Source organism: Dromiciops gliroides, chromosome 5, assembly GCF_019393635.1.
Source record: "Dromiciops gliroides isolate mDroGli1 chromosome 5, mDroGli1.pri, whole genome shotgun sequence".
Classification (NCBI taxonomy): domain Eukaryota; kingdom Metazoa; phylum Chordata; class Mammalia; order Microbiotheria; family Microbiotheriidae; genus Dromiciops; species Dromiciops gliroides.
In genome coordinates, this window is record NC_057865.1 from 219,425,790 (window position 1) to 219,497,334 (window position 71,545).

General features: G+C 43.0%; 3 protein-coding genes across 3 annotated transcripts in view; all 3 read right to left on the minus strand.

The window, feature by feature from the left end:
* Positions 1-3,065: 3,065 nt before the first annotated feature.
* LOC122728305 (keratin, type II cuticular Hb5) lies at positions 3,066-14,116 on the minus strand. Its single transcript, XM_043966765.1, has 9 exons — positions 13,697-14,116; positions 11,997-12,205; positions 10,561-10,621; positions 10,346-10,441; positions 9,399-9,563; positions 6,786-6,911; positions 5,476-5,696; positions 4,994-5,025; positions 3,066-4,162 (listed from the first exon to the last, which is right to left on the minus strand). Exons 1-9 carry the CDS (start codon positions 14,114-14,116, stop codon positions 3,969-3,971), a joined length of 1,524 nt encoding a protein of 507 aa, XP_043822700.1. The 3' UTR covers positions 3,066-3,968.
* Positions 14,117-39,130: 25,014 nt separating this feature from the next.
* KRT84 (keratin 84) lies at positions 39,131-50,478 on the minus strand. Its single transcript, XM_043966689.1, has 9 exons — positions 49,879-50,478; positions 47,204-47,412; positions 45,834-45,894; positions 45,017-45,112; positions 44,094-44,258; positions 42,261-42,386; positions 41,201-41,421; positions 40,510-40,541; positions 39,131-39,507 (listed from the first exon to the last, which is right to left on the minus strand). Exons 1-9 carry the CDS (start codon positions 50,476-50,478, stop codon positions 39,131-39,133), a joined length of 1,887 nt encoding a protein of 628 aa, XP_043822624.1.
* A 16,577-nt stretch (positions 50,479-67,055) lies between these two features.
* The window catches only part of KRT82 (keratin 82), a 12,739-nt gene continuing 8,249 nt past the window's right edge, over positions 67,056-71,545 (minus strand). The window contains exons 5-9 of the mRNA XM_043966781.1: positions 71,421-71,545; positions 69,735-69,860; positions 68,411-68,631; positions 68,045-68,076; positions 67,056-67,381 (exon numbers count right to left, since the gene is read on the minus strand). The exon at positions 71,421-71,545 is cut by the window's right edge and continues 40 nt beyond it. Of these exons, the coding sequence (XP_043822716.1) occupies positions 67,134-67,381; positions 68,045-68,076; positions 68,411-68,631; positions 69,735-69,860; positions 71,421-71,545 (752 nt within the window). The 3' untranslated portion in view covers positions 67,056-67,133. The remainder of the gene's footprint in view (positions 67,382-68,044; positions 68,077-68,410; positions 68,632-69,734; positions 69,861-71,420) is intronic.

Here is a 71,545-nt window from a genome sequence, read left to right on the forward strand (position 1 = left end):
CAGTCATCTGAAATTCACAGCTAGGACCAGGATCTAAACCTTTCTCATTTTTAATCCATTAATTTCTTTCTCCACTTTGTGACACTGGAATTCCCTCTGGGAACAATTCTACAAGGTCATGAGAAAATGGGATCTTGAAATTACAGATTTTCTGGGGTTGAAAGTTGACTGTATTGTCACTGAAGCTTATTAGATTTTTGAAGCTTTTAAGACCAGAAAAGATAGGGAGGAGGAGGAAACCTGGTATGAATTGAGAATTCACAAAATCACAGGATCATATATTTCCTTTTGTGTGTGTGTGTGGGGGGGGGAGACAATGAGGGTTAAGTGACTCGCCCAGGGTCACACAGTAAGTGTCAAATAGAATTATAGATTTTGAACAGCAATAGATCTTAGAGTTCGGCTAGTTTAACAATCTCCTTTTATAGAAAAGGAAACAGGCCCAGAGAGATTCAGTGATCTTCCTAGGGTAACATAGCTAACCAGGATCAGAGACAGGATTTGAACTCAGGCTATCCCAACTCCAATCTCAGCACATAGACCTTTACATCATGCAAACATACCAGAATCTTTGAGCTGAATCTTTAGCAATCACTTAATTCGATAACCTCATTTTAAAGATAAGGAAACCAAGTCCCAGAGAAGAGAGATGATTTTTCTATCATCACAGAACTTGTGAGGGGCTCACTCAGTCCAACATTCCATCCCATCTTTTAAAAAATGGGGTTCGGGGCGGCTAGGTGGTACAGTGGATAGAGCACCGGCCCTGGAGTCAGGAGTACCTGAGTTCAAATCTGGCCTCAGACATTCAACACTTACTAGTTATATGACCCTGGGCAAGTCACTTAACCCCAATTGCCTCACTAAAAAAAATGGGGTTCAAGAAGACAGAAAGATAATTATTTGGTGTCAGGCTTCAAATCATCTCAGGCAAGGCAACAACCTGAGTGGCTGCCAAACCCTTGGAACTAAGGTTCAGGCTCTTTTTGCCTTCTCTCTTCCAGGTAAAGGGACTTGAATGGTACCTGTGGGCCAATCAACAAGAATTTGTTAAGTACTTTACTATGTGCTGGTTGCTTTGAAGAGTGCTGGTCTCACACACACACACACACACACTCGCACAATTCATCCCTGTCCCCAAGGCACTTGCATTCTATTAGAGGAGACACATATGTGTGTGATTATAAACAAAATACCAAGTCCATAGAGGGTAATCTCAGAGGGGAAGCTTCTGAGTGGACCTAGAAAGATGCCTTGCAGAAACTGATGCTTGAGCTGAGTCTTGAAGGAAGCCAGGAAGAGACAGTAGCAGGAAGAGGAAACTAGAGGGAGAAAATTGCCTGGCCAATATTGATATCATTAAGGAATGGAACAGCCGTGGTGAGAAACTGGAGAGCACAGCACATCTCTTACATGTCTACCCACCTTCATTTGATTTCATCCAATTAGACATTCTTTGGGTTCAATAATAATAAAACTAACCTGGGGCAGCTAGGTGGTGCAGTGGATAGAGCACCGGCCCTGGAGTCAGGAGTACCTGAGTTCAAATCCAGCCTCAGACACTTAACACTTACTAGCTGTGTGACTCTGGGCAAGTCACTTAACCCCAATTGCCTCACTAAAAAAACAAAAACAAACCCCCCAAACAAAAAAAAAACTAACCTATTCTATGCCACTTTACAAATATTATCTCATTTGATCCTCACAACAAGCCTGGAGGTAGGTACTATTATTATCCTCCATTTTCAGATGAGGAAACTGAGGCAGAGGAACTGACTTTCCCAGGGTCACACAGCTAGCAGGTATCTGAGGCCAGATTTGAATTCAGGTTGTCCTGACTCCAGGAGCTGATGCTCTATCCACTGTGCCATCTAACTAAACCACCTACATCCATGTTCTGGGTACTGTGGAGAGATGCAGATTGCCCTTCCATTTGGATGGAGAAGACTGACATCCAATCTAGACTCAGAGGGAGATGGAAAGATAAGGATAGGACTCAGGGCACCTGGACAGATACCTGTGCTGAAGGAGGTGATGGAGAGCAGAACTGAAGTACTCTCATCAAGGAAATGGGGATGTGAAGTTGGGTTGAGAAGCAGACATATGGGACAGGTCTCAGCACAAGGACAGGGAAGGGGTTTTAGCAGGAAGACTGGCCAGTGTAGAGTCTCAGAGACAGGACTGCTAGTTTTGTGTGGATGGAGTAGTTTCCAGGATCTGGGAATTTGGGCTGATAAGAAGGATTAAATGGTGGAGGTAGGGGGAGAACCATATTTGGCCATAGAATCCATCTTTGGGGAGGCCAATTAACTTCAGCAGGGAAGTTTGACTGACATCAGAAGCCAAAGAGAGGTGGTTTGCCCAGGCAGTCCTTGTGGCATACTAATGCTTACTGCTTTGTGGTGGATGGATGGCAGGGGGAAGAGACTTGGGATAAGGAAAGTGGTGGTGAGGCTCTTGTTCTTCTCCAGCAGTGAGTTGATAAAGGTCTAGACTAGGAAGTGAGGATTAAAGAGATAGACAGAAAAGAGTAACGTGAAGAGACTAACATTGCAAAGAAAGGATGTGTAGAATTTGGTGAGAATTGAACAATAGCAAGATGGAGGCACAAAGGTGGGTTTTTATTGACATCCTGGAGGTAGGAAAATGGTGAGCTCAGCCTTGGCATGTTTCTTGTCTTTTTGGGGGGTGGCGGGGGGAGACTAGGTTTCCCAATCTTGTCCAGGCTAGAAGTGCAATAGTCAGTCATGGGCTTGATCAGCAGGCTGATTAGCACAGAAGGTTTAACCTGTACTGTGTTTCCCACTTGGGTTGGTTTGCCCTTCCTTGGGCAACCTGATGGTCCTATCTCCTAGTGGTCTCACCATATTCTTGCTAGATTTAGTGTAGACATCCAGGCAGTTTTAGCCTTCCTGTGTCTCAGAACCCCAAAACTAGAGCAACCCAGCAGCCTTTGCCTCCCCAGCAGAAGGGACTGCAGGCATGTACCATCGCATCAGGCTCAGTCTTGACATGTTAACGTCCCCCAAGACTCCCATCCCATTTGTTCAAACACACACCTCTGAAACGTTGCAACAGTTTATTGAAATACAGAATGAGACAACCAGAAGGCAAGGCACCCACAGACATTTACAACAAAGAGGGATATACAAGAAGTGGCCTGACCTTCTTCTCCACCCTTTTTCATTCCATTAGTAAAACACCTTTTGTACACAATGGGAGGAGACCTGAATCAATCACTATTTCCATCCAGTTTTCTTTGAAATGTATAAAGGTGCAAGATATATGTGAAACCCTCTTACCAAGGGAGTACAGGTAGAAGGAATTCTATGCTGTAACCAGCTTCTCAACTGCAAAACCACATCAAGAGGTTAGCCAGAACAGGTTAACCCAGAAGAAGGAAGACAATCATAGACAAAACCACACAAAAACAGTCAATTGCTTCCTGAAAGAGACAACCCTGGACAATTAACTCCCTAGTTTCCTGGCAGGGAGAGGAGAAGTATTGGGATTGTGTTTCTATTTCCATTGGCTCTCTAGTCTAAGGAAGTCATGTTCTGAGCCTCACATAACCTCTATGCAGACGCATGGGTAAATTTCCCAGGTTGCACTGTCACTATGGTATAATTGGTAGTTTCCTAGAGGGTGATTGGAGAAGTGAGATGAGTAATACAAAGATGATAATACTATGATGTGTGGGATTTAACTGGAGAGTTAAGGGAGTTAGAAATGAATCCTTAAATGGAAGTCAAATGGAGGGCTGGAAATTAGCTCCCTAAAATGGGAGCCAGGTGGTAGCCTGGAAAGGGAGATTTCATGGCGTGTAATTTGAAGGAGAGAGGAGAAGGGTTAGTATTCAGGAATGCAGCCTCAAGGAAGCAACAACACAGACATTCCATTCATCTTCAGTTCTGCGGCAGGAAGTTGGGAGGGTGGGAATGTGCTTTTTTGCATGAGATCCCAGCTCTCTATGCAAAGCGGACAGACCGGCTGCTCCCACAGCTGAAACCCAAGGATCGGGGCTGGCAGGGGGCACAGGAATCAGGTGCTATCACTGTGTAGCTACCCCCAGAGGCAGAAGGACCTGAGGCAATCTGGAGTCCTGGGGTGGTGCTGCAGGTGAGACCCCCACAGGTCACTCCACCCCGGGAACTGCTGACACCTGTGGGATGAGAGACAGAGGTGTGAAGGGACTGAACTAACTGATCTTACATAGTTCCCCTGTTACCATTCCCCACTCTCTCCAGCCTTCAGAGCATGTCACTGGATCAGCCAGCACCAAGCAGATGTCCAGTATGTGTAGCTCATGGAATTTAAGAGCTAGATGGGACCTTGGAAATTATCTTGTACAACTGCCTTATTTAAAGATGGGAAAACCAAGACTCAGAGAAATACAGTGACTTCCCCAATATCACAAAGCTAGTTAACTACAAAGATTTTAGAATTTAGTACTTCTAACTCAGGGATCCAGTGCCCTAAAATTGCTTTTATTCTCAATATCAGCACTGATTGATCTTAGGAAAGGAGTGGGTGGAAGAAGTTCAGTTAGGATGAGGGGACAGGCTAGAAGTGGTAATTGTCTTCCTCTGTTCTCATCCTTTGTATTGCTGCCACCACCAGAAAGATATTTGCTGTAGTTTTTGTTCCTACAGTCTACCCTCTCCTCTGGGATTTCCCAAGAACCCCTCTGGACATATGGTTGGAGACCCAATGAATTATGTAGATTATGGACCCTTATTTTTAAATTCGAACCACCAGTTTGACCCAACAAGTCATGTCATCGGGGCAGCTTAGGTGGCGCAGTGGATAAAGCACTGGCCCTGGATTCAGGAGTACCTGAGTTCAAATCTGGCCTCAGAACTTGACACTTACTAGCTGTGTGTAAGCAAGTCACTTAACCCCCATTGCCCCACAAAAACAAACCAAAAACCAACCAACCAAACAAACAAAAAACAAGTCATGTCATCAGAGGTTTTGGGTGAAGGATACTTACAGACATTCACAGAACCCACACCTTCACACAACCTATGGGGAAAGGAAAAGGGAGAGAGGTTAGTCCTACACGTTTCAAGTCATCTTTGAGGTGAGAGAACTATGTTCATGATGTCATTGTAGGGCATTCACAGGGAACGCCTGAACCCTTTGGTGAAGGGTTGTCTTTCTTGAACTTCCCAAACATAAAATCTCTATAGGATATTGAAGTTTTACCTTCCATTTAACCAAAATTTCTCTTGTAGTTGGACCTATTGCACTTAGAATTAGCAGAAATGTCTGCTTGTTATAGACTCTATGACCCCCTAAGCCACCTGATCTGCCCCCATATTCCCACAATGGCTCTTGGTAGGCCATGCCAAAATTTCACATGAACAAGTTCATCTCTAACATTGAGCTTTTTTGCTGCCGCAATGGTCAGAGATATAGTTGCATGGGATTTTCATTCCTTCTACATTCCTTTCTGTCTCTGGCTGGTCTCACCTGTGCTCCTCGCCCTCCAACAGCCTCTTGTAGGTGGCAATCTCAATGTCCAGCCCCAACTTGGAGTTCATGACTTCCTGGTACTCCTTCAGCAGACACGCCATGTCCTGTTTGGCCTTCTGTAGGGCACCCTCCAGCTCAGCCAACTTGCACTTGGCATCATTGAGGGCAGCCTCACCCTGCTGTTCAGCCTCTGCCACTGCAGCCTCCAGTTTACAGCGCTGTGGAGTGGCATGTACAGAGGGAGGAAGGAATGAGAAAACACCTTTTGGTTATACCAAATAATAGGGAAAGAAAAGATGGTGGAGAGGTTCTAGAAGGAGAAGGATATGGGTTGTGATCACTAGCTAGGAAGGGACTGGGGGAAATGGGGAAGATAGGTAGGAAGAAAGTAGTTCTTGGTTCCTTGATTTTTGTCTTATAGCTTATGCCTTCATCTATTTCCTCTCCCCCACTGGGGTCTCTGTCAGAGCTACCCTGTGGCAATGAGAGATCATAGGATTTAGAGATACAAGTTGCCAGGTGGCACCATGGATAGAGGGTTGAGTCTGGAGTCAAGAAGACTTGAGTTCAAATCTGGTCTCACATACCTGTGTGACCCTGGGCAAGTCACTAAGTCTGTCTGCCTCGGTTTCTGCAACTATAAAGTGGGAATGACAATAGCATCTACCTCACAGGGTTGTTGTGAGAATCAAATGAGATACTAGTTGCAAAGTTCTTAGCACAGAGTCTGGCACATGGTGGTCATTTTCTAAATAGTTGTCTCTTTCCTTCCTAAAAAACCTTTAGAGGTGATCTAGTCCAGTACCTTCAAGATGAGGAAAGCAGGCCTCAGAGAGGTTAAGTGTCTAAGGTCATACAGCTCATTGACTGCATATTATAGATCAATAGGGTCATATTCCACAATCCCTCTTGGTAGTTCATGTCACAATTTCACATTAGAAAAGTGCTTCATGATTAATTGTAATCTCTCCTTCTAGAATGATTAGAGGTAGTTCCCTGGAATTTTCACATGGGGGTCCCCAACTTCTCCATCCCCCAAAACTGAGTGTGTTCTCCTGACTTCAGGGTCAGTGGGAGCCAATGGTAACACTATCATTTGTATCCCGTCTCCCATAATGTGTGACACTGTAAAGTTTCTTACAAACCCTCTGGGTTTCCCCACTTGGAAAATGATCCCTGGGGCAATTCATCCCCAGCTTCCCACATAGATACACTGAAGTCCATATTTGTCATTGGCTTTGGAAGGGCAATATGGAGAAGGGTTGTAGGGGCATTTACACAAGTACTTTCCCCTTCATCACTCGTACCTGACACTTGGCATTCTCAATCTCGGCTGTTAGCCTCTGAATGATGCGGTTCAGCTCATTCATCTCCTCCTTGGTCCTTCGAAGGCTCTCCCCATGGCGGATCACTGTGGCCTTCATCTCCTCACACTGCAGGGGCATAACAGATGGAGGTGATTAAAAAAAGCCAGTCCCCGCTGTCAGGGATAGGGACACTTTTAGTTCTCCTGCTCAGAGCTGTAAATGAATCTTATCACTTCCAGTCATATTCTTCCTTCTGGGTTTCAAGACCTTTCTACCCTCTGTCACCATGTGATCTTACCTCCTCCTCTTCATCACTTCCACCTCTTACCCAATCAGCAAACCTAATTCTTATCTTCCCCAGTCCTGTGTCCCCTGATTCAATTTCTCACACTTCTGAACCTTTACTGAAGTTATTCCCACCCCCAGACATCCTCCACACTTTTCTTCTCTAAACCCTTCCATTTAATTTCTTCCTTCCAAATTCTCCTCCTCCAGTAAGACTCCCCCAATGAGTGCACCCATCATACTTCTACCCCCTCAGTTACACTCTGCTCAACCATGGAACCAGACAGAACTGGAACCTCTAAGCCAAGGCTTAGAGGAGGTAAGGCTAAGAGGAACTAACCAATCTGACCTAAGTCAAACAGGTAGTAAAGTGTCAGGTCTGGGTTCAGAAACCAGGTGTTCTGGCTCCGAATTTGACTCTCACTGTAGATATGCAGTCATCTGTCTGGCTACTCCTAAGTCTGCCATTTTTTCTCTGAATCTGAATCTCTATCATGGAGCTCTATACTCCGCATCTCAGATATCCATCCTATCTCTTCCATTAGACTGATAACTCTTCTGCTGTAGGGCATATCCCAGTAGAAAGCCATTTCCTCGAGAACAGGGACAGTTTTTAATTTTATCTTTAAATTCTCAGCACCTTGCACACAGTAGTTGCTTAATAAATGCTTGTTGGATTCGACAGGGTTGTCTCTTCCTTCTGGCTTTTCCCAAGCATATAGCATTTTTTTTAGCATATAGCATTATTTTTTGGGGGGTTGGAAGGGTGCCAACGAGGCAGAGAGTGCCAATGCATTCAAGGAGTCTGAATTAAGATTAAGAACTGAATTAGCTGGGGATGTAAGTAGAAGGTGAATGGCTGTTTGGAAATACATGGATTTTCATGAGTATTTAGAAACAGAGAATCATGAAATGTTAGAGCTGGAAGGAACTTTAGAGGTCATTTAGTCCAATGTTCTTTTGTTTTTTAGTCCAATGTTCTTATTTATAGGTGAGAAGATCTTCACCATGATGGATTGCATTTGTGGCCTTCTCTTCATTAAAAACTATGGGATAGGGGCAGCTAGGTGGCGCAGTGGATAGAGCACCGGCCCTGGAGTCAGGAGGACCTGAGTTCAAATTCGGCCTCAGACACTTAACACTTACTAACTGTGTGACCCTAGGCAAGTCACTTAACCCCAATTGCCTTACCAAAATAAATAAATACATGAATGGATAAATAAAAAATAAAAAACTATGGGATAATAGATAAGACTGAGGCTCTGAGAAGTGAGTTGGCTGAGTTACCAGAGGCTTTCACCACTGTTAAGATGGGAAAACTGAGACTAGAAAAAAAACATTCATTTTCTGGGAAAAGGGGCTAGAAAAAAAAATCCTCTTATTTACTAGGCTGGAATTAAACATGGGTTTTCCTAATGGGTTTTCCTTGCTTTGTACTTGCTGAAAGGGAATTTTATGACACTCATTCCTTGGCTTATGTTGATTCATTTGAATACCATTTTGTAAGTCAAAGAAGGCCTGGCCCAGAGCTGGGAACCTATCATTTTATGAGGAGGCCTATAGATCTGTCTCTGAGATGACTGTGGTTCTGCAATTTACTCCTTTGCTTCTTTCACTCCTGATTTAGTTCCCTCCACCCCTGTGGCTGGAATTGGACTGCAAAGGACTCTGAGAATCTTTGTCCTGTGTGAAGAGCTCCTCCCGGGCCCTGGAGTTTGGCTGTCTTAGGCAAAAGCACAAGGCTGTGGCTATACTGATCCCACATTATAGAGCATGTGGGTGTATGTGTGTGTGTGTGTGTGTGAGACACATGATACTGGCATGAGAAAGGTAGATATGGAGTGGGACAAGAAGGTCAGAAAGCTAAGGACTGTATAGGAATAGAAGAAGGAGAAAAAAAATGAGAGAATAAAGAAAGCTATAGAGACATAGGTATAGCTTCCTTCTTGGGACAGCAGGCTTGGGGAGATGGGGGAAAGAGGAGAGACTATTCTCCCTTTGAAACATGACCTGAAAGAAAGCTCCTTTACATACAAGCTCGGGGTGGTGTGGTGGAAAGATAATTGGATTTGGCATCAGGGAATCTGTGTGTTCAAATCCCAGCTCCTACACTTATTAGCTGTGACACTATGGGCAAGTTACAACAGCTCTTGGGAACTCTTGTTTCTTCATCTGTGAAATGGGTATAAGAGTCCATACAAGGCCTACCTCACAAGGTTGTTGTGAAAAAGGATTCTTTAGTCCTTATAGTACTGTAGAAAAGTGAGCTATTACACCCCCATTCCTCCATTGACCCAGGTGTCAGAACATTTGAAGCTACTAACATACCTTTGTGCGATACCAGGATTCGGCCTCGGCCCGGCTGCGGCTAGCAATGTCATCATACTGAGCTTTGATTTCAGCCACTATGCAGTCCATGTTCAGGTCACGGCTATTGTCCATCTTGACAATGACTGAAGTGTCTGAGATTTGTGATTGGAGGACCCGGATCTCCTGTGGGGGCCAACATCTAACACATTCAGGCCAGTCCCTTCCACCTCCAGAGGAGAGAGGAGAGCCCTCCCCAGGGGCCAGGCATGGACTCAAGCCACAGATGTTCCACACACACATTTATATATACATGTACATGCAAACAGGAAAACACATGTGTACAGAGATGTGTTTATTTCAGCCAAGCACATTTTCTCTCTCTGTCTCTGTCTCTATCTCTGTCTCTGTCACTGTCTCTGTCTCTATCTCTATCTGTATCTATCTCTCTTTCTCTCTGTCAGTCTGTCTGTTGTCTCTCTCTCTCTCTCACACACACACATGAACAGAGAATATATACACATGCACACAAACTCTCACACAAGTAGATGCATATACACACATATCACAAATGTAGACACACGTACATACAGACATAGACACTCCATGTACATTCTTGTCCAGTTGAAATTCTGTGTTTATGCTAACGATAGAAGGCTGCTTCCAAAGCCAGGAAGATCTGGATGCAAGTCCTGACTGATACATACTACCCCGAGGCCCTGTGCCAGCCACCCACCGGTAGAGGTCAGGTCCTCCCTCGGGAATTCCTGACCCCAGTTGAAAGCACTGGTCCACTAGGCTCACCTCCATATGCACAGACAAACTTGGCAATGTCCAGAAGGATTGATTCACAGGCACGTGTCCATAGTGGCTCACACCCTCACACATGCTCACAGGCCCATCTACCTTCTCACAGCTGACTCGTCGCCCCAGGGCTGGCTGCCCGGCTCCCTCCCCATCCCCCTCACCTCCTCATACAGGGCTTTCAAAAAGTTGATCTCCTCTGTCAGGGCCTCTGCGTTGGCCTCCAGGTCAGATTTCCGCAAGTAGGCGCCGTCCACATCCTGAACATGCGGAGGAAAGAGAGAATGGAAGCCTGTCATGGCAGGCCTCCCATGGGAGCCCCCTCGGGCTCCTGTGCCTGAAGGACAGGTGTATTTGCCACTCCTCTTGGCCCACTCACCTTCTTCAGCACCACAAATTCATTTTCAGCTGTGGCCCGGAGGGCTACCTCCTCTTCATACCTGGGCATGGGGAGAAAGGAGGTCAGAAGCTGAGCCTCATGACCCGGGCCAACAATCAACATAAAGCTCCTTCATACATTAACTACCCGGATCTATTAATGTCATGTCCCACATCTGCTCAGTGCATTATTCACGGGCCAATGAATAGAAGCAGCTTGGAATGATTGTGCTTCCTGACTGAAAGCCAGGGAGACCTGAGTTCAAATCCCACCTTGGATACTTACTAACTGTGATCCTGTGCAGGGCCCCAGACAATTCTCTAGAATTCTGAATTTATTTCTTGTTTCAGATACTTACTAGTTGTGTGACCCAGGGCAAGTACCTTAATTGCCGTCTGCCTCAATTTCCTCAACTGTGAAATGAAGATAATAATACCATCTACCTTTCATGGTTGTTGTAAGGATTGAATGAGATAATATTTGTAAAGCACTTAGCACAGTGTTTGGTACATAGTAGGTGCCTAATAAACGCTTATTCCCTTCCCTTCCTTTCCTCTCAGTTGAACAGTTGCTGATCTGCATTGGTAGAGAGATATGGAAAGCCAGTGTGGTGTAATCAGTAGGACACTGGACTTAAGAGTAAGGAAGACACTTCCTAGTTGTATAAGTCACTTACACAGTCAGTGTTAGTCACTTACACTTACTAACTGTAAGTAAGAAGTTAAATGATTAGCTGGGTGAGTCACTTAATCTCTTAAAGTCTCGGTTTCCTTGTCTATAAAATGAAGGGGTTGGACTCCATGTTCTCTAAGATCCCTTCCAGCTCTGAATCTATAATTCTATGATCTACTTCAGGCTGGATTCTCTGCTAACCCCAAGGTTCCCATTTTTCTGGAAGTACAAACCCAATTTTGGGAGTCTCCTTGTGGTGGAAAGTTCACACTTCTCCCAAAGAAGAAATGTCAGCCATGGCACTTTAGAACCATATAGAAATAGGTTTTGTATTAGCCAGTGCTTGGGTCAAACCGTACCACAGGGAATCCCCTCTATATATAGGAGAATCAGGTGATCTTTTTCATAAAATTGACTTGGGGAGGTCATTCATTATCTATTGGGCTCAGCAGGCCTTTAGGAAATTAGACAGGTCTATGATCTCCTGTTACATTTCTGACCTTATCTCTGTTAAAATTATTTCCATACTACATTACTGTTTTGTTAGTTCAAGTCATGAAACAAACTATATACCCATGTTTTCTCATGCAATCGAGGGAATATTGTGGCCCAAGGTCCTCCTGGGTCCAGATCACTCACATCATGAGCCTCCCTGCCTTCACCTGGTCCCTTGCTGACCTCTTTAAGTCAATTTGTTAAAAAATGCCAAGCTTCAGTGTCACCTCCCATGAGGACCTCTCAGCTCCCTCTCCCCCAGTACTCACTTCTTCTTGTAGCCCTCCAGCACCTCCTGCATGTGATTGAGCTCAGAGGACAGACGCCCACTGTCGGCCTCCACGCACTCCAGCTCCCGCTTCAGGGTCTCGATGTAGCCATTGAACAGGGGCTCCATGTTGCTCTGGCAGCATCTCTGGTTCTGATAGAAGTTCCATTTGGTCTCCAGCAGCTTATTCTGCTGCTCCAGGAACCGGACCTGCAGCACCAAGGAGAGAGAGAGAGAGAGAGAGAGAGAGAGAGAGAGAGAGAGAGAGATACCATGGGAGAACCTGTCCGGCCACTGCCCAAAGGACTGTGCATGCTAGCAGGCCACGCTCATCCCTAGGAGGCTATCGATGCCATAGGGTAAAGCTGTTCACTAACTGTCCTCTTGGGGAAAAACTGAATAAAAGAGCAGTTTTCACCCCGGGTCTCTCAGTGTGGGCTTTGCCCTTCTCAGGGAAGACCCTGCCTGTTTGCCTGAAACATTAGAGCCAACTTAAGAATACACACATGACGGGACAGCTAGGTGGCACAGTGGCTAGAGCACCTGCCCTGGAGTCAGGAGGACCTGAGTTCCAATCCGGCCTCAGACACTTGACACTTACTAGCTGTGTGACCCTGGGCAAGTCACTTAACCCCAATTGCCTCACCAAAAAAAAAAAAAATACATGAGAAGACTGGTCTGATCCCATCTCTTGCCTCTAAGCATTATGAGTGAGCATCATTGCACATGGTAGATATCTGCTGAATGTGCCATGGGAACATCAGTATTAGTGAGGGTCAATACTACAGAAGGGACACCCGGATTGCCACTAGAAGAAGGGCAGGAACTTATTTTGCTCTCCCAGCCTCCCTTCTTCCACTGGCCACTGAGCAACTAGCAAAATATGACTGCTTCTTCCGTGGTTTTCCATCCTTCCAATCAAATGTAGAAAGGCATTCTCCAAAAAGCAGGAAGAATATCAGCTTGAGAGACAGACTGGATATATCACTGGCAAGTTGGAGGATGGTGGAAGAGGAAGCTCACATGTCTGACCTTTGGTGCAAAGAATATTTCTACCTCTGGCAACTGTATTTAGAATCAAAGGGCCCAGGTCTGAATCTTTGCTCTTCAGATTACTATCTCTGTTATCTTGCACTATTTCTTGGTTCTCTCAGTATCTGTTTCCTTATTTATAAAATGATGGGGCTGGACTAGCTGACTTCTACTATACCTTCTAGTTCCAAACATATGATTAGCTATTAAGTCATTTCCCACCCCACCCACCCAGACCCTCAGTTTCCTTCTCTTTAGAATAGAGATAGTAATATTTATTCTTCCTTTCTCATTGGGCTGTTGTGAATAAGATAAAGCACAAGATCATATTTTGAAAATTATAAAAGCTATTATGCCAATTTGAGGTATTATTGTTTTTTTTTCTGCTTTCTGGGCATGTCCCATTCTCCCCCTCCGACTGGGAGCTCCCAGAGACCTTCTCTCCCTCCCTCTATATTCTTGCCCAGTGCTTAGCTCTGCATGAAAGATGGGAGGCAACATGGGGCAGTGGATGAACACCCCATCCCAGAACGGGGAGGTGAATTGGAGCCAGAGCACTGGGTTCCAACTCTAGCTCTCCAATTCCTCTGTCTGAGGCCCCTTCTATCTCTCTTAAATCTATGATCCTGGGGTCCAGTGATTCAGAAGAGGCTGGGAGGTGACACTGACCTTGTCAATGAAGGCGGCGAACTTGCTGTTGAGACACTTGATCTGCTCCTTCTCCTCATGCTTCACACACTGGGCATTGGGGTCGATCTCCAAGTTGAGGGGGGTCAGGAGGCTCTCGTTGACAGATACAGTGGTGATGCAGGGGGGGCTGGGTCCACACACTCCCCCAGAGCGGTAGCCAAAGCTCCGGCTGCAGCCTATGGACCGGTAGCCTCCCACGGAGATTCGGGGGCCACAGGACCCCACATTACATAGGCTGCGGCTGCCAAAGCCAGTAATGCCCCTGTAGCAGGACACCCCACGGTATGGGGCGGCACTGATGCAGCAGCGGTTGCCTGTCTTGGGGGCCACAGCTGAGCAGGAGCTGAAGTTCCTTGTGATACCACATCCTGAACTGATACGATAGGAACGGCAAGACATGTTGCTGGTGGTGTCTGAGTGGTGGAGTTAAGGAGAATAAATGGGTACCAGCAGCAAGAGAGTGGGGCTCAGATTCCTTCTATTCTCTCTGATCCAACTGGGTCCTTTTATTAGTGGGCAGAGGTGGGGTTGGCTGCATAAAAGGAGTGAAAAGGCATTTTATCTTGTTTATTAGCTTGGGGAGTTTGCCAGCAACTCCCCAAGGACTCATCTTAATGGTGAGCTCAGAGGCGACTCTGGGGCGATGTATGAGTATTGAAGATGTTATTAGGAACACTGTGCGTTTGCATTTTTCATCTTCAAAGCTCGTTTACATACATTAAGTAATTAATTTTCACACAGTCTTTCTGTGAGGTATCCCCAACCCACACCCAGAGACTGAACTGAACTCCTAAAGAGACTAGGAACAGGGGGATCAGAAGATGAGGTGTGGGGGACATGGAAGATGTGGGGTGCCTTAAGGTTTCTAGCAGTTGGACTTCTAGGGCTGACCTGAAAACCATTCCATCTATCTCCGTCTCCATTCAGGATTCACCAGCCTTCTATCAATTCTACCTCATCCTTGAATTAAACACAGCTCCGTTGGCATAAAACCCGGAGGGTATCAGACCAAGGTGCTTGGAAGAGTGACCATGAGAGGTCATTTTGGTTATCCCCCTGCCTCCCACAATGGCTATAGAGCTCAAAGAAGACAAAGTAGATAATCTATTTGCTCTCACTAGACTCCAGTCCAGAAGGTCTGGTTCTAGCTTCTCTTCCCTCGCCCAGTGAAATCCCAAACTGCCTTCACTAGATTATCTGTGGTCACAGGAATGAGAACCATCGGATAATTAAAAAAATTGTTTCTATGGCTTCTCCCACAGACCGTTTCCTTGGACTGTTCAAAAGACTTGGCTGCCCTTAACAAGGACACTTGGGATCTGGGAAATGGTTGAAATGAGAAACTAGAACTAGAGTCTAGAAAAACCACAAGTTGGAAAACCAGCTCCTGGACACCGAAGAGTTGATTGTGCTCTGCTAGGACATGCTCTGGGCATCTTTCTCTGGTTACTCACAAGAAACAGGCCTTATAATTCTCTCCTCTCCCAAAAATTGCCAGATAGATGGATGATCCATTTCCCTCTCCATCCCAGGAACTGCTCATTCATTCAAGAAAAGTTAGGGACAGGAAGATCGAGAGGATTCATTATTACTGTTCTCCAACCCCAGGGATTCTAGATTTCTTGCTCCAGGAGGCTCTGAAAGCTCCTGACGCTGCCCCTTACCTCCTCATGTGTCCTTGGGCCACTTGTTAGCATAATTATTGTTATTGCCCTAATGTTTACTAAGCAGCGGCTTCTTACGGAGGATTCCACAGAACTAAGATGATACAGTCTCTTCCTCCCAAGTAATGGGATACATGGTGGAAACCCTAGAAACTTTAAGAAAAGAATAATAGTTAAACTTCCTTCATGGTCTTTTTTTGATTAATCATTTATATTCACCTTTCCTTCATACCCTCAATAAGATGTCTTGAGCTCTGTTTATCTGTCCTCAGGTGTTCTCTGTCTTGCTGTGTCTCTGTCTATCTTTCTCTGTCTCTGTCTCCTTCTGTCTCTCTGTGTGTGTGTCTATCCTTCTCTGTCTGTCTGTCTTAATTGAGTAAATTTAGTATTTGGTGGAGAGAGGGATGGGCCCTGGCTACTTGTGGCTGGGCAGTGATTCAGGAGGTAACCAGTGGGAAAAGAGGAAGGCTTCATCAGATAATCCATAAACCTACCCCCCCACCGCCCTTTAGAAGAATTAAAAGGCATGGGACTGCCTCCTTCTGACTGTCCATTCCTTTCTTCATGTTGTCTTCAACTAACATACATCTTTTTCCTCTTCAAGGTCACCCTTGGTGTTCATTATTTGTTGTGTGTCTTTGGGCAAGTGACTTCACCTGTCTGAGTTCCTGCATCTTTAAAATGGGGATAATAATAGAATCATAGGATGGAACTAAGAGGGACCTTAGGGATCATTTCATCCAGGGTTCTTATTCTGATGTCCATGGACCTCCAAGGAGTCTAGTGGATAGATTTTAAAGGGTTCATGAACAAGGATGGGAAAAAAATATGTCTTTATTTCAATACAATTGGTTTCCTTCCAATTTTATTTCACAGATTTCTTTTTCTGAGAAGAACCCATTCTTTTGAAAAGGTATAATTCAATATAATGGATTTCCTTTCTAATACCATTTTATTTTATGTATTTAAAACCATTCTTCTGAGAAAGGTTCACCAAAATGCCAAGGGGGCATAACTCAAATAAGGTTAAGAACTCTCCACCCTCATAGACAAGAAAGGAAACTGGGGCTAAGGACACATAGTAAGGACATCATGACCTAACATGACAAAGTAAATGGTAGAGACAAGAGAGAGAGCTTTACATCTGGAAGAGACTATAGAGATGATCAAGGCTGAGGTCCCAATGAGGCAAACACCTTGGCCAAAGTCACACAAGTAATGGGAGAGCTGTGATTAGAGGCCAGCCTTTGTGACTCTTAGAACAGTGCACTTTCCACATCATCTTCCCTTCTTGCCGGACCAGATAGACACCAGGATGTGCTGTAAACTGTTGGAATGGGGTACTCTCTGGGCTGAGGGTCATTTATCATAAGGACCAAGTGTATTATGTAAAGTGTTTTAAAAATCTTATATAAATGTCAACTCTACTCGGATGCCAGTGTGACAAGGAGTACACACTGTGATCTTTACTGCGGTCTCCACTCATCCTTCATCATTATTATCATTAACAGGCACTCATTAAGCTCATTAAGTCCAGGGTGGGCCAAAAGTCACAATGTTTTGATAACTTTCTCAAAATTATTTTTTATTTTTTGCCATTTAAGAGATTTGATTTTTCCACACATAATGTAAATTCATTTCCTTTATATGCTGTCTATGATGTTATGGTATTATAAACTTAAAAAAATAAAGGAGTTATTAAATATTAAAACCTCCTTCATGATTTTTGGCCTACCCTGTATTTGCTACACACTGTTGTGGCACTGTGCTGGGGACATAAAGAAAAGAAAAAAGTAGTCCTTTCCCTCAAGGAGTTTACAATCAAATGGAGGGTGTAACAAGAAAACAACTATGTATGTACACTCAAGATGTATAAATGTAAGGTAATCTCAGAGGGAAGTGGGGAGGGACAGGGAAGAAAAGACAGGGAAAGGATTCTTGTAGAAAGTAGGATCTGAACTGTCTTGAAGGAAGTCAGGTAAATCAGGAGATAGAAGTGATGAGAGGCAGTGTTCTAGACTTGGGGACACAGCCAGGGAAAAGGCAAGGAAGATCATGTTTCTCCATGATTTCTTCATGTTTCTCCATGGCCTTGTGTCCGTGTTTTGGTACTCAGGACAAACTACTGACTGACTGCTGTGGGATAAGAAGCAAGAGACAACATTGGGGGCGTGGGATTTAAGGCACCTTTGAAGTCAGAAAGTAAGGAGTGGCCCCAGATGGGGAGAAAAGAGGGGGGTGGGAATGTTGGAGGCACCGAAGGTTTCACTCATGCTGCCCATGTTCATAAAAACCACACCCTCCTCTTACGACTCTCCTCCCCACCTTCTTTGACTTTTGTTGGAACTTTTAGAAGCTCAAATCTATCCCTGCCTCTCCTTGGGGGTTAGTGGGGTATAAGAGTAGGATGCTGTTGGGGGAGACCAGTCCAGGAGAACTCCAAGATGGTGACTTCTGCCCTGCCCGTTGGGATTGCCCTGCCTGCGGGCCAAGCCCAGTGTGCTGGGGGGTTGATGGGAGTGTGCTTGAGAAGCCAGGACAGGAAGCAGGAAAAGGTCCCTACCCTGGAGAGTTCTTACAGTGATGAAGGAGCTAAGGCCCTGGACCCAGAGGGGCAACAGGATATCTTGTAAATGGGAATGGAATGCCTTCTGTGTTGGAGGGCAGAGGGAACAAGTAGGGAGGAAGGGGTGATTTTTAATCAGGGAAAGCTTCCCATATGAGAGGCCTAGAAGGAGGAGAGAGACTGGGCTGTTCAGGGACAGAATCTGGTCCCTGAGCCAAGAGTATGCTGGTAAACATTTAACAACCAGTTTTCTGGGGGAAAAATACTCTTGACACACTTAAATTTAATCTGCATCATCAACATTTTCTCCATCAATTTCTTAAATCTAGACAGTCAACAAAACAATAAATCAAACCCTGATTGGTAGTGTTTTTTGATTTCTAGGGTGCAAATAATGTTCATACTGGGCAGCACCCCAAAGCTATTTTGAGCTGGTTCTAGGACACCCCTTCCCTCAACCCTCCTGAACAAGAGAAAAATCCCTGGGTTGCATAAACAGCTGAACTCAGTTGCTCTGGTAGTGAAGTTAGAGTCACATAGATTCATTCAGGCTCACGGGAGGCTCTGCGTTTCAAACACCTCATGGTTGAAGAAGGCAAACCTTCCTGCTCTTCAGCAAAGGGTCTTTGCTTTCAGCCGAAAGAACACTAAACAGCTATGTAATCTTGGCGGGTCACTTCTTCTCTGGGGCTTAGTTTTACTATCTGCACATTGGGTGGTATTAAGTTAGGTCTCTTCTTTTTTTCCCCCAGGATCATTAATTTAATTAAAAAAATTTTTTTCAATATTAATAGTATTTTATTTTTTCCAGTTACATGTAAAGATAGTTTTCAACATTCATTTTTTATAAGTTCCAAATTTTTCTCCCTCCTTTCCTTCCCTCCCCTCTCCCCAAGCAATCTGACATAGGTTATATATGTACAGTCACATTAAACATATTTCCTCATTAGTTGTGTTGTAAATGAAGAATCAGAACAAAAGGTGAAAACCTCAAGGAAAAAAAAATAAAAATAGCATGGTTCAATCTGCATTCAGATTCCACAGTTCTTTTTTCTAGATGTGGAGAGCATTTTTCCATCATGAGTCCTTTGGAATTGTCTTGGATCATTGCACTGCTGAGAAGAGCCAAGTCTATCACAGTTGATCATCACATAATGTTTCTGCTACTGTGTACAATGATCTCCTGGTTCTGCTCACTTCACTCAGCATCAGTCCTCTTAAGTCTTTCCAGGATTTTCTGAAATCTGCCTGTTCATCATTTCTTATAGCACAATAGTATCCCATTACATTCATATACCACAACTTGTTCAGCCATTCCCCAATTGATGGGCATCCCCTAGATTTCCATTTCTTTGCCAGAGTTAGGTCTCTTCTGATGATGGTGCTGTTTTCCACCTCCCAAATGGAACACAAGGTGACCTGAAGTTTCCTGGGCTTCAGTCTTCACACCTTGTCCCCTTCCCCAACTCCCACCATATACCTTTTTGGCCCCTCCTCCCCTTAAACTTTCTTCCAGGCTATCCACCGTGCCTGGAATACCCTTTCCTAGTGACTGTCTCTCTCCCATCATTCAAAAGAGGCTCCTTCTTCCAGGAAGACTTCCTGGGCTCATTAGATGAGCCATCACAATTTATCTTTCAACCTGCCCCTCTGTCAACAAGTAACTTTAAAGACTCCCCTCTTGCTCTTTCCGGCCCTCCAAACCTCTCTCTAATTGTTTCCTCCTACACTGAAGCCTTCTCCTTCTTCTCTTAAGGTAATTTGTCCCACATCCTCTGTGGGATTGTCCCCTCCTGCCCTCAAGCATTCTCCCAGGCACACCCCATACCTGGAATGTTCTTTCCAAGGGAGCCCATGGGGCCATCTTCCTTCAGTCACTTAAAAGGGATTGGAAGTGCCACTCTTGGTAGGGTTGGCCATGGGGGTGGTCAAGGTAGAGAGCAGTCTAGAGCATAGCCTATGTGAAGGTACACAAAAAGATTGTTTTAAATATTTCTTTATATAGATGCATATATTTAAATTTTTCAAATTGTGTTTCTAAAAAACAAAATTGAACATCGACATAACCCAATAAACTTGCATGATAATCATTTATACTTAAATTTATTGATTCATTTCAATACATAAAGTATCATAAACAGCTGTTCTAAGTCTCTTTCATGATTCTTTGTCCAATCATTCTTAAATTCTATTTATGAAAGCCAACATTTTTGATGTCAGAAAAATCCTCTTTTCCATAGCTCAAAGGGATTTGTCTTATGGCAAATCAAGTCCCATGTTTTACTTATACCACATGCATGCATATACACAAACACAAGGACACAGAAATACATGTGCATACAGACATGTATGTAACACGTGCACACATACACACTGAAAGCACATGTTCATGCATGCATGCACATATACGTATGCACACATATAGGTATGGTTTTATAAATATATATGTACACACACATACACACATATATAAATTGGAGAGTAACACACAGAGAACCCAATTTTTAGATGCTTTTCACACATACCTATGACACTCATTTGATATGGTTGCTGCAACATCCCTCAAACATTTATTATGCACCTACTGTGTGTATATACTGAAGGCAAAAGTCTAGCGATAGAATCATGATGCTTAGAGCCTTAAGGCAACTTAGGTTCACCTATTGCAGCCTCTTCATTTTGTACATGAGGAAATTGAGGTTAAACAGCTGTCCAGTTCCCTACTCCCACCCTGGCCAACTTCTCTCTGTGTCACTATTCAAGTTTTCTTCCCAGAAGACATTTCATATTGCCCTCTACTTTTTTATTCATTTGGATTTGCTTTATTGTGTCTTCGTTTCTCATAAAGTCACTAGCTTCCATTTGTTCATTCCTAATTCTTAGGCAATTATTTTCATCAGAGAGCTTTTGTACCTCCTTTTCCATTTGGTCAATTTGACTTTTCAAGGTGTTGACTTTTTTCTCATGTCTTTCCATTCTCTTTCCATTTTTTCTTCTACCTCTCTAACTTTATCTTCAAAGTCCTTTTTGAGAGCCTCTATGGCCTGAGACCAATTCATATTTTTCTTGGAAGCTTTAGATATAGGAGCCCTGATGTTGACATCTTCCTCTGAAGGTGCACCTCGATCTTCCTTGTTACCGAAGAAACTTTCTATGGTTCTCACCTTTCTCTGCCTGCTCATCTTACCTTTCTTTTACTTGACTTTTAGCTCCTTAAAGTGGGGCACTGTTTCCAGGCTGCGGTATCCCAAGCTTCAGAAGTCCCAGGTGGTATGATTTAAGGAGAATCAGGTTCTTCACTCACCTGTTCCCTGGTCCCTAGATGCCCCCAGACCAACTTGCTAATCCACCAGCTTTGTGTTTTGTGGTTGTTAGCTCCAAAGAGTCTATGCCCCTTCCCCAACTGGGCCACTGCTACTCAAGCCTACCTCCTGGTTCTCAGCAGGGGTGAAAAACCCAAGTTCTGCCAGAACCAGCATAGACCCTTGTAGTCTCCCCCTGCTAAGGGCTCATCCCTCTCACCAGACTGTGAGCTTAGTTCCAGATGACACTGGCACTTCAGCTGATTCAGAGGCTCTGGGGGTCTCCTTCTCTGGTGAGGCCTTCCTGGGACTGGATCTGTGTCAGGGTGACTGTGGGGTTGGGCCCTACTCCTGTCTTAGCACAGCAGCTCCCTCCTTCTGACCTTCCAAGACATTCTTGGTTAGAAGATGATTTTAGCACATTCTTTTGTGGGTTTTGCTGCCCTAGCATTGTCCCATGGCATTATTTGGATGTTTTTTGGAGTGATTGTGTCATGAGTTCAAGAGCTCACTGCCTATGCAAGTTTTTTTGTGTTGGTTTTTTGTTTTTAACAAACATTTATTTTATTTTTCCAGTTACATGTAAGGGTAGTTTTCAACATTCATTTTCATAAGATTTAGAGTTCCAAAATTTTCTCCCTCCTTCCCTTTCTTCAACCAATCTGATATAAGTTGTAAACATAACATGTACACAATACATGTACAATCCACAAGTGCTCTTTTTATCAGTTCTTTCTATGGGGGTGGATAATATGCTTCATCATTAGAACCTTGGGATTGTCTTGGATCATTGTATTGCTGAGAGTAAAGTCATTCACAATTGCTCATCCAACAATATTGCTGTCACTATGCACAATGTCCTCTCAGTTCTCCTTACTTCACTATACATCAGTTCATATGAGTCTTTCTAGGCTTTTCTGATATCATCCTGCTTGTCATTCCCTATAGAACAATACCATTCCACTACAATCATATACCACAGCTTCTTCAGCCATGTTTCTGTCACGTGGGATTTCACCCTATACTACCTCTGCCCTTCCCCTTCCCCCAGTGCATTCCTCTCACCCCTCAATTTAACACTAAAGATGTCATCATGGGGCAGCTAGGTGACACAGTGGACAAAGCATCCACCCTGGATCCAGGGGGATCCCAGCCAAAACCTGGCCTCAGACACAAGATGGTGACCCACTGCATGACCCCAGGTATGTCCTCCAACTCCAACTTCAATGAAAAAGAGGACTTTCAGGTATTTGTAATGAAAAGACCTGAACTGAACGGCAAATTCGACTTTCAAATACAAGACCCTAGAGAACCATAAAAAAATGGAGTTGGGGCACTATGCAAGTTTTAAGACTCCCTTTTAACCCACTACACAAAATGTTCTTCTGGGATCCCCCAAATGACTATCCCCACTACCGTCCTCTCCATCTCCTCCTCTTCTCCTCCATCTCCTCCCACCTTTGATCTTTCTTCTAAGCTCTGCTAAAGTCTTAGGACACTCTTCTTCACGATCTCGCTCACCAAATTGCTCCTTGTTATTTTTCATGCTGAGTTTTGAATTCCTCTTTCCCCCAGGAAGTCTGCCAAGACAGATCAGAGGAAAACTGATGGATTCTCTAATCCAGTTTTATGCTTAGAGCTCTCTGGCTGACACTTCTCTCTCTCCTCCATTCCAATCCCCTCATTTTTTCAATTCAACAAACATTTTAAAAGTGCCTACTGTGTGTAGGAACTGTACTATGCGTGTGTGGGTGGATACACATTTTATAAAAGACAAAGTCCTTATATTCACAAAACACATAGCTTTATGTATCAACTTTACTCTGTTTATATTGTACCATTGTCTCAAGGTGGTCTTAGATGGGAAGCCCCCAGAAGGGGCTCTGCACACTCTAATTCAAGAGCTCAAATTTATTAAATCCAAGAAACGCCCACTAACTAGAAGGTATGTAGCATGGAGGGAGGGGCTTCTAAGTAAGATCAATATGTAGCTGGATATCAAAACAAAAGATAGGATTGAAGTAAGACAACTCTTGTCCCCCACGACTTCAATTTAGTAAAAGCATGAGACATAGCCAGAAAAACTGTAATATAAGTTAAAGCACAATCAGATATCTGTCCAGGAGAGTTCAGAATGGTCTCAGAGACTCAAGGAGGGAAGACTCACTTTTACCTTGGGGGTTGTAGTGGGCTTCTTGAAGGAGGTAACACCCTGACATAAGCCTTGAAGGAAGGAAAAGATGTCAACAGACTGATGGAGATGGGAGAAGTTTGTTCCAGGCAAGGGGGAAGGCACATAAAAATGACTGGTGAGGATAGCTGGAAACTGGGAGGTTCAATTTCACTGGAGCAGACAATAGATATAGGGAGAAAAGGGAGAGAAGCTGAAAGGGCAGGTTTGGGTCTGATTAGACTAGGGAGCCACTAGGTGGCCCATAGTGAATAAAGTGCCACATCTAGAGTCAGGAAGAGTCATCTTCCTGAGTTCAAAGCCAGCGTCAGATACTTCCTCGCTGTGTGACCCAGGTCAAGTCACTTCACCCTGTTTGCCTCAGTTTCTTCTTCTGTAAAATAAGCTGGAGAAGGAATGGCAAACCACTTCAGTATCTTTGCCAAGTAAACCCCAAATGGGGTCACAAGGAGTCATATGGAACTGAACACCAAGTCTGACTATAGCAGGTCTTGACTGGTAGGCTGAGGAATTTGTCTCTTATGCAGTAGGAGCTATTAAAGATGTTTGAGGAGCGGGATGAAGTGTTCACCCAATCCAGCTAATGCCAGAGAGGCAGCTGGGAAGGGTTGGAAAGAGACTCAGAGAGTTGGAGGACCTCTGGGCCCCTCTTTTTAGAATCATCCAGACAGTGACCAGAGGAGAACAATCTGGAATCACAGAAAGTCGCCGATCTGTGACATGTGAAGATGTGTAGAAAGGACTAGAGGAGCCTTATACGGTAGAGGGAGGCATGGTGAGCATCTTCATTTTTTTTTTTTAATTTAAGTGGGGCAATTGGGGTTAAGTGACTTGCCCAGGGTCACACAGCTAGTAAGAGTTAAGTGTCTGAGGCCGGATTTGAACTCAGGTCCTCCTGACTTCAGGGCTGGTGCTCTATCCACTGTGCCATCTAGCTGCCCCCATCTTCATATTTGAAAGCTGTCATGTGGAAGATAAATTATGTTTGTTCTGTCTGGCCCCGGATGACAAAACTAGATACAACCAAGGGTCGTTACAAAGGTGGTTTTGTCACCAGGAAACACTTCCTTACAATTTGAGGTACTTGGAAGTGTAAGAAGCCACCTCAGGAGGTTATTGGGCCAGGAAGGATGGTGAGCTTTGGGGTGTGTAGGAGAGGGCATTCTTTTTCAAGCTAGATGTGACCTCTCTGACCTTGGCGGAGCCACTTCACCATCACTGGGCCTCAGTTTTCTCATCTGTAAAACAAAGGGAGTGGGATTAGATGAATGTATTTCCTTCTGGTTGAAACTCCTGTGATGATCCAGAATCTCAATTAGGGTTTTTTCCATTTGTGACTCATTGGTGGGTCCAGGCCCATCTCATCCACTTGGGGTAGGGAATGCCTTGTTATTCAGAGCTTAATAGGCTTCTTACAGGGCCCTGCACTGAATCATTATGCTATTATGGGATAGCAGTGATGGTGAGAGGCTGAATCGATCAACCGTTCACCCTGCCTCGGTGACTCCTCAGACTGGACTCTCAACGCCAAGCGGATGAATGTGCTCCTTCCCTCCTGCTCTCTCGCTTCCTTGTCCTGGGTCATTCCCTCACTTCCTTGGTCCAGGCCTCCCCCTCTGTGGAGAGGCAACTTCTAGATCTGGAGGAAAGAACCATCGACGCTGGGAGTTGGGGGAGGCAGGTCAGGAAACCTGCTCATTCACTTACCACCTGGGTGACCTTAAGTAGATCACTTCCCCTCTGTGGGTCCCAGTTTCTTATTTGTGAGATGAAGGCATTGCACTCCATGGTCCTTGTAAGCTCTAAGCCTTATGGTCTCCCTCTAAACCTTGTTTTACCCGCACCTCTTCCAGAAAACCTCCCATACTCACCCCCTCCCCCAGCTTTGCTTTCTCTATTTTCCTCTTGCCAAAAAAGCTGTGCCTTATGGCTTCATTCTCCCCTTTCCCTAATCTGTATTCTTTCTCCATAATATCATAGGCTCTAGAGCTGGGAAGGATCTAAGAGATTCAACTCTCTCGTTTTATAGATATGGAAACTGAGTCTACAAGGGGGGAGTGACTGCTCACCTTCACACAGCTAGTAATTAGCAAAGCTATGAACCCCCTAACTCTAAGCCCAGGACTCTCTCCCCTACACTAAGTTGTTTTCCTTCTTTCTTTCTTTCTTTCTTTCTTTCTTTCTTTCTTTCTTTCTTTCTTTCTTTCTTTCCTTCCTTCCTTCCTTTCTCTCTCTCTCTCCCTCTCTCTCCCTCACTCCCTCCCTCCCCCCCCTCTCTCTTCCTTCCTGGTAGCTACCTTGAGCTGTGCTTTCACACTCTTGCTCCTGATCAAGGAAGGATCAGGAAGGGGTTACTGAGACACTGAAGGAAATAGGAGTGTCAGAGAGCTTAAAAATCCAGACCTATCCCTTCAGACCTCACCCTCTCAACTTCTCCTCAGCATCCAGGGTCATGGCTAGGATTTTTCTCAGAGGCCTGTTAACTTTGTGAGAAAAACTGTCTACTCCCTGAGGTCAAGGATTGCTTCTTATTCAGTTTCGTGTTACCCTTAGTTCTTAGCACCTTGTGACCATAAAGTGGCCAGAAGTGGGATGGGGAAGGCTCTGGACTGAACCTGCCTGGAACTGCTGGAGTCGGATGTGGGGAGGTGCTGAACTCTCTGTTGTTTCAGCATCCAGATTCAGGATCTCTCAGGTCCCTCTGGGCTCTAATTTGTCTAATTTTCATTGTCCTGCCCTCCATCCTGCTTCTTTAGTAGGTGCCATGAAAGCTGTGACCAGCAGAGGGCAGCAAAGCCTTGTGATTATAGGTCCCAGGAAACCTGTACCTGACCGATTCTGCCTACAGAGAGCTGGGTTTAGACTCAGGAATGTAGATTTAAAACTAAAGAAAAGGAAACCCAAGCCCTGCACAGCACTACAGAATGTGGGGCCCGGAAGAGGCTCTAGGTATAATGTAATTCAACCCTTTCATTTTACAGATGAGGAAATCGAAGCCCAGAGAAATGAAACAAACTACCTCAATAATGTATTTTGCGTAGTTGCTTAATTAACGTTTGTTGAAGTGAATTCCAATTCCAAGGCTAGTCTATGGGCCTCTGGGCTCTGACTCCCTCAAGAACTTGTATGTAGGGTGGTGACATAGGAAAGGGAAGGGTAGTTGGGTTGGGAGAGGTATAAAGGGTACGTGATACACTTTTGGGATTTAGGGGCTACTGATCGCAGCTCTTCCTCAGAGTTTGGTCCAAGGGATTTTGCCTCTAGCCCCAGGTCTTTTAACATTGCATTTGTGGCATTAACAAGGTTCGAGAGACATATTTTCTGGGTAATTTAATCATTTTATTAATCATGCCATCATTTTCAATATAAAAGATGATCATTTGGCTGTCTCTCTTAGACCATAGACCCCTCAGGGCGATGGGCTCACAGTTTATATGCCCTTAGAAGAGCAGATGTTCAATCGACTCTGACTGGTTAATAATTAATGAGAAAATGAATCTTACAATAAGAGGGTAGGCTTTATTATAATGAGGGTCTTAGGGTACAGTGACTTCGGTTGCTCACATTTTGGTCAAAGAGACTTAGCAATTTCCTGACAAAAGGGAGAATCTATGCTTCCCCAGACTTGTCTGAACAAACACAAGGAGCAGGAATGCACCCATTAGCCCAAACTTAGAGTTTATTTTACTGTCTGATTAGATCTTGGTCTGGGTAAACTTTTAAGAGAGATTTCCCACATGATTGGTTTCTGAATGAGGAAGTAGAAAAGGAGAAAAACCGTGGTCCTAATAAAATAGTTATTAAATGCAAGAGAGAAATAATCATTTCTCACCCATTCTTTATTGTTGTCGTTTCTCAGTTGCTTCTGACTCTTTATGACCTCATTTGGGGTTTTCTTGGCAAAGATACTGGAGTAGTTTGCCATTTTCTTCTCTAGCTCATTTTACAGATGAAGAAACTGAGGCATCCAGGGTTAAGTGACTTGCCCAGGGTCCCACACTCAAGAAGATGTCCTTTTGGCTCTAAGACCAGCATGCCATACACCAAACTAAGTAGCTGTTCAGACTAGGCAATTCCAAATTTTTCTTTTTCTTTTTTTTTTTTTATCCAAGAATCTTTTTAAATTTTTACTCATTTATGCCATGAATTCGTAGGGGATTGGTTCCAACAGCTCAGGTCCCTTGCCATTGGTCCTCACACAGTGTGCTTCTCTGGGTGGGGCAGGCTGATGTTTCAGTTGAACCGCGGTGCCTTTTTCTTTGGCTTCCTTCTTCTTCTGGTCATTTTCTTTCTTTCTTCCTTTCTTTCTTTCTCTTCCTTTCTTTCTTTCTTTCTTTTTGCAGGGCAATGGGGGTTAAGTGACTTGCCCAGGGTCACACAGCTAGTAAGTGTCAAGTGTCCACCTAGCTGCCCCCTGGTCATTTTCTTTTACCCTCTTCAGGAAGCTATCTTTGCTCTTAGAATACTTAATATGCTCAATAAGCACATTAATTATCTTGGTTAGAATTTTGCCCTTAACCTGTTTGTTTACAACAAGGCCTATGGCATGTTGAGTAACATTATAGACCCATCCAGTCTTGCCATGGTAACATTTGTGGTGCATTCCTTGCTGAACTGTGCCCATACCCTTGATATCTACAATATCACCTTTCTTGTATATTCACATATATGTAGCCACAGGGACAACACCATGTTTTCTAAAGGGCCTAGAAAACATGTATCGTGTCCTTCCCCTTTTTCCTTTTGTGTTCGTCATCTTGGCAACTAACTCAAGTGCTCTTTCCTGAGCTTCCCTGGGAAAGAAATAACATGCTTTGAAGCTGAGGAGGAGAAAAGATACAGGAGCCCCATGTACCCAGAATATCCAATTCCAAACTTTTCAAGCCAATAGGGTTATCCCTTGCACATTGCCTCTTTCCTCATCATGGCTTAAATATCTCATGGGTCAGCATAATAAATTAAATGGGAATTTAAGGGGCATTTTGAGGAAGCTGCAGATAACATGGGAAGGCCAGCAGATAACACAGAAAAAGTTTAGAAACTCAGAAATGCATAAAATATATATACATTATGGTATAATAACAACATATTTTACCCTTTAATACTATAATAATTCATTCTTCCTCTCTGGTATGAAGGGAAGGCCAAAAATTTTACATGGATCTTCTAGATCGTGGGAGTACCACACCCTTACCTCCCATGATGTTGCTATGGGTCTGGGGTAACTCTTAAGTTTTCTTCTTGAGAAGCTAAACTAAAGGATGGACACACCTAAGAAGTGAGGGGAAATAAGTGTCACCTAGGACAGAGATAATTCCAGAAGTCAGCCCTGTATACCTTTCTACTCTCACCTTGACCACTACTTTCCATTGCCCCTGGGTCCTTCCTTTCTTCCTTACTTTATTACCATAACCAGAGATTAGCAGATATATGATGAACTCTTCAGTACCACCACCATCTCTCTCTAAGGGACAGCCGGGAACTACAGTTATACCTTCCACATTGCCATGTGGAAAATAGGTGGTGGAGGGTCCTTAGGCATTCTTCTGTCAACTCCTAGAAAAACTGTAAATGGAGTTTTAAAAATATTTGTCAACAGAATGCTATTGACATACGAATTTCTACCTGAGAAAGTGAGGCTAAATGATGAAGCAAACCAATATTATTACTGTTGTTCTTACTACTACTACTACTACTACTACCACCACCACCACCACCACCACTACCACCATGCCACCACTGCTACTACCACTACTACTACTTATTAATATCATTAATGATTATAATGAATGAAAATAATACTGTGAGAGACTTTAGGAAAGTAAGAAGTAGGCTTGAGTAGCAGTGGCCCAGGTGAGAGAGGGGCACAAGCTTGTCGGAGCTGACAATCACAACACACAAAGCTGGTTGATTAGCAAGTTGGTCAAGTATAAGAAAGGCAAGATGAACAGACAGAGAAAGGTGAGGACCATAGAAAGTTTCTTTAATGACAAGGAAGATTGAGGTGCACTCTCAGAGGAAGATGTCAACATCAGGGATCCTATATCTAAAGCTTCCAAGAAAAATGCTCCACTCCTGTTCTCAGCTTCAGAGGGTCCCAGGTGTTTTGGGTTGAGAGGGGGCAGGCTTTAATGTCACCTGGCCTGTTCTCAGGTCCGGAGATAACCTCAGGCCTACTTTACTAAGCAACCAACCAGCAAAGCTTTCTGTGGTGTGGTTATCAGTTTCCGATGAAACTGCTCCCCTGCTCCCCTCCCCCACCTGGGTCTCTTGCCACTCAGGATTTCTTCCTGGTTCCCTGTTGGGGTCGGACAGTCGAATCTTTCCCCCAAGTCCACTGGTATCCCTGCACTTAAAACCTGCCCCCCCCCCCCAGCCCCCGGCCAGCCGTTCGGTCTGACCGCGCACACTTGGTTCCAGAAGATGCCAGTGCTGCAGCCGATTCACAGGCACTGGTGCAAATTCCTCTGGCGGGTGTCTGGTGTGTTGGCCCGATTGCAGGGTTAGGCTTTATTCGTGGCCCAGCACGGACCCCTGAAATCTATCTATAGCTGGAGAAAACTCTCAGCCCGTATTTTTGTGTGTTTTTCTGCCCCAAGGGTTCTTTTATTGCTATTTTTGGGGTGACTGTATCAGGAGCCTTGTGGGTTTAATGTCTTTCCTCTGCCATTTCAGAGGCAAAAATGGGATTTCAATGAGAAAGAAGTCTTTCAAGCATTTGTGATGAAAAGACCTGAACTGAATAGAAAATTTGACTTTCAAATACAAGATTCTGGAGAAGCATAAAAAGGTAAACAGGAAAAACACTTCATGAGGGATAGTCAAAGATCAAACTGTTTACATTCCTACATGGGAAGATAATACTTTGAAATCATAAGAACTATCTTAGTAAGAAATTCACAGAAGACAGGGATGAACTGAACATGAAGGGATGATATCTGTAAAGCATTTATGTTTTGGTTTTTGTGGGGCACAAAGGGTGAGGTGTCTTATGTCTGGGGATGGATTTGGACTTGGGACCTCCTGGGTCCAGGGCTGGTGCTTTGTCCACTGTGCCACCTAACTAATCCATGATGACATCTTTAAAATAGGGTTGAGGTGTAGGAGAAATAAACTGGGGGAGGGAGAAAGGGAGAGATGGTCTGGGAGAGGTAGTTCACATGAAGGAAACAAGAAGAAAGCTTATGGAAGAGAGCAGAAGAGGGGGAAGGAGTTGAGGAATGAGTGAACCTTAATATCATCAGAATTGGCTCAAAGAAGGACTAACATACATACTCAAGTAGATATAGTAATATATTTTTGCCCTGGGTGGGGGAGGGAGAAAAGGAGGGAGGGAAGAAGGGAAGGAGGAAAGGGCAGATTGGGGGAGAGAGCAGTAAAAAGCAAAACACTTTCAAGGAGGATGAAGATGTTTTGCATAACTGCACCAGTATGACATATTGAATTGCTTGATCTCATAGGGAGGGTTTTGGAGGGAGGGAGGAAGAAAAATTTAGAACACAGAATTAGCTCAGGGACCCTGATCTCATTGGAGTGGGTTCATGGAGGGAATAGCTTTCATACCCAACTGGGAGGAGCAATCTATTTAACCCTGCAGGAAAATAGGAGGGGAAGAGGATAAGGAAGGAAGGGTGAAAAAAGGGAGTTCAGAGTGAGGGAGAGGATAGTCAGAAGTAAAACACCTCTGAGGAGGAATAGGTAAAAAGAAGATAGAGTAAATGTCATGGGAAGGGAGTGGGATGGAGGGAAATAGATTATAATGGCAAAACGTATGGTACCTACTTTTTGTTTTGTTTTGTGAGGCAGTTGGAGTTGAGTGGCTTGCCTAGGGTCGTGCAGCTAGTGGGTGTTGAGTTTCTGAGGCCGGATTTGAGCTCGGGTCCTCCTGACTCCAGGGCCGGTGCTCTGTCCATTGCGCCACCTAGCTGCCCATATAGTACCTACTTTGCTGGACTTTTATGAAGAAAATTCTCTGTCAAGCTTAAGGTACTATATAAAGGTTATGATGAACAAGATACTATCAGAAAAACCTGGAAAGACCCACATTAACTGAAGCAGAGTGAAATGTACTGTATACAAAATAACAGCAATAGTAGGGGATGATCTACTGGGAAGTATGTGGTTATTTTCGGCAAGGCAATGATCCAATATAACCCTGAAGATTGCTGCTCATCTGCAAAGAACTGATAGTATCTGAAAACAGATGGAAACACATTTTCATTTTTTTCATTTCCTCTTTGACAATTCCTTAATCTGAAGTTTTGGGGGTTTTTTTGACTGTTTTCTCTCACAATTATCTAATATGGGAATTTTTCCATGACTACTCATGTATAACTTATTTTGAATTGCTTGAGTTCTTGTGGGTGGAGGGTGCGAATGGAGGGGGGGGCAGAGAAGTTGGAACACAAAGTTTTTAAAAAATTGATGTTAAAATTTTGTTTTTACATGTATTTTGGAAAAAAATTCTATTCACAAAAAAAGAAATCCAAAGTTATGATATTGATTACAGAAAGAAATTCTTCATTCTTAAGGGGGAAATGATCCAGGAAGGAAATGAGAAGTGATTATTCTGGAATATTAAACCCAAACTGTATTTTAATATATATATATATATAATATATATTTTTCTTGTTCAAAATTCCAATAGTTGTTAACTGAAATCTATTTGGGGCAAAGTCTTATGTTGGAAGACATGGAGGACTTGATTTCAGTTTGAACATCATTCTCTCTCTCTCTCTCTCTCTCTCTCTCTCTCTCTCTCTCTCTCTCTCTCTCTCTCTCTCTCTCTCTCAAAGCTAGATATGACTTGGTTATATATACCCTTTTCTGTGATAAGTTAAATCTCTGCAGTTCCTTCCAAAAACCAGACAGCTAAAAGAGGAAAGTGCCAGTTTTTATGGGTTCTGGTTCTCATAGGATTCTTCTTTGAATACTTTCATACCTTGAATGAGCTGATACTCTAATTCTAGAGGGTCTGCATCAGAGCTTGGTGACCAGTCCCATGGGAACTCTGAGTCAAATTTCCTGTGGTCCATCTGTTGTAATACCCCTTTGCCTCCTCAAAAGAGGGATTAAACTATACATTGCTTAGAATTCCTGATGCTATGCCTAGGAAAACTTCAAGAGTCTGGGAGAATGGAAGGTACTCATTAGAAATTCATTGTTTATTATTATTCATTGTCTCTCTGTTTGCAAGTATAGTTTATTTTCTAATTCTATTATAAGAGTAAAAACTGCTTGTAGAAATTTAGTATATTTAATTGCTTTCATAGGAAAACAATTCCATTATGCCAAGGTCATATGACCTACATTCATTGAAATAGAGGCCATTCAAAAAGAAGGAATTCCCCAGTGGATGGGGGCTTAGAGTTAATTTTGAGTAGGTTTCTTCACAAATGTATACACTTCTAGCCCTTAGTGGAGCTAACCTATAAGAGGGGGCAAAATAGAAAGAAAAAAGTTAATTGGCCTTTGGTAACCACAGAGAGCATAAAACTTACTCAGTTCCTCTAAATTGTTGGTCTAAATGACCAACATGAACTTGGGACTTCCCAGTTTATTTCCACCAATACCACCAATGGATTAAATATTTGTTGAACTGAAATCTAAATTCCCAAACAAACTGGATGTAGAATAAGATGTAACAATGAAATGTTCAGTTTTTTTTGAGTCAACATTGAAAGCCATATAATAGCACCAACCATCTCATGAAATGACAGTTTAATGAATAAGCAAACACACCTTGTGTAAACTAAGTAAATAACATATTAGTCAATGCATCACTATTTTTCAAATGTATATTGATGCTGTTATGATTAATAAAATACAAATTCATTTAAAACCACTACTTGATTCATAGTAATTTTGGCTTGTTATGTAGTTTCTCAATTAATTACTCATAAAAACACAATCATCTCATATAGGGGGCAATAAATATTTTTGTATGTGAAGGTCATCATACTTGAAAAAATCTAAGATACTCTACAGTATCCTACAGAAACACTTCTAGACATTTTTTATTCCTGGGATGAGCAGCACAAAATAAACCCAAAGTAAGTGGCCTGACATCTGTCTTCCATTTATGTGAGAGTGACGGAGAGTGTCAGAGTCCCCACAAAACCTTGACCTTGCTGTTGGAGAGCCAGAGGAGGCTGAACTGGGGAGAAGTTCACATACTGCTTGAGGCAGAAGCTACTATTCAGGACCTTCCTAATTTAATTATACTTGCTCATTTGATGCTAAACTCAGTTATTTTTATGCTACTAAAAGACTGAAAGTGTTGTGAGTCTGAACAGTCTAATTTTTTACGCAATGGGGCAAAGCTCCAGACATCCTCCCTTAGTGATAGTTCTCAGTCCTGACTTCCTCTTAATGGGGAAATGGAAGCCATCAGTGGATTTCCCACATGACCAGAGATGAGAAAGGCTATGTCTATTAGAACAGACTGACACACTCTGGAGCCATAAATTGGTTTGACTTACTGAAAAACAATTTGGAACTGTGTGAGAAAAGTCACTAAACTATTCATGTCCTTTGACCCACTACTGGGATTAAACTCCAAGAAGAACAATAACAGTAAAAAAAAAAATCCTACATATATAACAAAATGCTAGTACTAGCACTCTTTGTGGAAGCAAGAAACCAAGAATAAATGGGGTACTCATCAATTAGGGAGAAGCTGAACAAATTGTGTTATATAAATGTAATGGAATAGTATTATGTCATATAAAGCAGTGAACATGAGGAATTCGGAGAAACAGGTGAAGACTTGTGTGAGGTGATGAAGAGTGAAGAAAGCAGAGCCAAGAAAGCAATATCTGTGTCTTTAATGATAGAAATAATCATACTGAAAGTCAATTGAATTCTGATGAATGCAGTAAAGAATCCCAGTCCCATAAAACTGAATGAAATGAACATCAATTTGCTCCGTATATAGAAAGAGAGGGGACTACAGAGGTGGAATAGGGAATGAATGCGCTGCCAGATAAAGTCACTGTGTTGGCTGGTTTTACTTAGCCTTTAAAAAAAAATTGTGGGGAGGCTAGGTGGCGCAGTGGTTAAAGCACCAACCCTGGATTCAGGAGTACCTGAGTTCAAATCCAGCCTCAGATACTTGACACTTACTAGCTGTGTGACCCTGGGCAAGTCACTTAACCCCCATTGCCCTGCAAAAAAATCCACAAAAAAACAAAAACAAAAAAAATTGTGAAAGAGGGTTGAATGAGGTGATGGTGAGGAGGAAGGTTAAAAGAAAGGGATCAGTATGGGGGTTACAGGGATTTCCCTTTCAGCCATTGGTTGAAAATAACAGCACAAGGCACCCAAGGCCAATCTGTGGCTTTGGATCTCATTCATTCTTCTAATCCCCAAATTCACTTTCAGATAATTTGTAAATCTCTTGATATCATGGCAGACTCATGTTGTGCTTATAACAGGAAGGGAAGATTGGTAATAGAATGAGTTCCAGATTTGAAACTGGGATCAAATCCTGGCTCTGCCACACCTGCTTCTGCATTTAATCTATTCTAATAGGTTGTTTTTTAGCAGAAGTATGTTATAAATGCAGCTTCACACAAATTTGTCATTGGAAAAGTGAAGATTGTTTTAATAGACAAATAATGTCTTAGTATTATTATGAAAAGAGTTTTGACTTTATAGACCCTCAAATAGTCTTAAGAACCCCAGGAATTCACAGACCACATTTTGAGAATTGATGGTTTAGAGACATATATGTTCTCATAAGTTCTGCTTTGGGTCAGGCATAGTGATGTATTCTGATATCAGGGAAACTAAGGCTGGTGGATCACTTGAGCTTAGGAATTTTGAGTTGTAGTGGGCTAACCTGACTGGGTATCCACACTCTAATCCTGGTACCAATATAGTGAACCCCCAGGAATGAGAAGGGCACCCAGCTGCCTAAGGAGAGAAGAATCAGTCTAGCCCAGAAACAGAACAGATCAAACAGCTCCTATGCCTTTCAGCAGTGGAATCAGGTTTGTGAGAGGTTGCTATGCTTCCAGCTTGGGCAAGATAGGGAAATATAATTTCAGAGAGAGAGAGAGAGAGAGAGAGAGAGAGAGAGAGAGAGAACTGCTTTGACTATATCTCCAAATTTTGATATGATATCTCATTATTTTCATTTTCTTTGATGAAATTATGTTATTTTTACATGTTCTTTGACCCCCCAATTCTTTAGGATTAAATTATTTATTTTCCATTTAAAGTTCCCCTGATTTGTTATATGTTTTTAATAATGTAATGTGATCAATAAGAATATGGTTGATATTTTTCTTTTCTCAATGTCTTTCTAAGTTTGTTTTTCTTATTTCCTAAGGACACATGGTCAATTTTTATAAATATGCTATGTAACACTTAGAAATAGGTAGATTCTTTTCTATTTCCATTCAATGATAGCCAGAAAGCTATCATATTTATCTTTTTAAAATTATATTTAAAACTTTAATTTATGTTTCTGTTCATCTTTTTGTTTGATCTTTTCAATTCTGAAAGGAGTACATAGTTGTCAACTATAGTTTCAATATCCAATCTATTTTTTCTTTGCAATTCAGTTAACTTTTCCTTTAGATGTTATGCTATTTGATGTTTATTCATTAAGTATTGATATTATGGGGGGCAGCTAGGTGGCACAGTGGATCAAAGCACTGGCCCTGGATTCAGGAGTACCTGAGTTCAAATCCGGCCTCAGACACTTGACACTTACTAGCTGTGTGACACTGAGCAAGTCACTTAACCCCCATTATCCTGCAAAAAAAAAAAAGAGTATTATTTCCTTTTCTATGGTGCCTTTAAGGAAAATGTAGTTTCAGTGTTTAGCTCTTTTAACTCTATTTTTACTCTTGCTTTGACTGAGATTATGATTTTTAGCCTTGATTTTTAAATTTTTTTGAAGCAAAATAAATTTTTCCTTAGCCTCTCATTTGAACTCTGTCTGAATCTTTATGCTTCAAGTACGTTTCTTCTAAAAAACACATTTTTGGATTTAGTTTTTTTATATACTTTATTGCTCTCATGTTATGAGGGTTAATTATTTCCTTCCATCAAAATCCTTTTTTCTTTTTTCCCCTTCTCTTTGTCTCTCACCTCCCTCTTTACAAAGAAGAAAAGACTGTGGAAGAGAAGAAATGTTATTAACACTTTGTTGTTGTTGTTGCTCTTGTTCAGTCATTTCAGTCATGCCCAGTTCTTTGTAACCACATTTTTTTTTTTTTGACGGAGATACTGCTGTGGTCTGCCACTTCCTTCTCCAGCTTATTTTATGAATATAAAATAGATTATAAAAGTTAAGTGACTTGCCCAGGGTCACATAGCTAGTAAATGTCTGAGACTGGATTTGAACTCATGAAGATGAGTCTTTTTGACTCCAGGTCCAGCACTCTATCCACTGCAATATTAGTAATGTATAATTTTTTTTTTTTGCAGGGCAATGGGGGTTAAGTGACTTGCTCAGGGTCACACAGCTGGTAAGTGTCGAGTGTCTGAGACTGGATTTGAACTCAGGTCTTCCTGAATCCAGGGCTGGTGCTTTATCTACTGTGCCACCTAGCTGCCCCGATAGGTAATTACTCTCTCTCTCTTTTTTTTTTTTGCAGGGCAATTGGGGTTAAGTGACTTGCCCAGGGTCACACAGCTAGTAAATGTTAAGTGTCTGAGGTGGAATTTGAACTCAGGTCCTCCTGAATCCAGGGCTGGTGCTCTACCCACTGTGCCACCTAGCTGCCCCTGGTAATTACTCTTAATGGGAAGACATTCTCTACCTTCTCCTTCAAAAACAGGTTAAAGCTTCTCCCCTTTTCCACTACCTACCTCTGCCAGGAATCCTTCTCAGATGAACTCTTCCTTGCTCCTTCCCTTCCCATTACTGACCTAGTTTGTTTACTTATACTTGTAGAATGATAATACTGAAAGATCATGAAGCCTAATAATATCATTTTATAGATGAGGAAACTGAAGTTCACAGATAAAAAGTGTTTTGTCCAAAATCACACAGTAAGTTACTGACTATACTTAGGTGGCATGCAGTTTTTGTAAATGTTCTTGAAGCCTTTGTGTTCTCTTGTCAGCTTGACAAGCTTCAAACTCCTCTAGGGTTAGGGAAGGGTCTTCCCCATATTCTCAGGATAGAGGTCTCTTTGTTTTTGTTTGGTCATTTTTCAGTCATGTGCCACTCTTGTGACCCCATTTGGGGTTTTCTTGGCAAAGATAGTGGAGTGGTTTGCCATTTCCTTCTCCAGCTCATTTTACACATGAGGAAACTGAGGCAAACAGGGTTGTTATTTGCCTAGAATTCAGAAAGATGAGTCTCCCTGACTCCAGTTCTGATGCTCTATCCATTGCACCACCTAGTTGCCTATAGCTCTCTAGGCATTGAGTGATTGAGAGGTGACTGATTTGCTAAATTACTCTCTAGTGCCCACTTTGCATTCCCATAAAGAATCTCCAAAAGAGAGAGGCGAAGTCCTTGTAGTCAGCTTGGCAAGTTTATTGGAAACACCAGATAACACAAAGAGCAACATATACATGCACACAAATACCTTCCCTTCCTCCTCTCCTCCCTTCACATGTTGACAGACATACTTCAGATGTCAGCAAACGGCCTGAGGTCTCTAACCATCCCGAGAAGGGAGAGAAAGCATCATCCAGAGATAGTCCTCGACTTCCCACAAATCAGATAGTCTCATTTTGTCAAGGACCTTCCCTCCACCCTCCTAAGACTCCATCCTTTCCAGAGATGATAAGCATAGCCCCAAACAGAACTCAGTTGTAGACTTTAGGTCCTTCCATGTCAGACAAACAACCCAGCAAAAGAAATATGGAATCTAGCGGTCAGCACTCATACACACATTGGACAGATGCCGCTCCTGAGAGAATCACCTGGGGATAACCCCAACCCTCCAAGTTGAGGGGTTCTCTTGGAGGGAGACACCAGGCCCAAAGGGATCTAGGATAGCAGAGACTTTTGAATCCAGGAAAGAGGGTCAAAATTCCTTCCTTTTTGCCTGAGAGAGAGAGAAAGAGAGAGAGAGAGAGAGAGAGAGAGAGAGAGAGAGAGAGAGAGAGGAAGCAGGGGGAATGTGGACAAGAGAAAGTTGTGTTAAGTACAATCAATTACACTTCTTCCAATAGAGGGAAGCAGAGGTAGGAATAAGATCATTAAAAACGGATGACAAAAATCATGGGCTCAAAGATTTAGAGTGAGAAGGGTCATTTGGTTGGGATAATTAGAAGTCATTTTGTCCAAACTCCACATTTAATGGATGAGAAAACTGAGACTCAAAGAAATAAAGGGATTTAGCTGAGATTTCAGGGCTGGTCATTGGTTGAGTTAGCATTCAAACCCAGGTACTCTGAATTCTCACAGCTACTGCTCCCCTGCGCTACCACGATCTTCTCTATTACTCTGACTTTGAAAGACAGTGGTTGGCAGCAGATTTGCCAGGGGACACATGGAGGGCCAGCCTGGGACAAACTGTGGCTCTGGATAAATCACAAGACAGACCGCTCCTCTAGAGGAGGAAGGATTTCATGGGTTATTCATAATGAGTGAGTTGGGGATTGATTTAGGGGCATCTCATCCACAAAGTCCACATTTAGGCATTTCTAGGCACCAGCATAGGACTCTCAAAGATGGTTCTCTCTCTCTGGGGCAGTAGTGGATCCTGGGTTCTTCATTCAATACTTGTTCCGGCGGGATGAGGTAGTGGAGACAAAGTGGACGCTGGAGCTGCGGCCACTTCGGCTGCCACTGCTGCTGCTGAAGCCCTGAGTGGGGAGACAGGGATTGCAGGGGGCACAGGTCTCGCCAGTGATCATGGTGCTCCCTCCGCTGGTGACCACCGCATCCCCACTCGTAGTTGAAATCCTAGATCCCCGACTCAGGCCCGTGCCACAGGAACCTCCAGAACTCCAGGCTCCCCCAGAACTCGGGAACCCGCTGGAGGTACGGATGTTGCTGCTCCCAGAGAAGCCAGCCCCACCTCGGGCATAGGGAGAGCTGGAGACAAATGGCTCTGAGCCACATATCACACCACCTCTGGAACTGCTCACAGCTAGAGAAAGAAAGGGATCGTCAGGAAAAGGGGCCGGAGGGAAAGGACAATGTCTGGGACACTAGGCTGTTTTCTAGGCCTATACATATGGATGAAGCACCAAATTCCAGGTCAAATTCCAGGCTCAACTCTGTGAATCCTCCAAGTAAGTGTATGCTACACCCCACATCCCCACACAAACTCCCTCCCCTGAGCCCCACTCTAGTCTGGGTGGGGTGCGAATCAGAAGACTAAAATTCTATTGTCTCCTCAGCCCATAATCATTTTCTTCTCCAACCAGATGATTCAGGCCAGGTCTTACGACAAGAATAAAAGTCCAGATAAAAATTGGGAAAAGAAAACCCTGCTGTGTCCAAATATATAGACCTTTGGAGTTATTTTGGTTTAATCCAAAGCAGGGTATGTAAAAGCGTTAGAGAGCATCGAGTTTGTGAATGATACAAATTATAGCAACAGCATAGACATGGCCTTTGAAGTTAGCCTGGCACCCTGGGGTTTGAGACTAGTGGTATTCATAAGGTTTTTTTTTTAGATACTCATAGCACCCCACTCCTCATCAATAATTCCTATTTGTTCAGTCATTTTCCACTCATATCCCACTCTTTGTGAGCCCATTTGGGGTTTTCTTGGCAAAGATACCAGAGTGATTTGCCATTTCCTTCTCCTGCTCATTTTACAGATGAAGAAATTGAGGCAAATAGGGTTAAGTGACTTGGGTCACACTGCTAGTGAGTGTCTGAGGACAGATTTGAACTCAGGAAAATGAGTGACCCTAGGTCCAGTGCTCTGCCAACTATTTCTAAAGTCTTGCAGGCCTCTTGGAAATCTTTGCCAGCTGTGAGAATACTCCTTTTCTTAGCCATGTCCTTAGCTCATCGTAGTACTAACCCCAACCTCAGCAGGTTACTGACCCAAAGGTCAAAAACAGCAATGATCCACATAACCACACCCACTCTGGCTCTACTCTCTTCCCCCAGGGGAAAAAAAAGATAATTTTCTTACATATGTTCACTGGTCCAACACCTTCACAGATCCTAAAGGGAGAGAGATTAGAAAAAAGATGTCAAGTAGAAGAGACAAGTGTATAGTTGATAAAGGACTGAACTGAGACTCAGGAAACTAAGTTGTAATCTTGACTTGGCTACTAGTGAGCTGGGTGACCACAGGCAGATCAGTGCTCTTCTCTGGACCTCAGTTTCCTCGTCTATAATATGAGGGAGTTGTATTAGATAATTTCTCAGGTTCCTAGGACATCTACGAGTTGGCAGTCTGGTCAATATTACTGTCACTCCCAGAAATCACCAACTCTGATCTAGGGGGACACTCCCCAAAGGGATTTATTTCATAGCTTAGTGATTTGATGGGACTCTTAAAAGTAGGATAGCTGTAGAATTTTAGAGTTGGAAGGAATCTCCCAATGCAACTAACCTCTTCATTTTACAGATTGAGAAAATATATTTCAAATGAGAAGGGCAATGACTCGCCTGTGATCACAGAGCTAATTCGTGCACTTGACTAGTCAAAAACATCGTTCCCTACTGAAGTTAGCCTACTTGTCCTTTTCTGAAGAGGTAATTTGTTCATAGGCCCCCTATTAATGGTCCTTTTCTCTACCCTCAGCTCCACTCCCTCCAGAAAGCTAGTCCTTCCCAAGGTCTAACTTCAGTCCTTCTTCAGCACTAAATTTGCTTACCTGTTCTCTTCACCTTCAAGGAGTTTCCTGTAGGCGGTGATCTCGACATCCAAGGCCAGTTTGACATTCATCAGTTCCTGGTACTCACGAAGCTGACGGGCCATGTCCTGCTTGGCTTGCTGCAAAGCCCCCTCTAGTTCGGCCAGCTTGCATTTGGCATCATTGAGAGCAGCCTCTCCCTGCTGCTCAGCCTCAGCAACAGCAGCCTCTAACTTGGCACGCTGTGGATTACAAACTTCGAGTGAGCACTGATTTGTCCCTAATCCTTGGGTAGGGTCAAAGAGCCTCCCAAAGATGCTGGGGACATGTTGGTGTGCTGAGGCACTGGGATGGATTTCCTCAAGTGAGGCTTACAAAAATCAGTGGTCTCCTGAGTGAAGTTGCTAAAGGGATTGAGTTAATCCCTTCTTCAACTGATCACTCCTTATCTTACCCCTCTCAAGTCCAGCACTGGCTCTGTGCTAGCTGGTATTCTCTGCTCTACTACACAAATCAGTTCCCCATCCTCTACACGTCTCATGTCCTGCCACTTCTAAGTCTCATTCATATTGTCCTTCCTGTCTGGGATGCCTTCCCCTCAGCCTTCTTACTGGCTATGTCCCCTCCCTCCTTCCCAACCAAGTTCTCTTCCTATCTATCTCATTTCCTAGCCTTCCTAAACCCTAAATCCTAGGTCCCTAGTCCTTCTCATGGTCCCCAATATTGAAGTTCAGAGCAATCTTTAATTTGATATTTACATGCACATACATGCAATTCATTCTGTGTCTGTGCCCTGGTGTATGTTGCATCTCCCTCCATCCCAGTAGGAGCTCCTAGTGGGCTGGGCTGGACTGGGTGGGGCAGGGCAGGATAGGACAGCACAGGGAAAGGAAGGGCCTATTTCCTGCTCGGTAGGCCTAATCCTCAGCATTTAGGAAGGAACTGTGTACACACTTGGGATCCATGAGGGTGGAGCTAATTGGCTCACCTGATTTTAGAAAGTTTAACCCAAAGGAGAAACCCTTGGTCTAAGCTCCCTCCCGCTCCCCCGGTGACTTCCAGTGCCAGACGCTGAGCTCACCTGTGCCTTGGCATGCTCAATCTCAGCTTTCAGCCTCTGAATCAGGCGGTTTAGCTCCTTGATCTCATCACGTGTGCTCCGGAGGTTATCACAGTGCACGCCTGCCGTTACTCGCATTTCCTCATACTGTATGTAAGGCATAGGAGTCAAGAGTTGGGGCATCCATCATCTTCATGGCGCTTCTTCACCTGCCACCCCCTCCCTCACCTCAGTGCCCTCAGAGTCCAAAGAAAGAGACCCAAGAGGAAAAGCTGGGGACATTCCATTTCCCTTAAGCCTACTAGCTAGCCTTTATAGAGCACCTATTATGTGCCAGAAAATTCGCTAAGCACTTTATAAACATGATCTCATTTAGTCCTCACAACAACCTTGGGAGATAGAGACTATTATAATCCTCACTTGACAGATGAGGAAACTGAGGCAAACAGAGGTTATGTGACTTGTCCAGGGTCACACAGCTAGTGAGGACTGAGGCTAGATTTGTACTCAGTTGTTTTCTTATGTATTCCAGATTCCACCCCCCCCTCCCCCAACCACCACATTACACATGGTTGGACTAAATGCTCTTACGGTGGCCTTCGGTGTCTTACGGTAGCTTTTCTCAGTTTCTGAGCAGTAATTGACTCTAATTTTCCATCCTCGAATTTAACAACTTGTTTCTAAGCTCTCCCACCTCTCTCACCCACCACTGCAAAAGCCATCTCCTGTGGGGAGGGAACTTGTTCTACTTAAGCTCAAACCTTGTTCCTTCATCCTAAATCTCCTTTGAATTTACTCCCTAACTAGGGTGTGATGCTCTTCCTTTGAGCCGGAGGGGAACCCCCAAGGGACCAGGTCATGAGAGAGAGCAGTGGGGTTTCAGCTCTGACAGTTATCTCCTGAAAAGTGCAAAAAGGTCATGCCCTTGATCCTTTTGCTATAGCATATAGGGGAGTCTTGTGAACCTTGGGAACAACTTAAGTGTGGGGTTGAATGGATCTGAAGGATGAGGCAAAACTATCTTAATCACAGTTCAGTTTCCTTATTTTCCCTTGATTAAGACTGCACAATCGGGGCAGCTAGGTGGCGCAGTGGATAGAGCACTGGCCCTGGAGTCAGGAGTACCTGAGTTCAAATCCGGCCGCAGACACTTAACACTTACTAGCTGTGTGACCCTGGGCAAGTCACTTAACCCCAATTGCCTCACTAAAAAAAAAAAAAAACCAAAAAACCAAAAAAAAAAAAAAAAGACTGCACAATCAACTAGCTGGGTAAATGGTTGTCTAACCCAGAGGAAACCAGGTGGAACAGTGTACAAAGTGCTGAGCCTGGAGTCAGGAAGATCTGAGTTCAAATCCTACTTCAGATACTTGACTAGCTATGTGACCCTGAGCAAATCATTTAATTTCTCTCAGACTGTTTCCTCATCTGAGTTGTTGTATCAAATGAGATAATTTGTGATACCTTAAAGCTCTACATAAATGCTTATTATTATTAATTACTATTAAGTGTCTTGAACCCAAGCTATCTTGATGCCAGGCCCATTTCTATCCACCATCCCACAATACCTCTCATAATTCTAGAACACTGAATTCTGAGAATTCAACTCACTCAGCGGTCCAGATCTAGGATGCTGATGTCAGGAGTCAGAAGGAGGTTTAGGGATTGATACATTTTTTTATCTAGTAGTGAAGGGAAAAGCTTTGGAGAACAATTGTAAAGGTCCAGATTTAAAGAGGTCCCTGGTCTGGGCTGTGTCTGAATCCTTTAACTTTCCCTCCATTCATCACCATCCCTCCCTCCCCCCAACTCACAGGCCCCGCTACTCCTGAGGGGTGACCTTGTCTAGTTCACCTTAGTCTGGTACCAGGCCTCAGCATCGGCCCGGCTTCGTCTGGCAATCTCCTCATACTGAGCCTTGATTTCAGCGACTATACCATCCAAGTCCAGGTCTCTGCTGTTGTCCATTTTCACAATGACAGATGTTTCTGAGATGTGGGAATTGAGTATCTCGATCTCCTGCACAAATCAACCAACCAACGTTTGTCAAGTCCCTACCATGTGCTGGGTGATACAAACTGAAAAGGAAATAAATCTCTATTCTCAAGATAAGAAGTCAGCAAGAGGAGCACAACCAGGGACTATCTTGCCTTTTTGACCTGCTATCTTGCTAGGAGGTTGAAAGATAACAGATCTCATTCAAGAACAAAGAAAATCACAGCTAACTCCTGGTTATCTTCCCTAGAGGAAGGGGTGAGAAGTAACCACAGATAATTCAAAAGAGCCCATAATGGCAATATCGAGTATCTAAAAATCTCTTTTGTTTGGATTTGGAATTATTTGGGTAATTTGAGGGGCAGATATCTGTTTACCTTTCTGAATCCTGTAGGCAAAAAGTAAAATCATCTTGTGCCCCCATTATCCTTAAGCCCACACACCAGCTGAGCAGGAGTGAATGGCTAGAGAGAAGCCCTCTTCCATTGAAATGTGTCCTGTGTATAATCCACCCAATAATGAGCTGGTTACATCTCAAAAAAAAAAGTCCCCAAACCTTAGGGGAACCACAGAATATGGGCAGTAGTAGGTGGTAGCTCTAGAGGGAATCTCCAAACTCTTCAGTCAGTTTCATGGGCTTGATTTTGATGATGTCTATGCCACATCAGAGAAAGCCAATCTCATGGTTTAGCATTAGCCCTCTGGTCATGGGCAACTTTTCCAGTTGGCCATTGAGAAATAGGGTTTCTAGTTCTAAGACTACAGAAGAGACATTTATTTACCTTCTCATACAGAGTTTTCAGGAATTCGGTCTCCTCGATTAAAGCTTCCACATTGGCCTCCAGGTCAGACTTGTTTAAGTAAGCTGCATCCACATCCTACAAGAAAGACAGAGGGAAGGAGAACCTATGCTTGCCACTCCCAAGAACTAGGACCAGGGCAACCCAGGACCAGAAGGATGGGAAGACTTGCAGAAGGGGAGGCCAATGGGTAGTATTGCAATAGGTGGGTTTTATGGAAGGAAGCATGGGATGGAGATGGAGCTATGACAATGACTACTACTACTACTACTACTGCTACTACTACTGCTACTACTACTACTGCTACTACTACTGCTACTACTTCTACTACTGCTACTACTACTGCTACTACTACTGCTACTACTACTACTACTACTGCTACTACTACTGCTACTACTACTACTACTGCTACTACTACTGCTACTACTTCTACTACTGCTACTACTACTGCTACTACTTCTATTACTACTGCTGCTGCTGCTACTGCTACTACTACTGCTGCCACCACCACTACCACCACCACCACCACTACTACAGTTACTACTTCTCTCTCCTTTAATGCTCAGAAAATACAAGAGGTGCATTTTTCCGAGATTCAGTTTTTGTCCTAATAGCTATATAAAGTCCTGAAAATCATATTTAGAAAGTCAGCTTATCCAATCCCTGACTTCCCACAGGTTCTGATGTCCAGGTAAGGTGGCTCTGAGATTCATCTTGAGGGTGTTTGGGTGCTGGTCCAGCATTCAAAACTTTTCCTGTTCTGCTGAGAGTTGTCTTACTCCTAACAGTTCTCACTTACCTTCTTCAGAGCCACAAACTCATTCTCTGCATTGGCTCGTAATGCTACCTCCTCTTCATACCTGGGATGGGAAGCACAAAGAAACTGAATTACTCATCCTGGACTGAAATGAGGCCAATTGTTTATGATTCTCCAGAATTACCCGCTTTGGTCCAGCCCAGTAACCTTGATCTCTGTCCCCTACCCACACTTGATCCATATCAGCTACAAGCCCTATCACAATTTACAACCCTGTTTTGAGACACTGGCTCCCCATCCCTTCTCCTCCCCAGCACTGTCCCTTTCTCTTTTGTCAGCCTTGATCCACACTCTGTTTTTCTAGGAAGCCTCCCATGATTGACCCTATCCAGGATCAAATGCTCTTTAAATCCATTTCCCTCTACTCCCCCAGTGCTGGTTGCTCAGTTTTCTTTACATTCATCTGCACAAGCAAGTCACCTCAACTTCCAGTCCTGAATTTTGTCCCTCCCCACGCCCCTCTATATCAAGCTGCAAGAACTCCTTGAGAGAAGAGAGCATGTCTCCTTCTTTCTCTTTTCTTCCTACCCTTTCACTTTCCCCAAATACCCAAGACAAGACTCTGTACTCTGGAGGAAAACAGTGATGTGGGAGTGAGGGGACCTAACTATCACAAATGGAAAAACATCATTTCTGAGATTGGTATACAACCAGCAGATAGTCTTGGACCGTGGGTTTATAGTTAAAGGACCTGTTCGCATATATCCTCCCTGGTCCTAATTTTCCTCATCTGTAAAATGAGGGGATTAAACTTCATGACCCCTTACAAACCTTAATCCTTGATCCTAAGGACTCCAACAGCTCCAACAGCCAAAGGGGTGAGGCTCTAAAGCCATAGATGGGTGGCCTCAAGCTATATATACATATATGTGTATACACACACAAATACACACACCTGGTACATGCCAGGTTTTCCTCCACATTCCTTTTATTTTATCAAAGCATGGTTTGGATCCTAAAAGCTATCTGGAGGAGTGGTTGACTTTTCTATTGGCTTGAGGTATCATCTTGATGTACTGGGCCACAGAATACCTATTGTTGGGTTGAATATAGTCACTGTATTCAGAAGAACCGAGTTTCAGACAGGTCTCCTGGATCATACTAGTACAATCCCAGAATAGTCAGCATGAGAGGAAACTTGAGAGACCAACTCATCAAGCCGACCTGTGCCCTTATCCCACCAGCAGCAAAGCATCCCCCCACCTCCCAAGATCCATAGACAACATCTTTCATCACTTCCCTTTTAGGAAGTCCTCCCCAATCTCTCACCCCAATCTCCCCAGCTGCTATTTGTCACTGGCTCTCTTGTCAGAGACTTCCCACTTGGGTCTATATGCCCCTTCCACACTCACTTCTTCTTGAAGCCCTCCAGGACATCCTGCATGTGGTTCCTCTCGGCTTCCAACCGGCCCCGGTCACTGGTGACCACTTCCAGCTGCCGCCTCAGGTTGTTGATGTAGTTCTCAAAAAGTGGTTCCAGGTTGCTCCTGACACATTTCTGGTCTTGGAGGAAGCTCCACTTCGTTTCTAGGAGCTTATTTTGCTGTTCTAGGAACCGAACCTAAACCCCACCAAGCAGAGGAATAAGAGTTGTGATGGTTTCACCTCTTCATCTCAGTTGGCCATGCCATGATACATTTTTGCTTTCAACTCCTTGCTGGCATTGCTATCTCCTCAGTGGATTTTTACTCCACCTCCTCCCCCTAACCCAATAGGAGGTGGGAGAACATTGCTTCTTTATAACTAATCTCAGTTAACTAAGCTCAGTTGAAAAGAAAGGCCCTTATAACTCAAACATTTAAGAATAATTTTCTTTGGGGAATGGCTAAACAAGCTGTGGTATAGGATTGTCATGGAATATTATTGTACTATAAGAAATGACAAGACAAGCTGGATAATTTCAGAAAAACCTGGGAAGACTTACATGAACTGATGCAAAGTAAAGTGAACAGAACCAAGAGAATATTGTACATAGTAACAGCAGTATTATTTAATGAAGAATTGTGAATGACTTAGTTATTCTCAGAAATACAATGATTCAAGACAATCCAAAAGGACTAATGATGAAGCATACTATCCACCTTCAGAGAAAGAACTGATATTGTCTGAATATAGACTGATGCATGCTATTTTTCACTTTCTTTCCTTCAAGTCTTCTTGTACAAAATGACTAATGTGGAAATGTTTTACGCAATTGCACATGTATAACCTTTCAGAACTTTAAAAACACAAATGTCAAAATCATTTTAACATATAATTTGGAGTGAATTTTATATTTATATATGCATATATGCATATTATATATACATATACATACACATATACACATAATATATATGTGTGTATATATATAAAATATATTTTGAAAGAACTGCCTTCTTTGGAAAGACCAGCCAGACAAGAGCTTAAAGAGAAAGAGGCCGATGGTGATGATAACTCTACTTGGACTCTTTGACTTTGGCCTAGAAGTTAATGGGACCCTTCCCCAGTATAAAGTAGCGATCCACATAAAATAGAATCAGTGGGACAGCTTTCTGGAAATTAAAAAGCACTTCAGAGTCATGTAGAGATGACTAAGAGGATTCTCTGATATTGGAGGCTACCTATGACCCAGAAACTACTACTTGGCCTGAGCAGGGATAGTTCTAAGTTGACTGTGCTTGCCCTTGAATATACTTAATATATCAGACACATTCCCACCCAGAAATTCAGGCTGAATCTACTCTTCCCCAAGTGAAACAAAGCTATAGCCTCTCTCTTTTTCACGGTCCAAAGTCACTTTTATTCAGGCCACAAGAAACAGGTTTTCATTTGTTTGTATTTCTTCTGAACTATCTGGTCTGGCTACTTAGATGTTTCTAGCCAAAACTATTAGATGGCTCTAGGTGAATCAATTGACCTCCTTGGGTCTTAGTTTCCTCATCTCTAAAAGAAGAGGGTTGGATAAGGTGGCCTTTAAGGTTCCTTCCAACTCTAGAGCTGTGAGCCTTTAAGAATGGTGCCTCCCGGGGCAGCTAGGTGGGGCAGTAGATAGAGCACCGGCCCTGGAGTCAGGAGTACCTGAGTTCAAATCCGGCCTCAGATACTTAACACTTACTAGCTGTGTGACCCTGGGCAAGTCACTTAACCCCAATTGCCTCACTAAAAAAAAAAAGAACGATGCCTCCACTCCACTTTGGGGAAGGGGAAGCAGAGATTCTCTGCACCCTGTAGGAAGGAAGAAGTTAGAGTGATCTGAGTCATGAAGACCCAGAAAGACTTCCTCCAAATCCAGACCTCTGACTCAAAGCTAAAGTTTGTTTTGTATACTAAATTATTTAGACCTCTGCCCTCAGTCTTCCACTTCCCTCTCTGCATATAGACATTGCGCTAGCTTCAGAAAAAACAAGGAATCCTCAATAATATCCATAGAACTAAGAAGAAGAACCCCAAAGTCATTCTGAGAGTCTGAGGCAGTGCAGTTTTCCCCAATTCCCCCGAGGTCCTTTGGGTCTTGCCATACAAATGTGTATGGGCAAATGGGATGCGGGATGTAAGAGCCAAGGGCCATATGACTCTTTGGAGGTGGCCACTCCATGCACCTCAAATCATCTGTACCATTTTTTCTGCTTTTCACATACAAGTGTGGTCAGCAACAAACCTCTCAGGTTTTAAGTAGCTCTACACATGAAAAACAGAAATCTAGTCAGTGATCAAGATACTTCTCATACCTAACTGATGGGCCCTGTGTTGCCTAAATATTTTCCTATTTGACTGCCTTTTCCAGTTTTCCTCTGGATGTTTGATGCTGCATAGACAAGACTTTGGCCTTTGTCCTCCTCATACCTTGTTCAACTAACAGTCCATTCAACCTGTATCCTACACTACAGCACATTGTCCCTGAAAACCTACAAAAGGAGGTTTCAAAGCAGATCTGGATAGAATAAGTGGCTTGGCCACTACTAATGGTCTCTTGCAATAAAGAGAATATTAACATTCATTTGGTAATCCTGGCCCCAGAGAATCAGGTAGATGGATGTGTAGGTACCTTGTCAATGAATGAAGCGAATTTGTTATTCAGAGTCTTGATCTGCTCCTTCTCATCTTTCTTCACCCTCTGAACATTGGGGTCAATCTCTAGGTTGAGAGGTGTCAGCAGGCTTGGGTTGACAGTCACATTTGTGATGGAAGGGGCAGCTGGGCCTCCAATTCCACCAACTCTATATCCAAAACCAGGTCTGCCAAACCCATAGCCAACACTACCACAAGGCCCCAAGCCAATGCCACTTCCAGCGCCAAAGCCAATGCCACTTCCAGCGCCAAAGCCAATGCCACTTCCAGCGCCAAAGCAGGACCCACTGCTAGGTCCAAATCCAAAGCCAGTCCCAAAACCAATCCTGCCACCAGATCTAAAACCAATCCCAGAATGGATAGGGTAAGAGCTCACTGCCACCCTTCGGGGTGAATAGGATCCAAGATTGCACAGACTCCGGCTCCCAAAACCACCCAAGCCCCGGAAGCTGACACCGCTTCGGCAGGAGACAGAGCTGGTCTGGTAACGGTTCAGATTCTGGGGGACCACTGCTGAGCAGGAACTGAAGTTGCCAACACGGCAGCCAGAGCTGACCCGAAAGGAGCGGCAGGACATGGTGGCTTCTAAGTTGGTAGCTGAGGGTGACCAAGGAGCAATGGAGCCAAGTGGTGCTAGGAGTCCCTTTGGAGCTAGTGGGTCCTACTCAACCCTTTTATGCATTTGGGGATCTGAGGTTTGGCCCCATAAAATGGAAAAAAGCTATTTGGTGGCTTTTATGAGCTTGGGTTGTTAGCAGAAACTCTTCATGCCCATAACCTTTTTAACAGTGAGCTAATCAGAGGCACACCTATTCCCATCTTCATTATGGCCTATAACATCAAACTCATAAACATTAAGAACATATAAACATTACAATCCTATCTTCTCCATAAGTCCACCACAATTGCCCTTATGGGGACATTAATGGGCTGTAGTTATAAAACCAATTGGGTTGTTTTCTGTTAGTGTGGCTAACCACTGAAAAGTTAGAATGGTAACTGATTTGAGCAAGGATATATGAATAAAAGTGTCTACACAGCCATTGCCTGATGAGAAAAAAATGGGGGTGGGGGAGTGAGGACAGGCAGGAAGGAAAGGTAGAGTCTATATACCCTGAAAGGACAGAGAGAAGTATTGTCAATTCACAATAATGCATCTCTAAGGGTCAGTCTCAAAAGGATCTCTTGGATGGTTGAGTTTGGGGAGAATGGAGTTTATTTAGCCTTAATAAACCTTTTCTGTTGTTTCCATATATTCAGTGACCTCATCAGTCACTTGGGTCAGTGTAGAAACATTCTACTATGAGACACTCAACAGATAGTCTTTCATTCATTCATTCATTCATTCATTCATTCATTCATTCATTCATTCATCCTCTTAAGGTTAAATGAATGCCTGCTATATGCAAGACAGCAGGCTGGGTATTGTGGGAGATCCAAAGATCATATGATGCCTATCCTTGGTGCATTTACACTCTAGGTGGGAAAAGGATTTCTTTCAAGAACCTTTATTGGTATCTATCTACATGGCACAAGGTGAAGGTTAGATATGAGATAACAATGAAATTCTTGTGTCTATGTAACTAGCTAGACTATATAATTCTATCCTTTTCTCTCCTCCCCTCACATCCCACCTCCATAGCTTTTGGATCCTAAATCATGGAGATATCTACAAGGATTGATTGAACTGGAGAGAGTAGAAGCCCACACACAGTTGCATGGAAAGTGTTCAATCAATCATTCAATCAATCATGCAGATGTTTCCAAACTTAAAGATGTTTAGCATCACGTTAAATTAACATTTGGATGACTGACTTTTTTAAACTTTCTGTTCCAGTGACATGACTGTGAAGTGTTCTTTTCTTTTTACTGAAAACAATTTAATTCAACAATCATTTATTGGAAATATAACTATTCAAGAGATGCCAAGTTTATTGGTTTTATTTGTAAATTATTCAGATCCAGGAATTTATTCTCATGAATACATATCAGTTAAATGTGTAAGTGGAAGAGGGACAAGTGGAGAAAAAAAGGAAATGAAGATAAAAAATGGAAGAGATGGAAAAAGAAGAACAAGGAGGGAAAGAAGGGAAACTAGGAAAAAAATATAGGGAGAGGAAGAATTCAGGGACCTAGCTAGATTTGTAGGCTTCTAGAATGGTAGAAGTTAGAAGTTGAAGAGACCTCAGAGATTTCTTTCCAATCCTCTTGTATAAATAGATGAAATGAGGAAGGGAGGGTAGAGGTAATGAGTGGGTCAGCTGGGATACTCAGGAGACATCTGCATTCTTTATGCTTCGGTGGAGGGGAGATTGTAAGTCTAGACCACGGGGGAAAGGGCTGCTGAAGGGAAAGACATCTATGCCTCATCTACATTCTCTGGAAGAAAGTCAGAGATCATTCGGAGAACTCAGTCTCCTTGGAGATTATGCAAGAGTTTTTGGGTAGGGAGGTCAGAATTGTGAAGATGATTATTTTTGTCTGTGACAATTTTAGTGGATAGAGGGCTCATTTTGGAGCCAAGAGACTGGAGCTGAAGGTCTGCCTATGACACATATTGACCGTTTGACCTTGGGCAAGTTATAATCTCTCTAAGACACTCTGAAATTATAAATTATGTGAAGGTGCTGACTTGCATTGGTAGAGAAAATTTCCTTTTCTAGGAATTCCCTATATAAATGAAATCAAGGTTCAGTCCTTATCTATGCCTGAGTCTCTCTACACATTTGAGGCTACCTTCAAAGGTGAGAGAGGAGTGATGCTGACAACTCTTCCTTTTTCCCTCCCTCTCTCCCTTCTTCCCTCCCTTCTTTCTTTCCTTCCTTTCTTCCTTTATCCCTCCCTCCTTCCTCCCCTTCCTTCCTCCCTTCCTTCCTTCCTTTTCTCCCTTCTTTCTCTTTCTCTTCTCTCCCCCCTCCTCAACCTCTCACTTTTTTTTTTTTTGGTGAGGCAATTGGGGTTAAGTGACTTGCCCAGGGTCACATAGCTATTAAGTGTCAATTGTCTGAGGCTAACTTTGAACTGTGGTCCTCCTGAATCAAGGGTTGGCGCTTTATCCACTGCGCCACCTAGCTGCCCCAACCTCTCACTTTTGAATAAGCCACTCACCCCTATACTCCTCCCCCTATTGCAATGAATTGAGCTCCTGCATTTTCTGGACCCACAAACCTCTTTTCTGCATGTTTGTTACAGCATTTCTGAGGCTGTTCCAACCTAAGTTCCTTCACTAGTTTGAAGAAGGGAGGAGAAGTAATTGGGATCCAGTCAAGCAAATCCCACCTCCCACCTCCCAGTGAGCTGTCCCAAGCAATAGTTTATAGGTCTGAGACATCATTTCTCCCAACTGCATAATGCAATCATCTGTTGCTTCAGGAGGGGGTAGGGGACGCTGTACTGATTTTGTTGCTGTGACAATTTCTGCTGACTGTTGTCAGCCTGTAATCCCAGATATCTGATGGTAGGAGCCCAGCCCCAGCACCTGACAGGAATTAACGTCAAATGATTGACTGCTGGTTCATCATGATGCTATCTCAGGGCTCTTGAAGATGGTGAAACTTTGATACACAGAAGGGAAGATGGAGAAGTGGCCCCAGGGGGCCAGAAGGTGGAGGCGGGCGGAGGAAGGCAGAAATCAGTTTTTTTCCTGGTTGGATTCCCAGTGGCTGGGGATAGTCCTATAGTAAGTGGCTGAAGAGGAGGATGTGGAAACGTTGCAATAACAGGAATGCCTTTCATTTGACTAGGCACTCATTTCTGCTGAATGGATGGAAATTGATCTGGTGAGGCTTACCTGTTATGACATGCCTGGGCTTGTTTGTAAAGGAAGCTTTGTATTCTCAACATGAGAAAGACCTTCAGAGGTCGAACAGGATGGCTCTCAGCCCCTAGTGCCTGACCTTCAAGTGGGACTGACTCCTAGACCCTTGAGAATCTCTCCTGGATTTAAAGACTTGGTGGGGGGGGGGAGAGGAAGGAGAGAGAGGGGGGGAGGGAGGGAGGGAGGGAGGTAGAGAGGGGGAAGGAAGGAGAAAGAGGGGGAGGAAGGGAGGGAGGGAGAGGGAAGGGAGAGAGAGGGAGAGAGGGAGAGAGAGAAAGAGACAGAAGGAGGATGAGGGAGAGGAGAGGGAGGAAGCGAGGGAAAATGGGGGAGGGAGGGAAGGAGAGGAAGGGAGGGAGGGAGAGAGAGCATACCCTGTTCTTTCTATGTGTACTTAGCTTCTATTCTCCACTGTCTCCCAGTTGTACCCCCAGTAGCTCCTTAACACCCTGCCCTCTCTTCTAATGGCCCTTGACCTGACTTAATATCTATAACACTCTGTTCCCAAATCTTTATTTCTCCTCCCTATCAGTTACTTAAAGAAGAGAAGCTTCCCACACCTACAGGTCAAAAAGCACATTCAATTTCATTTCAATCTCTTATATAAATAAACAAACAAACACAAACAAAACAAAAATGATTTTTTTCTTCCTTCCTGGGTGTTGATGGAGACCAGATTCCCCCCAGTTAGTGCCTTCTTTCACTTCTAAATATTTTTAATTGATTTATGAAAGGGCATATGTGTGCATATCTATCCTATGAGTCTCTTGGGGAAATGCATTGGCTCCCAGTATCTCCAGGCTCAATACAAAGCCCTCAGCTTCACATAGAAGCACTTCAAAACTTGGCCTTTTCCCACCTTGCTAGTTTGACACTTTATTCTCCTCTACTCATTCTATGATCCAGTTATACTGGCCCACTTGCTGTTCCTGGGAAATAAGGAAACTACTTCAGTAGTAAACTCCAGAGGGGTCTGATCATAAAGCTGACATGCCATCTTTCCTGCGTTCCCATCAAATAAATCAATTGTCTGAGGATAATGATGGGGTGAAACTTGCAAAACTGGGGTCTGGGTATCAATCTACCATGATGAGGTCATAATGAGGGTTCCACGTTGCCCGAATGGGCATGAGGTGTTGGAACTGGAGATGAGAGAGGGGAATGAGATACCCAATGGGAGGCTGAGAAACAAGCACTTGTTTAGCATCTACTATGTATCAGGTATTGTGCTAAGTGCTTTATAATTGTCTCATTTGATCTTCACAACAACCCTTAGAGGTAGGTACTACTTTAAATAATTTAAAAGTATTTACTTTTTTCCAATTACATGTAAAGACAATTTTCAACATTTATTTTTTGAAAGATTTTGAGTCCAAATTTTTCTCCCTCTCTCCCTTCCCCTTCTTCATGACAACATGCAATCTGATATAGGTAAAACGTATTTCCACATTAGTCATGTTGTGAAAGAAGAAAAGGAACAAAAGGAAAAAAAACACAAAAAACAAAAAGAAAAGAAAAGAAAAGTGAAAATAGCATGCTTCAATCTGCATTCAGACTCCATAATTCTTTCTCTGGGTATGGAGAGCATTTTCCATCATGAGTCTTTTGGAATTTTCTTGGATCATTATATTGCTGAGAAGAGCCAAGTCTATCATAGTTGATGATCATACAATGTTGCTGTTATTGTGCACAATGTTCTGGTTCTGCTCGCTTTACTTAGCATCAGTTTGTGGAAGTCTTTCCAGGTTTTTCTGAAATCTGCCTGTTCCTCATTTCTTATAGAACAAGAGTATTCCATTACATTCATATACCACAACTTGTGCAGTCCCTCACTTTGGAAGGTGCTATTAATATCCTTGTTTTACAGATAAGGAAAGTAAGGCAGACAGAAAGAGGTTAAGTGATTTACCCACAATCACATTAATAACTTCCCATCTCTGTGTCTTTGCAGTGATTGTTTCCCATGTCTGGAATGTTCTCCCCCTTTACCTTGACCTTTTAACTTCCCTGCCTTACTTCAAAACATCTCAAGTCCCACCTTCTTCAGGAGGTATTCCCCAGTCTACCCCAAATGTTAATGCCTTCTCCTCTAAGATTACCTTCCTATACTCTTTGTATGTATCTTGTTTACTTATTTACATGTTATCTCATCCTTAGAGTGTGAGCTTCCTGAGGGCAGAGATCTGTAGTAGAACTTAGCATTGTGTCTGAATAAATGTACCTAATAAATGCTTGTTGACTGACTACAATTTTCAGAAGCCTGTGTGAGGCTTAGCAGTTTTCAGCACATCCAGTTCAGAAGGGGAAAGGGAAGCAGTACCTTGTGATGGAATGAGATGAAAATTGAAGTCAAGGTAGTAGAGGCAGAAAGGGAGATGGGGAAGAAATGGCAGCTGAGGGTTTATCCTGATGTGATGTTTGCCTGGTTAATGTGGTAGGAAAGCAACAACCCACTCTGGGAGGTCTCCTGGTTACAGTGCTAGCTCCTACAGTAAATGTTGTTAGCCAAAATGCCATTAGTGTACCCAGTACAACCAGTGCTGCTGCTTCAGACACTAACTGGACATCTTGCTATGAGGGACTTGATGTTATGCGTCTACAATGTTGTAGAACTGGTAGGAGGTGTCTAGAGTGGCTCTTAGGATCTGAGAATGACACTACTCTGGAGTCCCAAATGGGCAGGTACTAGGTTTGAGTGTTAAGAATGTTTGATGCTTGACTCAGCAGTCATGCCTAACTGGTTATCTCTCTGTTCCTCATACATGATACTCCATCTCCTATTGCCATGCCTTTGTACAGGCTGTGCGGCATTCCAGGAATGCACTTTCTGTTCACCTCTGCCTCTCTGAATCCTTCTCTTCCTACATCTTCTTGCATTAGTTCATATAGGTTCCCAGGTTTTTCAGCTTGGAGTGCTACCTTCTACATAAAGCCTTTCCTGACTCTCCCTAGGTAGTAACCTTCTTGAATTTAACTAACTTGTGCTTATTACCTCAATATGGATACTCTAATTACTCATATGTGTACTTCTTGTCGCAAAGAGAATATAAACTCCCTTTGTATTTGGATTTGTATCCCCATTCTTTGTATTTGTATACGCAGTGCCTAGAACAGTGCTTGGCCCTGTGTCATTTAAAATATTGTGGAACTAGGCTGGGCCTTCTAAAAAATTGCTGCTTATAAATTAATGGCTATTGCACCAGTTTTGGCAATAAACATTTATTATTAATTAAGATAACAAATTAATAAAGTATTGACCACGTGTCTCCCTGACTTTCCCATTAGTCACAGGTTTACAGGCCTAAGCAATTACATACCCAGCATGGAGAGTAAGAGTCCCAGGAAGGAGTGAGAGAGAGAGAGAGAGAGAGAGAGAGAGAGAGAGAGAGAGAGAGAGAGAGAGAGAGAGAGAGGAGAGAGGAGAGAGGAGAGAGGAGAGAGGAGAGGAGAGGAGAGGAGACTCATCCCAGGTTGGGGAAGGGGAGAGAGCAGCTAACACTAACAAGTCTAGATTTCTCCTAGAAATTCATTATTTGGTTTTTTGTTTTGTTTTGTTTTTGCAGGTCAATGAGGGTTAAGTGACTTGCCCAGGGTCACACAGCTAGTAAGTGTCAAGTGTCTGAGGCCAGATTTGAATTCAGGTCCTCCTGAACCCAGGCCTGGTGCTTTATCCACTGCACCACCTAGCTGCCCCAAAATTCATTATTAATAATTATTTTCTCACAGCCCATTGAAGAAGCTTAATACATGGTACTTGTATTAAATAATACTTGTAATACGTGCAGTTAGGTGGTACAGTGGATAGAATGCTTGGCCTGAAATCATGAAGACCTAGATTTAAATCCAGCCTCAGACAGGTCCACCTGTGGGACCCTGGGCAAAATCACTTAACTTCTGTTTGCCTGTTTCCTGTAAAATGGGGAAAATATTAACATCTCCCTCCCAGGGTAGTTGTGAGGATCAAATGAGATATTTGTAAAGTACTTAGCACAGTGCCTGGCACACAGTAAGCACCACATAAATGTTATATATATATATATATATATATATATATATATATATATATATATATATATCATGGACTGGTGGATTAAACACTCTTACTTATTCTCTTTTAAAAACCTTTTGTTATTAATTTATTCACATTCTTTTTCTCCCAGGGGAATGAGGGTTAAGTGACTTGCCCAGGGTCACACAGCTAGTAAGTGTTAAGTGTCTGAAGTCAAATTTGAATTCAGGTCCTCCTGAATCCAGGGTCGGTGCTTTATCCACTGTGCTACCTAGCTGCCCCTATTCACATTCTTTTAAAAAAAATTTTGACTTCTGAATTCTCTCTCTCCCTTCAGCTACCTCCCAGACCCATTAAGAAGGCAAGCATTAAAATGGATGATTTTGATTACATTAAATTAAAAAATTTTTGTATAAACAGAAGCAATGCATCCAAAATTAGAAGGGAGGCAGAAAGCTGGGAAACAATTTTTGTGACCAGTACTTCTGATAAAGGCCTCATCTCTAAAATATATAGGGAACTAAATCAAATTTATAAGAATCCAAGTCATTCCCCAATTGAGAAATGGTCAAAGGATATGAACAGGCAGTTTTCTGATGAAGAAACCAAAGCTATCTATTCCCATATAAAAAAATGCTCTAAATCACTATTGATTACAGAAATGCAAATTAAAACAACTCTGAGGTACCACCTGACACCTATCAGATTGGCTAAAATGACAAAAAAGGAAAATAATAAATGTTGGAGAAGCTGTGGGAAAATTGGAACACTAATGCATTGTTGGTGGAGCTGTGAACTGATCCAACCATTCTGGAGAGCAATTTGTAATTATGCCCAAAGGGCAATAAAACTGTCCATACCCTTTGACCCAGCAATACCACTTTTGGGTCTTTTCCCCAAAGAAATCATGGAAAGGGGAAAGGGACCCACATGTACAAAAATATTTATAACTGCTCTTTATGTGGTGGCAAGGAATTGGAAGTTGAAGGGATGCCCATCAATTGGGGCATGGCTGGACAAGTTGTGGTATATGAATACAATGGAATACTATTGTGCTGTAAGAAATGATGAGCAGGAGGAGTTCAGAGAAACCTGGAGGGTCTTGTGTGGGCTGATGATGAGTGAGATGAGCAGAACCAGAACATTGTACATGGTATCATCAACATTGAGTGTTGATCTACTGTGATGGACTATATTCTTCTCACCAATTCAAGGGTACAGAAGAGTACCAGGGAACTCATGATAGAAGAGGATCTCCAAATCCAAGAAAAAAAAAAGAACTGTGGAGTATAAATGCTGAATGAACCATACTATTTCTTTTGTTTTTGGTGCTGTTGTTTTTTCTATTTTGAGATTTTTCATCATTGCTCTGATTTTTCTCTTATAATATAAAACCTATATCAGATTACCTGCTGTCTAGGGGAGGGAGGCAGAAAAATCTGAAATTGGAAAGCCTGTATAAACAAAAGTTGATGTAACGGGAAAAAAATAAAATACTTTATTAATTTAAAAAAAAGGCAAGCATTAAGTGTCCATGTGAAATCCTGCAAAACACATTTCCATATTAGCCATATTACCAAAAAAAGCAAGAAAAAGAAAGTGACAAAATTATACTTCAATTTTTGTTTTGTTTTGTTTTGTTTTGGTTTTGGGTGAGGCAATTTGGGTTAAGTGACTTGCCCAGGGTCACACAGCTAGTAAGTGTTAAGTGTCTGAGGCTGGATTTTGAAATCCAGGGCCGGTGCTCTATCCACTGTGCCACCTAGCTGTCCCATTATACTTCAATTTACTCTCAGAGTTAATCAGTTCTCTCTATGGAGGTGGAGAGTAGCTGAGTCTTTCACAGTTAATCATCATCACAATATTGCTATTACTGTGTACAATGAGCTCCTGGTTCTTCTCACTCACTTCACTTTGCATCAGTTCATATAGGTTCCCAGGTTTTTCTGAAACTATCTTGCTTGTCATTTTTTATATCACATACCACAATTTGCTCAGCCATTCCCCAATTGCTGGACATCCTTTCATACTTATTCCTTTTAAAGCAAATGTCTGTTGCTTTGCTATACCACACTATACCATAGCATAGCATAGCATAGCATAGCGTACTATACTATATTGTGACTAAACGATATTATTCTGACTTCATCAGAATTAGAGATTCAGTGGAAACTCAGGCTTGTGAGCTGTGGATTGAGATGGATGTACCCCATTGAGTATGGTGCACCAGAGAGGCCAACAGAGGCCATGTTATCAGTGTAGGTGTTACATGTATTTATTTGTGTAACTTTTGCATCCCTTCAGTAGAATGTAAACTCCTTGAGGGTAGGGTTGGTTTCTTTCTTTGTATTCTTTGTATCTCCAATACCTGGCTTAGTGATGGTATAAATAATAAGTATCTAAGCAATCTAAATTCAACAGAACCTAGTCAGTCTCCACTGTCTGGTCATTCTCCATAGATTTAAAAATGGTTTTTCTGTCATCACTTAGATTTCCCCTTTCTAGATCCGCCCCCACCCTTGTCCTCCCTCCCTCTGCCCCCTCCCATCCACAGAGATAGAATTTTGCAGCTTTTCCCTTCTCCATGCCATGTCTCTAAAACTTGCCCATATTCTCCATGTCTCCAGAGGGGGAAGGCAAGACAGAACTGGCACTGAACTTGGCGGCCTCTAATTCTGCCCCTGTTCCTGTTGCTGCTTGACCATCTATCTCTCTGCCCCCTAGCTTCCTTATCTGGAAAACGAGCATGTTGGATTAGTTGAAATCCTAATGTTCTGTGATTTTATGAAGTGTTTGGGGGAGGGGAAGGGAGAATAAAGGAATGAGGGAAGGAATGATACCATACACTAAGGTGAGAACAAGAGCAATAATTAGGGAGAGGGGCAGGTTATGTAAAAGGTGTGTGTGTGTGTGTGTGTGTGTGAACAACTATAACTATGGTGTAGAACTGGGAAGGGCACAGAGGACAGAAGAGGAATGTCAGAAAAGACTGAACATCTCTTGGGGGAGATGGCTAAAGGACTAGAGGGGGGGAGACTCTCAGGATCTAGGTAAGAGCAGCTCTCCATTCTTTCCCCTGTGTCTCCTCTGATTACTCTTCATTTTTGCCACATCCTTAATCAGAATAATGGTCAGAGGACTTGGGTCATAGGCTGCTTAAGGGCAAGTGAAATGGTTAGAGAAGCCCTGGCTTTGCTTCTCATTCTTCCCACTCCAAACCAAATTACAAAAAGCAATACCATGGTTTGGCATGACTATTGGCTTTGTCTCCTTAAAATGTCAGCTCCCAGTTTGGAATTATGCCCAAAGGGCTATAAAGCTGTGCATACCTTTTGACCCCAGTAATACCACTTTTGGGTCCTTTTCCCAAAGAGATCATGGAAAAGGGAAAAGGACCCACATGTACAAAAATATTTGTAGCTGCTTTTTATGTGGTGGCAAGGAATTGGAAGTTGAGGGGATGCCCATCAATTGGGGAATGGCTGGACAAGTTGTGGTATATAAATGTAATGGAATACTATTGTGTTATAAGAAATGATGAGCAGGAGGAGTTCAGAGAAACCTGGAGGGTCTTGTGTGAGCTTATGATGAGTGAGATGAGCAGAACCAGAAGAACATTGTACACAGTATCATCAACATTGAGTGTTGATCTACTGTGATGGACTATATTCTTCTCACCAATGCAATGGTACAGAAGGGTTCCAGGGAACTCATGATGGAGGATCTCCAAATCCAGGGGAAAAAAAAGAACTGTGGAATATAGATGCCGAATGAAACATACTATTTCTTTTGGTTTTGGTGCTGTTGTTTTTTCTATTTTGAGGTTTTTCCTCATTGCTCCGATTTTTCTCTTATAACATGACTAATGCAGAAATATGTTTAATGTTATATAAACACACACACACACACACACACACACACACACACACACATATATATATATATATATAACCTATATCAGATTACCTGCTGTCTAGGGGAGGGGGGAGGGAGGGGAGGGAGGGAGAAAAATCTGAAATTGGAAAGCTTATATAAACAAAAGTTGAGAACTATCTTTACATGTAACCGGGAAAAAATAAATAAAATACTTTATTTAAAAAAAATGTCAGCTCCTGATAGATAAGGGAAGAAGGAGAGGGCTGGATAAGCTCTTCCTAGGGTTACATACTATTTGTGTCTAATGGTAGCCTTTTTCTTTGGCGGGGGGGGGGGGAGGGAAGAAAAAAAAGAACAACAAAAGAAATTTACATGATAATTTTATTATATATTTAAAAGGAATAGCAAATTATACATAATAGAATTGCACTTTCATGCACAATCACCTTTTTATTATATTGTTATATGGAAATGCTTGTTTTATTCCATAAATTAAAAAAGAAAAGGAAAGAAAAAATTGAGGCTCATTCTCTTCCTAGGAAAATAGCCACATCCTGGGGATATCACTTGTCTTGCGACATGTCCAAGTTCTATGCCCACCCTTTTTCATTGAATAAGAGTTAAAGAAAAATGAGTTGAACATAATAGGGATCTTTAGATTATCCCTGTATGGCACTTAGAACAGTTCTTGGCACATGGCTACTTAAAAGATGCGTATTCCCTTTCCTTCTTCCTGTAGGTTCCTATAATTCTCTTTTTCTGTACTGTTAGTTATCTAGAAATGTCCATTTTATTTGGTGTTGTTAAGTTTTTAAAATTTTTTGGGGGGAGCAATGAGGGTTAAGTGACTTGCCCAGGGTCACACAGCTAGTAAGTGTCAAGTGTCTGAGGTCTGATTTGGACTCAGGTCCTCCCGACTCCAGGACCCGAGCTTTATTCACTGTGCCACCTAGCTGCCTCCAGTTTTTGTTTTTTTTTAAAGGAAAGGAGTTAGTGGGCAACCCCAGCCCAAAGTGACCATCCATCCCTCTTATCTTCCCCTATATATACATTCAATCACATACGTTTTGGAAGATTAGATCATTAGGCATGCTAGGTTCTTAGAGAGCTTGTCCATTTAGTTTAAGTTTCCTAATCCCAGGAACTCATCTGAATTCCCAGAATGAGAACAGGAACCCCCTCCATTCCCATTAGTTTCTTTCTTTCTTTCTTTCTTTCTTTCTTTCTTTCTTTCTTTCTTTCTTTCTTTCTTTCTTTCTTTCTTTCTGAGGGGCAATGAGGGTTAAGTGACTTGCCCAGGGTCACACGGCTAGTAGGTGTCGAGGATCTGAGGCTGGATTTGAACTCAGGTCCTCCTGAATCCAGGGCTGGTGCTTTATCCACTGTGCTACCTAGCTGCCCCTATTTCCCATTCATTCCTAAGCAGTGTTAAAAAAAAAACCAAACACCTCAGTGGGGAATGTTCCCTAGATTATTAGGCAGGAATCTCCCTGGAAGGAGGTGAATTTGATCCCTAAAACTGATTGATTCCTTCTGGCTTTGTCTTGGGGACTTTTTCATGCATCTGCATATAATTAGTGTCCAGAGACACAGACAAGGAAGCATTGCCTGGAATATTCTCCCTCCTCACCTCTACCTCCTGGCTTCCCTGGCTTCCTTCAAGGCATTCAAAACCCCGCCTTCTGTAAGACATCTTTCCCACTGCTTTACCTTTCCTCTGAAATGTATTTCTTGTATGTACAGTTTTCTTGCCTGTTGTTTCCTCTGTTAGACTATGAGCTCCATGAGGGTAGGGGTCATGTTTTTGCCATTTTTTGAAACCCCAGGACTTAGCACAGTGCCTGACACATAGTAAGCACTTCATAAATGTGTATTAACTTGACTTGATACTTTATATATCTTATATGTACAGAGTTGTTTGCATGTTATCACCCCCATTAAAATGTGAGTTCCAGAAGATCAGGGACTATATTTTGTTGTTCTTTTTATCCCCAGAACTGAACTTGGTGCCTGGCATATAGTAGATGTTTCATAAATGCTTGTTGATTGATTCCGGAATCCAGACTTGGCATTATCAACCCATACCCATACTCTTCAATCAGACACCACTGAATGTTATCTCCTGCCCTCGTGACTCTGACTGGGTGGGCACTACTCTGTGCTGGACAGCTGCCTGGTGAGATGAGGTCATTCAGCAATGACTTAGGGGAAAGAGCTCTGAAGTTAGAGCCTCAACACTGGAGCTCATAACTGAGTTCTGCTTCTTATCAGCTGTGCAACCTTAGGCATGTTGCTTCAGTCCTCTGGGCTTCAGTTTCCTTGATTATTCAGTGAGAGGATTGGATTTGATTATTGTTACAACCCCTTCCAATTCTGTGAGCTATTAAGGCACACGGGCATCACAGGAACATAGATTTAGAACCGGAAGGGGCCTTAGAGGTTATGGAGTCCTACACCTTCATTTTACAGATGGGGAGACAGAGATAAGAGATTTGCCCAAAGCCAAACAGCTGGGAAGTATCTGAGGTGGGATTTGAATCCAGGTCTTCCTGATTCTAAATCTAGTGCTCTATCTACCATGCTAGGCTCAGGTCACTGTAGAGAAACTGCTATAGATCCAACATGGGTTCCCAGCTTTCAGTGCTCTCCTCTAGAAGGAGGGGGGAAATAAACCTTTATTTATTAAATAAACCCGTTATATATTTGGCACTGTGCTAAGCACTTTATGAATGCTATCTCATTTGATCCTTACAACAATACCAAGAGAGAGGTGCTGTTATTATCCCCATTTTGCAGTTGAGGAAAACAGAGATTAAGTGACTTGCCCAGGGTCACACAGCTAGTAAGTGTCAAGTGTCTGAGGCTGGATTTGAACTTAGGTCATCCTGAATCCAGCCAGGGCTGCTGCCATCTAGCTGCCCCCTCCAGTTTATTTTTTATAGAGGAGGAAACTGAGGCAAACACAATTAAGTGATTTGCCTAAGGTCATACAGCTATTAAGTGTCTGAAGCTGGTTTTGAACTCATGAAGATGATTCTTCCTGATTTCAAGTCCAGTGCTCTATCTACTTCCACATCACTTCTTATTTATTTGTTTATTCATTCATTCATTAATTTATTCATTCATTTATCTATCTATTTATTTATTTAACCATCTATCTATCTATCTATCTATCTATCTATCTATCTATCTATCTATCTATCTATCTATCTATCTATTTATTGTGAGGCAATTGGGGTTAAGTGACTTGCCCAGGGTCACACAGCTAGTGTCAAGTGTCTGAGGTCAGATTTGAACTCAGGTCCTCCTGGCCGTGGAGCCAGTGCTCTATCTAGTATCCACTGCACCACCTAGCTGCTCTCTCACATCACTTTTTAGGGAATTTGTACATCTCTAATAGTCCTTCACACATTTTTTAACAGCCCTTCATTCATAAAAAAAAAAAAAAGGTTCCCCCTCTTGCTCTCTTTTCAGGCTGAATGATCCTGATACCTGGATTTTTTAATTAAGTTCAGTTAAGGGCTTATCTGTTTCTCAGATCAGAGGAGCTTTGCATAGGAGCCTGGGCTTCTGGAGGCAGAACTATGCTCATGAACTCCCCCTAGGGCCTATGGGAACATGCTCTAAAACTAGTCTGCTGGGGACATTGTGCTGGGAAGGGTTGCATGGGGAAAGGGGCAGGCTGCAGGCAGAGATGAAGAAGGAAGGAAGGGAGGAAGGAAGGGAAGAAGGAAGGAAGGAAGGAAGGAAGGAAGGAAGGAAGGAAGGAAGGAAGGAAGGAAGGAAGGAAGGAAGGAAGGAAGGAAGGAAGGGAGGGAGGGAGGGAGGGAGGGAGGAAGGAAGAAAGAAAGGAAGGAAAGAAGGAAGGAAGGAGGGAAGAGTTAATGTAACCTCCCTGGATATGCAGATTATTCACTTTGTCACCCACAGTAAAGGTTAGATGTTGGCCAGGCTTTTCCTACCTTTTCCTGCCTACGTCAACCCCACTTCACCATTAGTCAGTGTGTACTCAGACACCATAGACACAGGAATAACAGAAGTAGTGAAGTAAACCTTCAATGAAGCCAAATACATCCTGTAGAGTCAATTCTCAGTTTTATAAATCAGCAGAAGGGAGAAAATATCCTAAAGCCCTTCCTATGGCCCAATCCCTTCCTTGAACCCCCATTCCCTATTATGGTTTAAGTAGATATGCATTGAGTTTATTTTCCCTGGGCTAGTTGAACAATAAGGCATTGGGGACCCACCTGGTTGCAGGGGAGGTTGGGATGGGGTGAAAGTAAATAGTTGTATGGATAAAGAACTGAGCAAAATGGACAATTCATTCTTTTGTGAAAAGATTGGGGAGGATGTCTGCTATTTATATAACACCCTTTGTTTATCTAACCAGCTGCCTACTTAGAGTATCAGCTCCTTGAGGTTGAGGTCTGTGCCTTAATGTCTTCAAATCTTAACTTTCCCTTTCCACCCTTACACCCTTACAACAGTATCTAGCATAGTGCAGATCAATAAACATGTATGCAGCATTGCATGGAGAATCAGAAATTTTCACTATACTGAATGAAGGGTAGTTTCAAAGGAAAACACAGTGTTGTGCCACCAAAAAATGTTATGAGAAGGTTGGTTTCAAAGAAACATGGGAAGATTTGTATCAACTGATGTAGAGTGAAGGGGAACAGAACTAGGAGAACAATGTGTACAATTGCAATCACAGGTGGCACCATGGTGCACAGAGTGCTGGGACTGGAGTCCGGAAGACATCGTCATGAGTTCAAATATGGCCTCAGACACTAGCTGTGTAAGTCTGGACAAGTCAGTTCATTCTGTTTTCTTTAGTTTTTTCATCTGGAAAAATAAGCTGGAGAAGGAAATGGCAAACCACTCCACTATCTTTGCCCCTCCCCCCAAATCCTAAATGGGGCCATGAAACATCAGATACTACTGAAATGACTGAGCAACAACAATCACATTGTAAAGAAAAATGGCTTTAAAAGACTTAAGAACTCCTATTAAAAAAAATGACCCACTATGATTCCAGAGAACCGAAGATGAAGCATGCTACCCACCTCCTGATTGAGAGGAAATGGATTTGATTTGAATAATGAGATACATTTTTGGCATAGCCAGTGTTGGGATAGGTTTTGACTGTATATTTGTTAGGAGGCTGTTTTTCTTTTTTTCTTGGGGGAGAGGGTGGTTTAAGAGAGAGAGAAAAAATGCTTGTTAATATTGGAGAAAAAGAGCCAAGGTTTTCTTTCTTTTTTTGTGGGGCAATGAGTGTTAAGTGACTTGCCCAGGGTCATACACAGCTAGGGTCAAGTGTCTGAGGCCGGATTTAAACTCAGGTCCTCCTGAATCCAGGGCCGGTGATTTATCCACTGTGCCACCTAGGTTCCCCAAAAGAGACAAGTTTTAAAAAACACGCAAGGCCAATGCAGAAAGAGCTTTTCAATCTTGTAATTATGCTGGAAGCTGATTGGGAATCCAGGGCTGAGAGGACTCAGGAGGTCTGTACCCAGGCCAGAGGACATTAGCATTTGTGGCTAGATGAGCTGCCAGACACAAGTTTGATGTTTGAGTTCCGCCCACTCCCACAGCTGAACCCACCCTGAGGGGCACAAGGAACATAGAGCTCGCCAGTGCCCACCACAATGCTGCTCCCCACAGTGCCTGAGCCACAGCCTCCACTGCTCCGAATGCCGCTTGAGCCCCCAGGACAGAACTCTGTTCTCACCACGCAGGGCTCATACAAGATGGCACCTTTAGAACTGCTGACAGCTGTGAGGAAGAAAAGGAGGGAAAGAATGGCAAATATTTATCCAGAACATAAAGTAGTTCTAGTGACCTCCCATGTCAAATTCTAAGGCTTTAGCTAAAGCAATAAGTCCTTTTCCTCCACAATTTCCATTTATGTAACTTGGCATGGCCTCTGGTCAAGCACACCAGCTCCCATTCATCACCCCTGCATCTTTCTTCCTGCCCCTTAGGCTTTGAAAAGATCATTTCCCCAGCCTGGGGCAATCTCCCCCCCTCTCAGTCTAGCTCTGCCTCTCTCCTCCTTCCCAACCTTCCTTCACATTCCTCTCCTACAGATTAGACTCACTGGCTGTGCTCCTCCTAATCTCCCCCATCCCACCAGCACTGAAGTCCAGAGCTCTGACAAATGAATTCCTAGTCTCTGCCTGTTGCTGCCTGTATCCCATCTCTTGTCAGAGTGGATGAACCCTGAAGGCAGGGGCAGTGTTTTGTTTTGTTTTTTCTCTGCCATCAGTATCTTTTCCCTAGGACTCAGAAAATGATTCCATCCATAAGAGGCGCTAGACCATGGGTTTCTCTATTTTTGACGGGAAAATACTAGATATGGGTCAGGGTTTCTTGGACAATAGGCAACATCCCAACTCCACAAGATACCATAACTACCTGGGACACTTGTCTACTTACATATATTCACGGGTCCAACACCTTCACATAGTCTAGGAATAAGGGAAAAAAGAAAGAATGAAAAGACATTCAAGTATCACGACGAAAGAGGATGAAGATTTAAAAAAAACAAAACAAAACAAAAACCCCCCCAAAACTATGTTATAACTCCACCTCTTATTTTCCCCTCAGACTGGAAGGAACCAAAGAAATTGGTTTAGATAACCCCCTCTGTAAGATTTTCTGGGCCATTGTTGCCCTTGGTTAGCACAAATAATCCACAGTTGACAGCCAATGAAAATGGCTCAAGTTGATTGATTAGCCAGTAGGAAGGAGAAACAAAAGCCCCGGAAAATCCACAGGTTTTAACTCCTAATCACTGCTCACCTGTGTTCCTCTCCCTCCAGCAGTCGCCTGTAGGTGGCAATCTCAATATCTAGCCCCAACTTGGAGTTCATCACCTGCTGGTACTCCTTCAGCAGACATGCCATGTCCTGTTTGGCCTTCTGCAGGGCCTCCTCCAGCCCTGCCAGTTTGCATTTGGCATCATTGAGGGCGGCCTCTCCCTGCTGCTCAGCTTCAGCTATGGCACCTTCAAGTTTACAGCGCTACAACAGGACACAGAGAGGCAGTGTTGGGGGTCACCAGCATCACTAGCAAGAATGAACTGGGTTTCCTGGACCAGAGAGAGAACGTGGCGGCCATATCTGGCTTCCTTGAGGAATTTAGAACTACTTCTCTTCACTAAACCACCACAAGAACATCTGAGATTTCCTATCTAGAAGTGGTAAAATACTGGTTTGGAGGAAATGGATACATGTCTCCTGGTTGGTAAGAATAGTTCATCTGATTTCACAATTTGTTGGAAAGCCCCTACCAGACCTATAATCATAAGATCAAAGAATCTTAGCACTGAAAGAAAAGCTGGAGGCCATCTATTCCACCCTTCCATTCAATGTAAGAATCCCATTGTTAGCAACCTTAATTGAGAATCATCCCGATTCTGCTTGAATATTTTTAGTAACTGGGAACTTACTTTCATGGAAGCACATTCCATTCTTAGACAGTTCTTTCTCATGCTGATCTAAAAATCTGCCCTGTTACAAATTTCACTCCTTGGTTCTAGGTTCTAGTTCTACCTTCTGGAAAAACCCAGAATAACCCATTGATTGCTACATTTCAGGGCAGTGAGGGCTAAGTGACTAAGGTCATACAGCTAGTAAGTGTCAAGAGTCTGAGTTCAGATTTGAACTCAGGTCCTCCTGAATCCAGGGGTGGTGCTTTATCCACTTCGCCACCTAGCTGCCCATTACAACCCACTATTCTATGTGGGTTTCAAATATTCCAATTAGACAACTGGCCCTGATTTCAAAAGAATGGTCCTGAATGAATAGATGATCCAGAATATAGACTAGTAATTCAGAATAGAACTGCAGCCAGGGGTATTTTGGAGCCAGCTCCAGCCAGCTTGAGAGAGCTAATTTTATTAAATTTTCACTGTGATGTGGGTATTTACATTAGAAATCAGCAAACACTGTAGATTGGGGCTTGACATATTATTTTACTTTCTATGTTTAAGAAAGTGTTAATAATAGAGATTAAGGTTAATATTAATGTATACTTTTTTCATGAAGAGCTGGTTGGAGGGCACACTCCTGCCTTCCGAAAACAGTTTTGAGCCAGACATCATGGTGTCTCCCCAGAGCCTTACCTGAGCTTTAGCATTCTCAATTTCTTGCTGTAGTCTTTGAATTACTCGGTTCATTTCTAGGATCTCATTCTTGCTGTTCCGTAGGTTGTCGCAATGGTTTCCAGCTGTCTGCCTCAGCTCTTCATACTGCCAGAGTATAGAAGTCAGAATCTCCAGGGCCCCAAATTGGGTTAGCTCCAGGAGTGTTATCTCCCTTATCCAGCATCCTCCTATCTAGGCATTTGCACAGTCAGTGGCTGTCCCCACTCAGATTCTCTACTTGATCCATGTAAACCTGTCTTCTGTGCACCCTTCACCTCAGATCCTTCTCCCAGGCTGCTAGAGAGAGGAGCTAACATTCTGCACTCCCACCTTCACCTCTAGCCCTAGCGATATCGTCCCTTCCTTCTAAACCTTAATCTGAAGCCCCCTGATGCTCTTCTGTCTCATTCCTCTTGGAACTTAAATACTGACATCCAGAGTTCTGTCCACTGATCTTCACCCTGTCCTTGATTCCATCTGGGCCCTGGTTCTACCATTATACTTGTCAAGAGAATTGCCACCTGACTGCTACCACACCGCCCCCCCTTCTTCTTTGGTGGTGCTCTTCCAGGAGGGGGAAGAGCATAGGAAAGAGCTTCACACATCAGTATGCTCAGGTTCAATTAGGACCAACTCACCTGAAGACTAATACCTAGAATTAGACTAATTCTGCTCAGATTCTTTCATCTAAAAAAACCAAAAACTCTACATTTCTTGCCTTAACTTCTTAACAATTAAAAAAATACCTTTGTTTTCTGGATCTAACTTATGAATCATGACTTTGGTATGAAGGAGTTCTCTAAAGTGACATTAACTGACTTGAAATTCAGGCCATTCTAAATTTCCTGAATTTAATGGAAGTACACATGATAAAGTAGCTCAGTAGCATATATGATATCAAATAATTCTAAAGGCAATTCCTCTCTGGTCCTGAAATTCACTGTTTTTGCTTTTTTTTCTGGGAGAATGATTTTCCTTTTAATTTTGTTTAGCTGAGGAGAGAATGAGCATAGAAATGAGTTTGTAGACCCTGAATACACCCTGACCGAGGGCAGGGAATGGGGAGGAGTCAAACTGGGTGAAATTTAGGCTGGTATGAACAGTAGGTTGGATAACTGAGATGGACTATGAGGCATTTCTCAATGTCTAAACCTCCCCCTCCAATATGCCACAGGTCACTTTGAAAATGTTTATCTCACCTCCCACCCTCTTGGTGTCTAATGACCTGATTGCACAAATTGGTGGCCATATTAATCATTATTTCTGCTTGGCCATTAGTAACCATTGTGTTCTGCTAGTCTCTCCCACGCTCAGTAAGTAGCCCACTAGCAATAGCCCAATAGCATCACTATCATTGTCAAGTGGTATTTATTGAGGGCAACTTAAAAGCTGAAACTGGACTGGGGACTTCTAATGGGTAAATAAAGCTTGGGCTCCCATTGCTCTCTGATGATGGGTCTGATCTGTTAAACCAGTCTTCCTCCCACATGCCTCACTGGGACTCAGTCCTCTAACAGTCAAAAACAACACTGTCCGAGATTTACAGAGCTCCCTGTTAATTCATGGGGGCCTTGGCACCATACCAGTTAGCCTTCTGCTGTTTTTTAGGAAATGATTCCCCTACCCTGCCTCCTTCCTCACACAGAGGACCCTGGCTATCCTCACCCGGCACTGGTACCAGGCTTCAGCCTCAGCCTTGCTCCGGCTGGCAATGTCATCGTATTGAGCCTTAATCTCTGCAATGATGCCTTCCACATCCAGGTTCCGGCTGTTGTCCATCTTCACAATGA

Coding starts and splice junctions, on each gene's coding strand:
- LOC122728305 (XM_043966765.1), bottom strand. CDS start 14,116: ATGTCTTGCCGTTCCTATCGTATCAGTTCAGGATGTGGTATCACAAGG. Junction 10,442..10,560: donor AATTTGTGGTGCTGAAGAAG/GTGAGTGGGCCA, acceptor CCGCATGTTCAG/GATGTGGACGGCGCCTACTT. Junction 5,026..5,475: donor TTGGAGGGCGAGGAGCACAG/GTGAGACCAGCC, acceptor CTTTCCCCATAG/GTTGTGTGAAGGTGTGGGTT.
- KRT84 (XM_043966689.1), bottom strand. CDS start 50,478: ATGTCCTGCCGCTCCTTTCGGGTCAGCTCTGGCTGCCGTGTTGGCAAC. Junction 42,387..44,093: donor AGGCCTGGTACCAGACTAAG/GTGAACTAGACA, acceptor CCTTACATACAG/TATGAGGAAATGCGAGTAAC. Junction 41,422..42,260: donor TTGAGCATGCCAAGGCACAG/GTGAGCTCAGCG, acceptor TGTAATCCACAG/CGTGCCAAGTTAGAGGCTGC.